This window comes from Gadus macrocephalus, chromosome 11, assembly GCF_031168955.1.
Source record: "Gadus macrocephalus chromosome 11, ASM3116895v1".
Taxonomy (NCBI): domain Eukaryota; kingdom Metazoa; phylum Chordata; class Actinopteri; order Gadiformes; family Gadidae; genus Gadus; species Gadus macrocephalus.
Window position 1 is genome coordinate 9159916 of NC_082392.1, and position 71896 is coordinate 9231811.

The 71896-nt window shown below is 47.2% G+C and overlaps 2 protein-coding genes across 5 annotated transcripts in view; one reads left to right on the plus strand and one right to left on the minus strand.

Moving 5' to 3' along the window:
• g6fl (g6f-like) overlaps positions 1–5509 on the minus strand; it is a 15615-nt gene extending 10106 nt beyond the window's left edge. For 2 of the 4 annotated variants that reach the window (XR_009527942.1, XM_060064099.1), the window contains exons 1-5: positions 4823–5508; positions 4127–4453; positions 3481–3801; positions 3237–3272; positions 2357–2689 (exon numbers count right to left, since the gene is read on the minus strand). Coding sequence is in view for 3 of the 4 variants with exons in the window: in XM_060064099.1 (XP_059920082.1) it covers positions 2357–2689; positions 3237–3272; positions 3481–3801; positions 4127–4453; positions 4823–4901 (1096 nt within the window). In the remaining variant the exon portion in view is untranslated. Of the gene's footprint in view, positions 1–2356; positions 2690–3236; positions 3273–3480; positions 3802–4126; positions 4454–4822 lie in introns of all 4 variants that reach the window. The other 2 variants (XM_060064101.1, XM_060064100.1) reach the window with 2 other exon arrangements.
• Positions 5510–7760: 2251 nt separating this feature from the next.
• si:ch73-22o12.1 (poliovirus receptor homolog) lies at positions 7761–54061 on the plus strand. The gene is made up of 7 exons (XM_060064103.1): positions 7761–8251; positions 37798–37907; positions 40827–41076; positions 42411–42704; positions 43043–43160; positions 44183–44331; positions 51462–54061. The coding sequence occupies exons 1-7, from the start codon at positions 8167–8169 to the stop codon at positions 52037–52039; spliced, it is 1584 nt and encodes a 527-aa protein (XP_059920086.1). The 5' UTR covers positions 7761–8166; the 3' UTR covers positions 52040–54061.
• The last annotated feature ends 17835 nt before the right edge of the window (positions 54062–71896 follow it).

Sequence of the window (71896 nt, forward strand, 5' to 3'; positions counted from 1 at the left end):
CTGCTAGGTGCATATAGGGGAAACACTATCTTAATGTGATGAAAAGACTTTGAAAACCGAATGTAAAGTAAGCTAACGATTTATTGTTTACGTGTTTTGTAACCAGCTCTTACGTTGGATTTGGGGATTTTTCAATAAATCTTAAAAACCATCAGTCAAGTGTGAAACCATCTTTCGGGGAACACTGGGCAATCTAAATTTTTTATTCTCAACAATGTTAAGGAGGATCTTCCTCCCTCTCCTCAATGGAGAAGCCTCCACTGATATATACTGTATATATATATATATATATATATATATATATATATATATATATATATATATATATATATATATATCAAATCTGAAATATAGGCCTACAATAAAGTGACTCTATAGGCCCCGTCAACACGGAGCCGAAACGGGCGAAAACTATCTGGTTTCGTTTTATGCGGTTCAGGAATATCTCCGTAAAGACGGATTCATTGCGAAACCGCATCGAGCTGTAGAAACGCTGTAGTACATATTCAAGGCGCTGGTTCTCCACCGGAAAAAGTGGAGCGCATCAAGCGCGCGCATACAGCCTGCGCGCTGTATACAAATATTCAGTCACTAGGAAATTCAACCTCTTAAATTGATCAGAAATGTTTTTTTTTGTACAGGTAGTAATTACATTTATCAAGGGGCTGTATTTAAAGCTACAAAAAGCAAAAAAAAAAAGCATTCAACCAATTCTTCGCCCAGCTGGTAAGGGGGTGGGGGGGGGGGGGGGGGGGGGGGAATGACGTCATCGTTTGCGTTTCAGGCGTCCTTATCCTAACCCGAAACCGCATAGGTCAAAATATATTTGAAACCACCCTGGGGCATGGTTTCAGAAATGTGCGGTTTCGGGAACCGGGTCTGCCGGCTCCGTCTGGACGGTCGGCCGAAACGCATTTCACCCAAAAAAATCGGCTCCGTGTGGGCGGGGCCTAAGATCTGCAACTTTGGCACAGACTACAACATGCTGTGGTGTGAGGTGTTTTTCAAGGACACCTCACACCCCAAGAATCCACGGGATCTAACCATGGACTCTGAAGGCAATTTATCAGACTAAGTCTGATAAATAAAAAGGATATTTGTCACAAAAAAAGACTACCAAATGATGGTTTATGAATAAAAAATAGCGACACATTGTTTGAGGGCATACAATTACGGATAAACAGTTGGGAGAACTGTTTAAATAAAAGGCCAAGGATGACGGGAAAAAGAACAGTGGCTGGTGAAAAACAACACCAAGAAAAATCCACTGCAGGGTCAAAATAATATATATTCATTAAAGCCATTTGCTGCTAATGTGTTGCTTGACTGTGACTGATGCTTAGTGTCTCATCAAACTAAAGTGTGAATCCATCTGAGTGTAATCAAGCCACACAGACCTGTACACACCCTTATGCACTGGCACACGTACACACGCACACACACGCGCACACACACACACACACACACACACACACACACACACACACACACACACACACACACACACACACACACACACACGCTACAACACATTTCAGTCTTGATTAGAGTTATCAGTGTGCTGCCTCTCGTCTTTGTGGGAGGGCAGAAAGTATTATCACATAATGATACTTTTAATGAGGTGGGGTAAAAATATATGTGTCACATGATTGGTGTGTGTGTGCATGCATGCATGCTTGCATGTGGGAGAGAGATAGAGTGTGCGTGGGTGGCTTTGTTTGACAGATTTGGGAAATGTGTGCACAGTTGACCTGTGCATGGAAGAGTGTGAGAGAGAGAAGGACTCAGAGAGTGAGAAAGGGATTGTCTAATTGTTGGAAAAATAATAAAAATAATAAAATAAAGGCTGCCGGTATGTGGGTGCGTGTGTCTGTGTGTGTGTGTGTGTGGATGTTCAGGCATGAGCATTTGTGTCAACGCAGGTCTGAGAGACTTATGAAAAAGGTGTGTGCGTGTGCATTGGTGTGTGTGAAAGATGTGTGCAACACGGTGACAGTGACAGATGGGCTGCTGATGTGGGGGCAGCTGTGATGGATGCCAGCAGGGCCGTGATTAGTAAAGCATCTCAAGGCCGTGAAGACAGCGTAATGCGTGTGTCCAGGCATGTGATGTGAGCGCACGCATTAAAAGTTGCGTTATGTGTGCACGTATTAAAAGGTGGGGGTCACACTAGATCACACCTCCTTGCTCAGCTAACAACCAGCATAAAAAAAGACAGGGCCCAGTGATATAAGATGAAGAAAAAACATTGTGTATTTACTAGTATGTACACAAAAGTAGCAATGTAAACGTAAATTCAAACCATGTTATATATAAGGCATTATGCACCCTGACCTGCTCCTTCCCCCATAGCTACCTTTGAGCACGCTCAGCGTGGTCCTCTGTCTGTAGCATTTATCATCGTGGAAGACGTCACAGGTGAAGACACCAGCGTCTCTGATCTCCGGGCTCAGTAGGAAGGAGAAGAAGCCGGAATGGGCGTTGTATGGCGGGCCTGCCAGCTGAAACAGCGGACTCCCCTCCACTGGAGGGGCCGTGGAGTCCCTCCAGCGGTCGTACTGGTACACCAGCTTCGGAAGCATCCTCTTTTCCAGATTCTCCCAGCGGACCTGCACGGAGTCGCCCTTGTAGGGCGGACAGGCCAAGGAATGGGGCCGGTTGGCCACACTGCCGGTGGAGATCTGAAGGTCTGTTTAACGAGAGAGAAACATAGTATGGTTTGGAAGAGAGAGAGTTGGAGGCGACGGAGAGAGAGATTTGAAGGCCGATGGAACTGTAGGGTATGATAGAGTAAGAATGATAGAGCGACAGAGAGGGTTAGGCAGTTGAAGGTGAGAGTGAGATACATAGAAGAAAGACGAGGTAAAAGAGAGTATCAGAAAAAGTAACATGAGAAAATGAGCAAATTCGAAAGAAGAGAAATGTCATAAAACATTAAGCAGAAATCGCCTTAGAGTCACAAGGACAATGTGAATGAGAAGCAAATGAAAGGATCAAGAATAGAAAAGAATAAATAGTGCGGGGCTGAAAATAGTGTCTCAATGATACAATGCAGAGACAAGGACAGAGAAAATAAGCATTGAGAGAGAAAAGAGGCGAACTGAGATAAGAGAGAATGTTTGACAACAATGAGGATTACGTTCTTATGTTCTCAGCCCGGCATCTAATGCTATTCTTGCATTTCACTCTGGCAGATTTGCAAAGCGCTGACACTGAGCTTCCAGAAAGTCACTCACCGTTTGGTACCTTGGTGAATGAGGCCACCGTGGCATCTGTGTGGAATGAAAAGCAGAGAGGTATATACATAAAAAATGGCTAAATAATGAATTATACATATCAACTATAATATTAATGGGAGCCCTGGCAGAGAAATCTCTGCAGAATGAATACTCCTAAAGTGGTCACACGGGAAGTATATACTTTTAACTGGAATTAACAAGACTGATAAGACAATTGGTTTCTATTTTGATGAGGACTCACCGCAACCACAAGGCACCACATTACTCCTTTCCTGCTGCCAACATATGTCTTCTCTGCTGACATCCATCTTCACGTCAACGTTGAAGGAGAAGTTGGCTACGCTGCAGTTGTATTTGGGCTGAATCACACAGACGTAGGTGCCTTGGTCGTTCTGGTTGAAGTGGGGGATCTTTGTCAGGGTCTCCGTCCGCCTCACCTCTGACCTCAGTGGCGTGCCGCCAGGGCCCGCCCAGGTGATGCTGCCGACCATGTAGTTGGGGACGACGCTGGTCTCGAGCCGGAGGATGCCATATGGCAGGGGTGAGGCGGGTACCATGGTGACTGCAGACGACAGGGCAGTGTAACATGGGATTAATGCCTCTGGACGGAGACCGCCCTCCCTTAGTGAGTCGCATTCATCACCCAGGCCACCACTGCCATGTGGAGCTGATCATTTGTCAGTGAGGACTTATTTGCACATTCTTCTGCAGGGGTGTATATCGGGGGCTTCAAAGGAGGATACACTTTTGCATCCATTCGAGGTATATTCATAAATATTCACTAAATATAATATAGAAAAAGAGAAAAACAAAATAACAAAACAAAAAAAGTACGATACAGGTTGGCGATAGGTATAATGGATATGGATGTAAAAAATATACTCTACCAGTGAGTAAGGCGTGCAAGATGACCTTTCTCAGTTTCCTTTCCTGCTTTTCGACCAAGCAGGTGATAAGGCCTTGATCACCCATTTTGGGTACGAAGAGCAGAGAGAAAACCCCAGACTCCAGGAAGTTAGGGTCAGCCAATGAGAACTTAGGTGGACCAGATGAAACCTTCCCTTCACTGGCTGAGAGGAGGAGTTTCTCCATCCCCTTGGGGGTGCCGTGCTTGGTCCAGCTCACAGTCACTGTGCCCGTCATCTCCGGGTCAACGCAGGGCAAGGTGGTAGGCTTTCCCAGTTCTGTCACTATAATGTCATCATATTCTCTGTCTTAACACAAATATAAAGCCATTTTAGATTAGTGTTCTTAACCTGCTCCTGAAGATTTCCCAGCGCTTCCTGAGCTGCCACAAGATGGAGTATTATGTGTGTGAATGACAATAAATGTAAACGATATTCATTGTTTATGCACATACAAGGTTGGAAGGCAAATACAAATACAACAGTAACCTAGCAGAGATGTGTCCTTCTTTACTTGGCATTTCCTGACGTGAATAGCTACGTTTTTCAGATAAACAGGAATGGTTAGAATGGTCCTTCAAGTGAAATACGAGAGAAGGAAACTCACCAGACTGAGCACAGACAATAAAGTTAGGTGTTATCAATTTCCTAAAGGATTTTAAAAACCTTGTTCCGTACCTGTGAGAGTTTGGCCAGAGTGAATGAACGATGCCATCCAGTAATACAGAAGAGCCAAGGTATAAATGTCAAACTCCATGACTAATTCCAAGTGAATTGCAGCTTTGTCATTCACTCACTAAAACCCTTATTCTTTCCTTCTTCTGTTTCTGCAATGCAATAGCCCTGTTAAGAGATGTCTGGCAGTGTATCCAGAGGGCTATGACTGGGTCATGTCCAGGGGCTAACAGGAAATGACACAGTCAAATACAAGATAATCAACAGGAAGACGGTGTCAGGGGACTCTTCACTAAGTGCTTGTGTGTGCAGCTGATAGACAAGAATTGTATGAAAATATATATTTCCAGTGACCCTGTTCATATGTAGTTATGCAATATAACATGTGAATAAATCCCATATAAAATAACTGACCTTCACATCCTGTGGGACAAAAGGGAATGGGTTAACTAGCTGTATTCATGTCAGTATCACAATGCAATGAAAATGATTTACATACCAGAGACCTAGGGACTGGGGTTGATGAAAAAGAAAAAAAAAGAAAGAAAGGAAGACTTTTGGTTTGGTGTGGGAGCAAGCAACCCTCTGGGTACATGTCTTTACATCCCATAAATGTCTTTAATTAAGCTAAAGGTATTATCTTCTCCTCTGAGCACTATTACCCATCTCTCCATAATTACCATCGGGTGGGCGGGGGCGTGGAGAGAGAGAGAGAGAGAGAGAGAGAGAGAGAGAGAGAGAGAGAGAGAGAGAGAGAGAGAGAGAGAGAGAGAGAGAGAGAGAAATGGGTAGAGGTAGAGAGAGATAGAGATAGGAAGAGAGAGATAAGGAGAGCGAGAGAACAGAGTCAGGGAGAGAAAGAGAGACAGAGAGTGCAAGTGAGAGATGGAATGTATGTGAGAGGGCGTCGGGAGAGAGAGAGAGAGAGAGAGAGAGAGAGAGAGAGAGAGGGAGAGAGAGAGAAAGAGAGAGAGAGAGGGAGATACTTGGTGCACTGGGGTTGTTTTATGACACAGAAAGAGTGGGAGAAAGAAGAACAATAAAAATGATATATAATACAGAGGGATAGAAAATGTTGACACACATTGGTCCCAATAGAGGGGTGGGTAGGACGCTGGGGGTAATGGGGACAATCTGACTTCAAAGTCTCTCAGTGGCTTGTGATATGAGTGGTGCATAGAGTGGTAGCCAGTACCGCCACCCCTCCCTCTACGGTAAATAATAATCAGAGGCTAATGAATCCAGTGCCAATGAGCTATATCAGTTAAGTATGGGCTATGTTATCAGTCTGACAGACCCCAGGGGAAGTCTAGGGACGGAGCCGGAATTGAAAGGAGCTTTTGTGAGAGTGAAGGACATGTGGAACAATGAAAATGAAAAAAGCATCGAGAGAAAGAGAGAGAGAGAGAGAGAAAGAGAGAGAGAGAGAGAGAGAGAGAGAGAGAGAGAGAGAGAGAGAGAGAGAGAGAGAGAGAGAGAGAGAGAGAGAGAGAGAGAGAGAGAGAGAGACACAGACAGACAGACAGACAGACAGACAGACAGACAGACAGACAGACAGACAGACAGACAGACAGACAGACAGACAGACAGACAGACAGACAGACAGAGCGAGAGACAGACAGACAGACAGACAGACAGACAGACAGACAGACAGACAGACAGACAGACAGACAGACAGACAGAGACAGAGACAGTGACACAGACAGAGAAAAAAGTGGATGGAAAGACGAAAATGAAGACTGTAAAAACGTGTGCGCGGTAGAGAATCAGAATAAGAATAAGAACAATAGAGTTGGATGGGAGTGTTCTGTGGAACAGATGTGAAATGGATGCACAAATTAAAGTAGAGGCGACCGGGCCCTTAATGGGCTAAATGGGAGGTGTCAGCAGCACACATTTATTTTGAGGATAACTCCAATTGAATGCAGCCTCACTGGCACACGAAAGGCAACAGGATCAAACTCAAACATGAAAAATGACAAATCAGCCAGACTTTATTAGCATGAATTGATTTGTTCACATGTGTGACACTCCATATACAAACGCTGGATTCACTTTGCTTATGGGGAGGGTGGCCTCTGGTTTCTACAAACTTCAAGGGGAGGTGAAACCATAATAAATGTGGTAATTTCCAGCCGAAATAGAGGGAGAGGCAAACATGAAAAAATTTAAATAATGAAGATAGGCCTAATTAGAGCGTCTGCTCGTGGGAATAGGGATTAGATATAAACCAGATAATTCCCCCAGAATTCTGTACACACAAAATAGGACAAACTCTGATACAATGTGGGGATACGTTCCCTACACTGGAGAACTAATAAATTAATAAAAGTGCCACGTAATATACGTTTTCACTATGAAACGTTGTTAGTGTCCGTTGCTGGATTTATATTGTGTTCATTATCAACGAATAGGCTATGTATCGATCGCGTCGTCCTGTTGTAAAATCGGATTATGTGTCTACTCAAGGATCTGTGCTCGGAACACACAGCAGGGGGCGATGTGATCTTCGTTTTCCAAGTAGTTCATGTAACGCCGATGGAACTGCTGAATTAGGTTATATCCTAATTGTGTGTTACCTCTTTATTCATGTAGGACTATATTATGTTTCATAATTAAATAAATGTATAAGCTTAAATGGCAGGTTCATTCATTTGGCAAATCGACAATGCCATTGTGGATGTTGAGAAGATAACTTCAGCTTTTGTGTCGTTTTAAAAAGAAAAATGTAGACTAGCCTATGATGGGCAAATAATATATTTTAATGTTCCGAACACGACACAAAATTTTACGAATTAACACTAATTATTTTCTTTGGGTCTACACGATATGTTCGGTATTGGGTTACGTATCCCCCGGCAACAAGTTGTTCTAAATCCCATGTATGGTGGCGTGCGTCTAATTGCTTTATATTTGTCATAGAGACCGAGGCCGCCTGCTATCTGATGACATCACACCGTCACCGTCACTCACCCGCTCGGACAGCAGCACAGAGAGCTAGCTCGCGTCGGACTCAGAGGAACTAGTTGGTGGGAGCGCGCACGGACGGTTTCCCACAACATTCACCCTTCGTGCAGGAGCCACTTTGAAAGCGCTGGATCTCACCTGCTTGATTTCAATTCAAAACAGACTCGATACCAGAAGGGAGACAAAAGTAAAGGACGCTCGCAGCGGAGAATCTCCGTCGGACCTCTGAGGTGTCCTGTACTCCCAAGTTGTGCCGAGGGGAAAAGTCTGGACTCGCATACTCCAGCGTCGGTCCTCTGTTCAGGGGTTTCGCTACATTATTCGTGTTCCGACACATTGACTGCCTGCTCTTTTGTTTTTTGAAAAGGGACTTTATCGCCATGTCGAGACATTACGCTGGAGATTGCCATGGCTCCTCCAGAAACACAGGACTCGTCATCTTGGCCACGTTTTTATTTATTCACGGTAAGAGTTTATTTTGTGAATCGTTTGGTGCTTTCAAACATGTGCAACTAGATATGTCGTATTTTATATATGTTAAACGTATCCCTTCATGTTACACGGAAATGATGCAGACTAACCACCTGTCAGGGCGGTTACAGGTTTAAAACTAAACGTCCAGGTGATTCAACACCTTGCCTTCTTCTTACAGAGTTGAAAGCTAACATCATTTGGTGACTCTGATTCAGATTTGGTATTGCATCTTATCTTGGTCTTGTATTCTTGATAAGCAGTTATTGGTGCGTGGCTGTGTTTCGGTGACTCAACGCCATGTTTAGTATCGGTAAGGTGTGGCCGCCAGGAGCAAGGTGTTGTTCACAGGTGCCTGGCGAGGTGAATGTCAGTAAGCGAACAGTTGATGTTTTGAGTAGAAACGACACCAGAGACCCTGCCATATCGTGTCCTTGGTGCTAAATAAACTGAAATTATTCTCGTCATTTGATTAATCTACCTCCCCATTGTTATTTCTTATTTTCATGCACCTCGAACTCTATTAGCTCCAGGTCGGTGGAGAGGGAATTAGAAGCCAGGTTTAGCTTTTAATGTAGGCCTACAGTCACCCACACCAGGGTTGAGCAACTGAACAGAATTATTCAGATAAATGAAAAATCAAACCTTCCACAAGCATTTTTGTTAGTTGTGCTCTAGTGAGTGGGCCATTTTAAAACATTGCCGCTTCAACCAGTATGTTGTTGGTTTCTGTTCAACAGGAACTCTGAACCCGATCATGTTTTCCGTCTGTGTGCAAATAGACCATTGCACACGGTGGGAAAGATGCATTAATGTGGCAAAGATTAAAATAAATAAATCACCATATCTCATTTGCATATGAATAAACGTTGTCCTGAAAGAGTTAAACATTCCTTCTACGTCATTGTTTAAGGTTATTTATGTTTTGCCTGATAATCAGGGCAACAATGTTAAATTAGGTCTAACATTTTGGCCGAGCAGCACTATAGGAATAGTCTACTTCTAGTTTTTTGTTGGTTGTTTGTTTTGAAACAGCTATAACAACTATAAATGAATCCCTTTAGATGTATTCATGCAAAGGACCTTTTTATGTCCAGAACCATTTACAGTTAATGCTCTGCCTGAGGGAGAGGGGGAAAAACAAAAAAATAGATTCTTGCATATTTAAGAAATAGGGAAAATATTTGTTAAACAAGGTCAAATGAAATGGCTTTATCCTTTCTTTCATTTGAAATATCTGCATAAACCTCTCAGAATAGCTAAAATGCATTTCAGTGCTCCTTTTTTGTGGGAAATGGCACTTCACGTAAACATTAGACTTGTGAGGCATAGTCGTCTTTATTCGCAAGAAAATATTAAATTTTCCTGATTAAAACTTCCACTCAATGCTAATATCAGCCTAAACATGTGTTGTTCTGTCAAATTTTTGTTTGTTGTCTTTTTTTAATATATATAATTAAGTAGGGCACATATAACTCTCCTGGGAATCTACAGCGATGAGGAGGTGGGCTTTGAAATAACACTGTAAAGCCCCTCCCAATTAAGTTTCTGAGTGCCTGATATGTGGGTCACAAAGACTTGACCCGTTACCATGGATACGTTTTTTTCTATTTTATCAAGGAAGGACGGGGGCTTCAGTTGGCAGCGCCGGGGTGGGGGAGGGGGATGCAGGGGCCAGTGTGTCCAGTCCTGTGTTGTCTTATGGCTGAATAGGCTGTGTGCAGGGGGGGTGGGTGGGCTGTCTGGCCGAGCAACCAGTGGAAACGCAGGGTCATGGTGTCGGGGGACCCTCAGCCCCGCCACCCCGCATATTTCCCCCCCCTCGATTCCACATAGAAGCCAGCCCCTTATTTCCTTTACCTTGATACAGCAACCTCAGTCTTTTACAACAAATGCCGCATCAACCAGCCCACAAACAGGTGGTTTCCTCTGGGGCCTGGTGCAGGAAATGGGGGGGGGGGGGGGGGGGGGGGGGGGATTGTGCTCTATTCACAGGATCAGTTTGGAAGTTGTAATCACACGGCAGCAGATTCAGACAGGAGCCCAGCCCCCCCCAGCCCCCCGCCCTCCGAAGCCACTCTTTTCCGCCATGGCCCTGCCCCCATCTCCCCCGCCGCATACAGGAGGCCTTGTTCTCTGGACCTTTTATTTCCACTGATACCCTTCATTCTGCCTCGTCTACAGCTTTTGTTTGAGTGCTGATAGTCATTGGTTCGTTATTCAGATGCCCTCTCTCTCCTCTCTCTCTCTGCTTCCCTTTGGACTCGAGGCCTTACTGTTTATGACAGAAGGAGGCAGACAGGGGGAAAATAAATGTGTGGTTTTAAAATGACCTGTCACATAAAAGTGTATTGTTTTACCTACCATCTAATAATTGTTTTTTTATAAATGGCACACAGGATCCGATTTTTATAGCATCCATATTGGAAATTTTAAACCATCAAATGTTACAATCTGATATGTATTACACCTCCTCCACTGTAAGCATATTTATTTCGCAATTTACTTTGCTGTCTGGAAAAAATGAATTGTTTTCACCACCAGTGGAACATCCAACATAAGTTTGCTAGGCGGACGATACTGAGCCAGAAAAAAAGTATTATGGATTTCACCGATAAGAAAGTAAAGAAAAATATTATTTTATTTGTAATTAGGCTAGTGTTGTTAACTAAATGGTCATGGCAACCTTATTGAACAATTAAATAAATACTTGTTCCTTGTTAGAAGAACATTGTAATCTTCTTCACACATCTGGAACCTTCCTCCCTGGCTCCAGTGTCGTTTAAAAATGGAACGGCATTGATGGATTATGTGAGGAGAGAAGTATTTCTTATTTTCAGTCTCCCCCTCTACTAAAGGAAGGGGAGGAAAAAAAAAAGGTGAAAAAGAGATTGTCTTAGTACCTCATTAGTGTGATGGTGGTAGAATGAGGGGTGCTGGACCCTCTGTGATTTCTGTGTTAATGGCAGTGGAGGGGGCTTCTGTCATTATGTAGATTATCTGTCCTAGCCCTCTCGCACTGGCCCTGTAAATGCCAGACGGATTGTGAAAAGGTCAGGGGTGTGTGTGTGTGTGTGTGTGTGTGTGTGTGTGTGTGTGTGTGTGTGTGTGTGTGTGTGTGTGTGTGTGTGTGTGTGTGTGTGTGTGTGTGTGTGTGTGTGTGTGTGTGTGTGTGTGTGTTCTCTCGTTGGGCCTGGATGCATCATTGGTCTTGACATGCGCTGACACACTCATGCATGAAGATATTCTTGGGACAAAGTCTTCTTGTTGTAAAGGGTGATCAATACCAGCCTCCCCTGTTTTAATCAGTCAGTTGATTTAGACATAAAAGTGTGTTTTGCGGTGTAAATGGAGACTGGTGGGTAACTTTGTGGTGCATTGATCTGCACCATATCACTGGTCCATTGGAACGGTAGAACTGGCAAGGAGTGAAGTCTAATTTGAAGGCTCATGCAATGAGCCTTTTGATTAAGTCAGATTTGTATTTACTCTATTTAGGCTAGGCAAGCGGAAATATTTAATAGATACTTGGAGGAGAGCCTCTTATCAAGCAATGAATGTTCCATTAAAATAATCTAGGAATACTTCAACAGATGTACGGGAAAATCTTCTTGCTTCGTTAAATGGAATTGAATCAATGTAATCCTTCCTTTTTATGTTCAAAAGGGATTACATTTGAAATGTTGACATAGGTAAGTATTGATTGTCGATAAATGTCAAAGTAATTTGTCTTGCTCTGTGTCTCGTTTTGATTAAGAAAGACAGAACCCCAAAGTCAACCATCATTAGAGTTTGTCAGTTAGGTCAAATGCTATCACCCAGGATGGATGTCCCCTGGGAGGGAAGTCAATGAACAGCAGTTGCTGCATCGTAGTGCTTCGCAACCACTGCTATTAACAAGAGAAGACCATCAAGTGCAATTACTTCTCCACACAATCCCACACACACTCTGCAGTCTGACATGTCATTATTAGGAATGTCATCTGACTTCCAGCTTGTCCTACGGGTACCCCCCCCCTTATTAATCATCCATCTCTCTGTGTGCGCATGTGAGTGTGTGTGTGTGTGTGTGTGTGTGTGCACACGCATTAATGTTTCCTCTGAAAAAGCACATGTCACATTCACCACCAACCCTGCTATCTCGGCCCGCCGAACCCAGCTTTCAGTTTTTCTTTAATCACCCCCTGCTCAATTCAAACAGTGTTAAAGGAGAAGTATGCGTTTCTTGCGCTCGAAAGTTAATGATAGTGGCTTTCCTGCATTGACTGTGCCAAAACAGGACAGCTCCATTGCAGCTCACTCCCCAGGTTTTAAGCGCTTCTCTCTAGTCCCCCCCGCCTTCCTCCCACTTGTACAAGCTGGCAGAAAAGGCGACCCACTGTGAGGTCACACTGAGAGCACCCCACTGGGATGTTTGTGTTTGTCTCAGAGGGTTGCCAGATTAACGGAGTCAGTCCTTTTTTTTTTTTTTTTTTTAAATAAACGAATGGAAATCCCGCCTTCGTTAGAAAGAAGGCCAAGGTGTCATTAAGATGAATGGGTTTTCTGAGCGGAGGGGTTTCAGAAATGTATACATGGGGTAGTTTGACCGCAGTTTCTGGGGTAGACTTTCTATCCAAAATGCAAGGGTTCGCATTCCTACATTTGGTTTGCTAAAAGACTCGTAACACAATGCACTTCGACACGTTCCCAGTTAATATATCTTGAAGCAGTACAATTTGCTGCACTGGCTTATTTCATTTCAGCATTCTTCAATGGAAAAATAACGAAATAACGCCATACGGTGGTTGCAGAAGTGGTGGTTGTCACTTAGTCACGCGAACATTCCACCACTACATTCTCCTGCATCTGTAATTAATATCGGAGGCTTAAACCTTGTGTCTCTTAATCACTAGGTGCAATGCTGATTTTGAGGTAAATACCCAAACATTTTAGGTAACCCATTTTCTCTCCTGCAAATGAACCTTTGGGACAGACATGCCATTCGGAGACTCATTGAAGCAGCCACTCTTCCAAATGTAATAGTAGTAATTGAATGGTCTTCAAGATGGGTTCTTTATGATCTCCTCCGGTGTAGTTCTAGATTGGGGGCATGGGCAGTGCAGTTCTTCTGGTTCTAAGGTTTAGGATGATATCATCTTTTAAATTCCTCGGCATGGCATCTTGGCAGAGGGGATAAAGGAGGATTCGGAGAGCGATTGATGCGCTCCAGGAAGACTTAAGACTTCCCCTGGTCATTTTTAATGTGGAGGCACTACCTCCTTCTACCGCTTTATTAACAATCACTACACACAGTTTCAAGCGCCAAAAAAATACCTTCTTTGTGGTAAAGAGAGCAGAGGACCTTTTTTAATATTGATAGCTGGGGAGCCCACTATAATCCCTCTACAACTCTAGTCTCTTTATTTACAGAAAGACACTGTAGTGTACTCTACAGAGTACAGTTCTCCGGGCCCTTTAACTTGGAGGCCCTTGGCGGTGTCCTCGGCACGTGTCTGCGTGTGCGTGGCCATCCCCCACCATGCAGCTCATTAGCAGTCACCTTTAATGTGTCTAAATGTGTGCAAGGCAGAAGGGCAGTGGTTCGCGTTATTGATCTCGTATTGACTGGTGGATGATGCAGTGCCCTTATGTGTTATTGAAAACATTTAAAGGCCTGCTCTGGGGACTTGACAACACTGAGAACATCTCTTTCTCACCCTCTCTGCTTCCTGTCGACTTCCAATCACAACCTTTTGCCGCTCTTCTTTCAAGTCTATTTTACTGTTAACTTTTTCACTGTTCTTTTCTTAACACTATCACGTCTCTTTTCCTCATCCACCTGCAACCAACAAGACAAACATGTGGGTAACCTGCAGCCTCACATATTTACCCCTGTCATTACTTTTTGGAACCAGAATGCCTTCCCCCTTTAAATGCATACCAACACTACACACTAAAACATTCTAACCCTTGTATTTGCGGCATGTCTATGCACAGACCTATTAAGACACGTAGACTTGACCGAGCCGTGCTTTTTCTGCAACCTGCCACACACACACACACACACACACACACACACACACACACACACACACACACACACACACACACACACACACACACACACACACACACACACACACCCCCCTGACTTTGACAAGGTCACATTGAATTCACACTTATTATCCGCAGTGGACAAGCCGGCCAGGGGAGGAAATTGAATTTGGTGTGATGGGGACTTGTCACGTCTGTGGGTGGTGGGTATAAAGTCAGGTCCCTGAAAACACTTAGACACCCATGGGTTTTGTTGTTGTTCTTATTTTGTTCAAGTTTCCTGATGGAACATGACGGACTGGCCAATAGGTCAAAGTGCGACTTTTCAAACATTGAATAAACCATTTTTAGAAAAGGTATCTGAAGAAGAAATTAAAGCACATCTCCTTTGTGCATGGACTCCTCTGGTAGCCTTTGGAGGTGGCATAGGCTACGTTTGTATTGTATAATTTGGAAAAAAAAACATTGCGGGCGATATGGCCTAAAATAAAAATCCCAGATTTTTTCATAAAAAATCCGATTTCCGATTTAAATCGATTTACATAAAAAAGCATTATGGCAGGCCCTGCCATTGTAAACAGTGTAACCTGTAACATAACATAAAATGTAAAATATATAAAATATTTCTGTAAACATAAAATATTTCTAATGATAAGAGGACTTCTGATAAAGTGCCAACATAACATTCAAACTTTCAACACTGGTCATAAATATACAGTGTTTTGCAAACGGTAATAATTACCTTAAGAAAGGGAATAGTAACGGGAGAAGAATGAGGAAAAACACACACGCACGCAGCTCTTTCCTTCACTAGTCTGTATAGAGTGGCGAAGTCACGCCCCTTCCGGTAGGGCTCATGGGACCTATGAGATCGAAAAATATGAATGGGTGTCAATGGAGAGAAAATAATTATTTTCTGGTCCCGGTCTTTATATGCCCTGGATTACACATATGTTGTTTGTGGATATAAAGGATAATTTTTCATGCAAAGAGTTTGACCGACCGTTTATTGTGCAATTGTTCAGATAAAGGCTGTAGAAAACACAACGAGAAAGACTACACGGCTCGTATGTGACGTCACGCTCCCTGCGACTGGCGTGGAGAAGACCGACAATCATCCCATCGGCATAACTGAAACTCTGCACGTGCCCCGATTTATAATGGTTTTCACCTCTTTCGATGCTTTTATCCTCCCCTTGGAAAAAGCGGTGAAGTGGGGCAGAGAGATCGCCATCTCTGTGCCGAGTTCCAAGGGCGGGTGTGGTGACGTATATCATATGCGTCGAGAGCAGCGAAGAGCTGTAGTTCACAAAGCGGCCTCACATAAAACCTAAAATTATCAAACTTTTTCACGAACATTTTTAGTTTTCTTTGCATGAAAAATTATCATTTAAATCCACAAACAACATATGTGTAATCCAGGGCATATAAAGACTGGGACCAGAAAATAATTATTTTCTCTCCATTGACACCCATTCATATTTTTCGATCTCATAGGTCCCATGAGCCCTACCGGAAGGGGCGTGACTTCGCCACTCTATTGAATGAGGAAGAGGAGTGCGATCCCCCTACTGGAGCCCCGAGGCATTACCAACAGATCGACGAATTATTAAACCACACAGATATATTTCAAATGAATTATGTTTACCTCAAAATAGATTGAATAAATTGTGGTAGGCTATACAACTTGTCAAACTCGCTGCCATGTTTGTGTATCACTTTGGTAAATGCGCGCTCTGTGCGGGGGGAGGGCTGAGCCCATTCCAAACTACGGGAGCTGAGAGGGAAGCGTTTGCGGATGTTGAAGAGAAAACCCGATTTTCATTTGAACAAGTCGACGTGAGCTACACACTCGAATTAATCGATAAAATCGGTTTATCGCCCAGCCCTACAAACTACATGATCACTGAAACAATATCCCTGTAGCTTTGAAATTGGAGAGAGGTTTGTACTCTCCCAGAAGCAATGTGCATAGTGTACTCCTGGCAGTAACCTGTTCTGGTGCTGTTGCCATCTCAAGTGTTTTGTCAACAGGCCTTGCCAATCCTGCTGCTAAAAAACGGCGTGTCCCACCATTTTGTTTGTAAAACCAGGGTTTTGGTGTCTCCTCCATTTGACCGACACCCTCCTCCTCCCCTCCTGGACTCCCTTATCGGTGTGCTCGGCGACCTAACATCTATTTTAGCCTCTGGGAACATTCTTCCATGAACCCAGTCTCCCCGTCTCTGTTTACTCCATGCCTTAATGCCCCTGCTTCCTTTCCTTGGTAATTTGGTCCCTATAATTGATCCATCTGCGTGGTAAGCTGCTGTCTCTTGGCTTCGTCCCTCTCCCTTACCTCCACTCATCCCCCTCTTTGTTCTCCGCCGTTCCCTCTCCCCCAGTCTCTTCCTTTCCTTAGTCATCAATTTTCCGCTTCTCCTTCTGTAATTGGAATGTCTGCAAGTCCTCTTACACCCCTTAAAATCAGCTCTCTCCCTCGCAATAGTTTCCTCTCTTTCACACTCTTTCCCTCACCCCTTCCCTGTCTTACTGTTAAATTCCCTGGCTGTCTCTTTCACCTTTGTCAACCTTAGAGTTTCTAGTTTAGCCTATACAAACTGCCCATGCCACATCTCATTTCCCTGCTCTAATCCCAACCTCCCCCAAGGCCCAAGTTCTTATTTTCTCTTGTTTGTGTAATTGGAGTTCACCCTGCACACTCCCTTCTAATGTGTAATTCTGTGTCTTTCTTTACCCCGTTCTCATCCTGGTTCCCTCATCTGTCTTGGCTTTCGGTTGTTCTGGACTATTGCTAATTCTTCTCCCACTGCCATTTTATTTCATGGTTAATTTTGCTTGTTAACCATTCACCCTCCCAAACATAATCACCCTCTTTAACAATCTCCTGTAACCATTCCAGAAAGACCGCCATTTAGTGAGTGCTGGCCAACGCTTCTAGACGTTGATTGTGATGTTTTGGCAGTAAGTAAACATTTTCTTTTGTGGGCTATAAAGTATGGCACTAAAGCTACTATCTGCCAGTGGAGGAGATAGTGCAGGACTCCCCTGTGATCTCCTGCTGATGACCTCGCCCTGGAGGTTGGCCCGTTACCAAGATGAGTCAGATAGCGGAGAGGAGTTTGCATTGTTAACATTGAGCTGCGCTCCCATGCTGGTTTATTCTTGTATAATTTGGCTGCATGGGTCCACCAGTTTCGTGCCACATTATCAATCGCTTATGTATGGGCATTATCAGTTGTAATCAGCCACATAGCTATGGGTTGGTAGCTTCAAATTGTACTTACTATTAGGTTAACAGGGACGTTATCATCGATTCGGATAGGTAATGATATTAAGCACTGCACTTTTGCTAGGCATTTAACATATATTTATGTACATGTGGTACACTATTACTAGGCATTTAAAGCAGTGTGTAAGAAAATCCATTTTGCTCTATTATTGGTATCGGCCGCATTAATGAAATATAATTAGTTGAATCGTGTTACTGGGCATTCTCTTATCTAATGCATTCAATGGGGTTCGTTTTGGCAGGCAGGAGGAAGCCATGACGCCCTGAGCAACGTGAACAACAGGCAATTACAATTTGGTCTGACTTTTTCAATTGGCATTGATTATTTTATAACTAAATACAATCAAATACTTTCAACAGGTGGATGAGTAGTCGTATAACGGAAACATGTCATCTGTTGACCAGAACCGGGTGATGTTGAAGAAAAGGAATTTGAGAGAATAAATGTGTTACTTTTAGGGATGGGCACGAGTAGTAAATTCCAAACTCGAGTGATCGAAGGAATTCCTCGAGGATCAATCGAGTACTCGTTTAATCAAATCTATTTTTAGAATGCAACGCATCTGCAGCAGGAATAGGCCTATGATGAACGGCAATATTACCAACCAAACATGTAATGCTTATTCTCCATCAAAACAGTCAAAGTTATCAGAGTATTCATTATTTATTTTTGCAAACGTTCAAAACACATTTTCCTTACAAAAATAAATATGTCTCACAATTTAAATCACGTCGAACGGTTTAAAAAAAACAAAAACTAAACAAGTAGCATTGCAAATAATTTAAAGATGCAAATAAAACGGCAGCAAATGGACTATGGAAATACTCAGCGTTGAGATCTTCTCGTCCGGGATTACAGCTGCGTCTTGCGGCGGTGAAAATAGCTGACACACTTGGTTGCTGCGGGTTTGCTTTCCCGAACTCACCGTTGTGTTTCAGGAGCATATGTTGCCGCATAGTACTTGTAGTACTCTGGTAGCTCGATTTCGCTTTGCATATTTTACATTTCACCTTATGATCTCCTACTACTTTAAAGTATTTCAAATCTTCGCTGCGCTTTGCTTTAACCGCAACTCTTAACTTTTTGAATTCTGGCGTGCCTGCACATGGCACGGCACGCGCCACACAGAAATTTGATACATTTCATTTACTTTGTGCCCACGGCATGCGTTAGTGGCGCCGCACAGAAAATTGATACATTTGCTTCAGAAAACTTTGTTTGTGTGTGTATATGCAAACTCGAGTTTTCCTGTACACCAACCGAGTTCATTTGTAACAAGGAGTACTCGAGTAATCGATTCCTCACGCCCATCCCTAGTTACTTTAAATAATACTGCATACTAAAGATACACCGTAATGTACCACTTTTATGTTTTTCTTATTCTTTTTTGTCAACCATACAAATATCCGCTGCCTGCAGGAAAACCAGGGAGGGAGCACGATACTGGGACGCAATTGTTTACAGTCCCCCTTGTTTAGGACCACCCTCTCCCCCTCGGCATTCAAGTGTGCCAGGGGACACACTGAGAAAGGATTTGTTTGTGCCTTCTTCACCATACCGATGATTCATCTGTATCAAAGGACTCGGCGTAATACACCTGTATCAAAGGACATTGTGCCCACTCCCACAGAGGGAAGGCGCCTCTGGAGAAGGGGTGATTAGTGTCTTTTTCTTAAAATGTAAGCCATTTTCTGGCCGTTCACTCTGACAGTCTGGTTGGACCTGAGCCGTGTTTGGTGAATCTGCTTATGAGAACGTAGCATTTCAGCAATGTCATGCAGGATCTATCGTGTTCATATCCCAACCCTTTGCTCTATCAATCTGCATCCTTAAAACAGTTTTTTCTTATTAAATTCGAAAAGGACAGACAGACCAAGAGAAGGCATCTCTGCTGACTTGTGCCGGTCACCAAAGCCCCTAAGGTTTTTTTTTTCCTTTCCATCGTCCCCTCACCACCTCCTATATTCATTCATTGCTGGGAGCAGTCTGGTTCTTCCTTCCTTCCCTCTTTTTTTTTTTCTTTTAAAAGCTTTCAGAGGGAACTTATTCTTCCCTCCCTCCCGCATGCCAACCCACACCACCTCTCTCCAAAACAAGCTTGCAGCTGATTTTTCTCGTCAGTGATTCATGAATTAATCCCTGGCATGCCACAATCACTCCTGGGGGGAAGGAGGGCGGGCGTGCGTGCGTGCGTGCGTGCGTGCGTGCGTGCGTGCGTGCGTGCGTGCGTGCGTGCGTGCGTGCGTGCGTGCGTGTGTGCTTTTACTGTTTGCGGCAGAAGAACACCAGCGGGTGATGGAGTAAGGTGGGGAAGTAGGAGAGAGGTGGGGCTGGACTCACCGCTATGCCAGTCGCAATTAGAGCGATGGGTCTCTGAGTTTAAACGCATATTTAAATAGACATAGCTCGAAGAAGAGAAAGTTTCTATGTATCTTTCAAAGAATTTTTCTTGTTAAACTAACCAAAGTGTTCTCATTTGTTCATCCTTTCTAAATAAACCATCCTCCTCCCCCCCAGCTCGCACCACCAACTTTTTTATTTGGTCATTTTTTCCTTGTGGTTTTCTTGTCTTGTATCTATATTTCCCTCTCCCGGTCAGCCTTTTCCTCTGCCTCCATTTGAGCTTTCCCTCCCTTTTTTTTGTTCCTTTTGGCAGCCATCACTTCATCCTACAGATCTCAGAGATTAGGATATCTCTTGCAAGATGTATTTTTACCCGCTTGGCCAATTACCTCCCCCTCCCCTTGCGTTCGTCATCACAACTCTGACTAGTAGGGCGTCCACTCATTAGGCTCTCGTCTCTGTACCAGTCGGTGCCCCCTCCCTCTCCTGCTTTTATCTCTCCTCTTCATTCTTTCCAGATGATTCCTCCCCCCTTCAGCTCTCCAAGGAAACCACACACACACGCACATACACATACCCATACCCCCCCCTCTGTTCTGGACTCTGCATTATTTTTCTTTTGTTTTCTCAACTCACGCTTACCTCCCTTTCCTTATCTCCTCTGGTGTATTTGCATGCAGAAAGAGCGATGGGTGGACGGTCTGTCAGAATGGATAGATGGATGCATAGGTGGGGAAGGGTCACGGGTGGCAGCGATGTGATCGATTGACGGAACCGACCGTCACTCACGGTTTGGCTTAAAGGATTGGCTGCTTCATTTCAGATGGAAGCCCTTTTTTGGTGTCTCCCCCTGACAGCTTTATTGAATGGTTTTCTTATTATATTGAACTTGGAGTGCTCACATCTTTGTCCGTCACTTGCCCTCTTTTCTTCCTCTCTTCAGTTTTGTCCGCTGTAAGGTTATTTCCGTAATGCAGGCCAGTCGGTGATATCAAATGAAGGTAACCCTTTTTATCCAGACAAAATCAGAAGATGTAATGTCTCTCCTGGCACCGCAAAACCTCCCCCACCTTTTTAAAAGGCTTTTCTGAAGCGGATAAATTGTACAGTGTCAAAATGAGCAGGGCTATGCATAGCTACATTAGAATAATTAGTATTCACTGTGTAGGTTGGCTTGCAATGATCACCTAATGCTTATTGCCACTTAATCTCCTCAGTTCATCTCTGAAGACCATTACACTCAGGATGTAAGTACACTCATGATATAAACAGTAATGTTTCCCAGTCGTCGTTATGAGTGAACCAGGGATTCCTGCTGATGAAAGTCCAGCAGTATGTCAGTCAGTGGCTCATAAGGCTTTAGCATAAGACTTTGAAAGAACAAACTGCTTCATCTAGTCTCTTATTGAAATCTACTTGACTGAGGAAATTAAGTCTTAATATAATCACATTGTACCGAAGTAGGCACGATTAGATTCTCATTTTTAAATGAAAACCGGCAGCTCTCCATGGTTGGAATCTGGAATAGAGGCATGGTGGATGGGCCAGATCTGATTTATTACAAACTCCAAGGACATATTGTTGCTCCTTCGCTGTTTTGTATTTGGCTCCATTGCACAATCTGAAGTGAGCTCCTAAAATACATTCTAATATTACTGTTTATAATCCTCTTTAACATAATTATGTTTTGTAGACTACATTCATTTTCTCATTATTTTCTTTTTTTGTTGGTGGGTTGATCTCATAAAACTTGCTCAGAAAGCGGACCACGGCAGCAACTTGGTAGTATCTCCACGTATTATTTATCTGTAGGTACTTTTAATTTTAGCTACAAATGAATGGTCACAGGCACGTGCAACAGGATAGTGCTGACGAGATCACAATTGGCGAATGGGAGGAGGGGGTGCTTTGAGGTGGCGGGGCAAACGTAATCTGTCGTTGGAGGTAAATTTGGCTTGGCAGTAGCTAAAGGGAATAGAGGGAGCTGTGAGCGAGTGAGGAGCCTGTTACTGGACTGTCAAGAGTGGTAATGAGGTGTGTGTGTGTGTGTGTGTGTGTGTGTGTGTGTGTGTGTGTGTGTGTGTGTGTGTGTGTGTGTGTGTGTGTGTGTGTGTGTGTGTGTGTGTGTGTGTGTGTGTGTGTGTGTGTGAAATTTGAGGGAAGTTGGTCTGTAGGTGCAACATTTAATAGTACTAAATCCTGTTTTAAACGTTAAGTGAACCCTTGTTTAAGCAGGAGAAATTCTGCAGTTGAAAGAATAACAATGTGACTGTCGTAAAGGTTTTAGAAACAATAGACATAGTTGTAAGTGTTTTTCAAAAACCCTGCTCCTTCTTCGGTTCCACCGGGTTTGCAGGCAATAGAAAACTTACTGTGGAAAAAAAGTTTTCAACACGCTCATTTTACAGAGAATTTCCCCCGTTTAACAACTTCACCCTTCAAAGTGAGAAAGGAACCGTTGGAACTGTTTTCAACCGATTTTGTGACTGAACTTGTCGACTGAAGGTAACTTGTACAATCAATCCCCAACAATAATTGCCGATAGGATGTATAAACTTGGCTCTCTCGCTTCCGCAAATTTCTTACTTCCCGTCTCTTAATCTAAAGATATAGATCAGAGGCCTAGTGATAAGAAGCATATTGACGTATCTGACAACATGGGGCTTTAATTAGCATGAGGTACTTTACCATCGTCAATTAAAAAACTGAGCGTTGACAATGAACAAAGCAAAATTGTAGGTAACGTTGACAGCTGCTTGTAATACAATTTGCCATGCAAATGTATGCATGGAAATCAACAGTCTGAACGAACTCTCACCCAGGCAGGTAGCACTGACATCGGTTACCCCGAGAAATAGGCAGTCCTGCCTGGGGAAAAGAAAGATGAGTTATATCAAATTGAATTGACACTTCAGAAGTGAGAGGAGGGGAAACATGACATGCATAGACTGTGAAAGCTAGTAAGTGTGAAAACGCATCCATTTAAAGGCTTGGTGAGGGAGAGGGACAGGAGGAAAGAGGAAGAGGTGAATATGAGTCTGTATGGCCCAGCGTGAAACGAAGAGACAGACACTGGCACAAGATGGCTGTGAAAGAAGAGATGTTTCCGAGGTATAGATTCATTGGTTGGGCTTTGTATCTGACCTTATCTCACCATACAACAGTCAACTATTCAAGATCCCCGATCCAAAATCGACGCTTGATTCAGTACCTAGGGGTAGTGCAGGGCGATTCGGAAAAATATATTACAATAATTATGGTTAATTTTACACACTATCGATAGTGTGTAAACCCTTTGTAACATCAACCAAACAGTCTAACTGACAGTCACTAAAATGAAGTATATGAAAATGTAAAGTATGCATCAGACCTTTTCCATTCATCAGAGGCACATTTTCTCGTGGTTATTAATTTATACGAGTACTGGGTATCAACGTTTAAGTTGATATCTTCATTGAATGACAATCAAATTAAATATTTCAATAATAATGATGTAAACACTCAATGAAGCAAACCTAAGACAAAAGCCCATAACTAAAGGTGTGTTAGAGGGGGGGGGGGGGATGATGGAAAATAATAACTTGGACCCTTGCCACAAGCTAGTGTTGGCAATCTGGACTCACAAGGTGAAAACTCACAGTCGACCTGGGCTGTTCCTGAGGTCCTTTTGATGGGCTTTATAAGATAAGATAAGATTTTTATACAGACTTATACAAAAAGACACACCAGTTAGACGGCGAAAATGGGTGCAAATCATTGTCAAAAAGTCTTTGTGTTAATTATCCTACTGAGTGAGTAACTATTTCCCGAGGGCCTGCTGTGTGGGTCGATAGCTCTTTAGTCAGCGGTGGGTTCAGACGCAGGAGGGCCAGATAGTGACTGAGGAAACGGGGGAGGAGGAGCTAGGTGCAATCCCACCGTGCAGAGCCACGGACACAATATGAGCTTTGTCTGTAGCTTAGCCCAGCTATACTAGGCCGGTGAGGCTACGATGCTACTTTGAGGCTTCAGCAACAAATGGTGGCATAAAAACGGCTTTGGGATTTTGGCAGAATTTCCTGCCAAGCGATAGAGCCGGAATCCACCATAGCTGGTTACCCGCCCCCACTGGCTGCTGCCCTGAATAAGCGAAATGTCTACATCCCTGTCCCCTTCCTCTACCCCCCCTGCCCCAGGAACATGCCCCCGGGGTTAAAGTGTACACTGGGCGAGAGGAGACCAGCTGTAAGCTAATATGCATGCTTGAAAACAGAGAGGTCTGGTTTCCAATCATAGGAACCTCATGTGAGCAGGATACTATGGTGCTTTTACAAACGGGCCACTCACCCAGGCTAACTGCTGTGCAAACTTATTTTCCCAGAAACCAATGTTTTATAACCGCTATATCAGTGTCTGTGCTTGGGTCTTTCTCAACGTTGCCTAGGAGGTCCTCTGTAACCTGAAGCAGAAAACACTGCAGTGTTTCTTATTTATGTGTAATTAAGATATCGTTCGCCAAATGCACCAACAAGCTGTTCATTTAATACCATATAATTCTAAAGTGCACTGTACATTTGGTGTGGCTTCATCAAGTAGATTTAACGATGGCTAATTAAATCTTTTATGATCCTCATACATCAGTAACAGTGTTTTAATCCATAATTGTCGACCATGGTCGCACTCTCGCTACACACACACTCTGGTTCTCCTCTCTGAGGGTCAGCATAGGGACATTTGATCTCTTTCTGCCCCCCGTGTGCACTAGTTGCTATTGTTGCGACAGGGCGTCTCCCACATAGGATGAGTTGACACACACACACACACACACACACACACACACACACACACACACACACACACACACACACACACACACACACACACACACACACACACACACACACACACACACACACACACACACACACACACACACACACACACACACACACACACACACACACAGAGAGAGAGACACACAGACCTAGGCCTTTCATCTTTACTCTCACAGGCCTCTCTTCTTCTTCTGTCAGATGTAGATTGGGGGCAAAAGAAGGTGGGTGAGGGGCGGTTGGTGGATGGAGGAAGAATAAACAGACACATGTTATTCCTGTCCCAGGTGGACCTCTCTCCCTTCTCCCTATGGTGTTTTCAGGGAAGTAACAGGTTTCCGAAATGGTTGCTACGGTTGGCGCTCTTTTCTCATCAGCCTCAATTTCTCTAATTGTGTCTCTCCCCAAGCCCTCCTCTCTAGCTGCGCACTTACCACCCATGTCTTGCTCTCTCTTTCACCCTTTCTCAATATCTCCCTTCCTCTACCCCTCTCCTCTCCTCTTCCTTCTGTCTCACTGTTGCTGTCAATCTGTCGCTCTTCTTCCTTTCTCCCTTCCACCGCCCCCCCCCCCTATTTTCCTTCTTCAATATCTCGCTCTTTCCCTCTTGCCTTTCTTTTTCTCCCTCTCAACCTGTCTCTCTCTTGCTCTCTTTCTCTCTTTCTCCACCCCCTCATATTTCTCCTCTTCCATCTTTCGCTCGCTCGCTTGCTCCCTGGTTCTCTCTCCTTCCTCCCTCTTCTTCCATTTCCTCTCTCTCGCTCTCGCTCTCGCTCTCGCTCTCGCTCTCGCTCTCTCTCTCTCTCTCTGGTTCTCTCTCTCTCTCTCTCTCTCTCTCTCTCTCTCTCTCTCTCTCTCTCTCTCTCTCTCTCTCTCTCTCTCTCTCTCTCTCTCTCTCTCTCTCTCTCTCTCTCTCTCTCTCTCTCTCTCTCTCTCTCTCTCTCTGGTTCTCTCTTCTTCCATCCCAACTTCCCTCCATCTCTCTCTCCCCGGGGCTTGCCTCAGTGGGTCGGTTCCAGTCTGTCTGTTTGCTGATGACTCCACATGGACCAGATGTGATGCACGGCAGCTGTTGCTCTGCTCTGCGGCACCACTCATTCCTCCCTCTCTCGGCCCCCTATCTCCACTCCAGCCTAGTCTTTCACTCTTTATTTACCTCCGTGTACTTTGCTCCCTGTACTTTGATGCCGTGAGTTCTCCTCGTCACCTCTCTCCACCGACATTTTCCTCTCAAATGACACTTCCCATTTTTTCTATTCTTCCACCACTCACATTCCTCTCCTGCCTCAACAACAAAACTCTCAGCGTTCAGGTGACATCGGCCCTTTATTACTAAACAGTGCTGTTTTTTTGGGTGGTCACTTAGCAACTATTGTGTTCCAGTTTCTGCCTGTACTAGGAGTGAATCGCTGTCATTGTAGTCCGAAAAGTGTGGAGGCCAACCGGGAGCCAATTAGTTGAAGCAAATGTATGCCATGATCCGCACAATACTCTCTCCTGTTAAAAGTATTGTTTTGTCAAGTGACGCTCAAGTGAGGTTTCACTGATCGCCACTTGGACAACATTCTCTGAGCTAGATATAATTGGAGTGGCGAAAAGGCTGTGCTCAAGATTGATGTATAGACGTAGAGCTGGAGCTTGATTTCGTAGGTAAACTGGGGCAGTTGGAAAATGCTCAAGTGGCTTTTTTATTTGGGTTAGCTGAGCTCCCATTAGTGGTTAGATGCATTCGTTACGTATTGTTTCCTTTTGGTCTCTCTCAACCTACCCATCCCCGATGAGTGATGAACAGGTCTGACAGGTGTCCTCTCATCCGAGGGTGGGGGAACACGCACTCACTCACTCACTCACTCACTCACTCACTCACTCACTCACTCACTCACTCACTCACTCACTCACTCACACACACACCTCTTGAGGACTTTAGCCCTGAAAATCCCTGTCTTGTGTGTGCGCACCGCTGTGCATGAGCGTCACATCTGTAATTGGTTGCTGAACGCACGGACCGTTGTCCCTCTGATCCCGTGGAAATCCGGGATCAGCCTGGCAGATCCGGTGCTAATCAACACCGGCTTGCTGCGCTCAGGGAGAAACCTGCGCGCACGCCACTCCGGAGCGTGGAATATCACTTGCACGCGCAAACTTAATCGCTCCAGAAATCCCTAATGAGAAACATAACATGCAGCCTAATTTCAGGATGCTGCCTTTGCTGTGCTTGAGATTGAAGAGTGTGTGTGTGCGCGCGCGTGTGTGTGTGTGTGTGCGCGATAAGATATCGAGCGCCGCTTTTCTCCCGCCAGCGTGCCTGTGGATGATAAGATCGGGATTGGGCCCGCGGTGGAGGCCAGCGCTGGTTGCACTTCACCCCCACGCTGCGACCTGTGAGCGCTGTGCTGGTCGCGCGGGTGTTCTGCGTCAGCCAGGGAATCGGAGGAGAGGATCCTCATCATTGCTCATTCACTGCTCCCCTTTGAGCAGCGTGCTAATTAGCCCTACGTCTGTGATTACCCCGCTCGCGTTTGATCTGCCGCACTGTCGAATGCCTGCCTGCATTGCAGGAATATAATGTGCACAGCCGCGCGCACGTACCAAACCACACATTTGCACATAGACTTGCTTACACTTTAGTTCAGAAGCAGGCTTTTCCCCTCTACCTTTTTAGAGCGCACTACAGGTGGCCCTTGCTACATGGTGACGTACATGTAGCGTTGCTCGGTGAAACAACTGGGAGGTGTAAAAGTTAATGTTTTACATTCGCATACCAAGAGCCATGATTACATTCGCTGCGAGTGTGCGTGTTCCTGTGCTTGTCATGATTACACCCTGGAAATGGTAGAATTATGGCTTTAATTACATTTTTAACAAATCCCCCACTGCTTCCTTGTTGTGCTAGTAATGTCTGTCAGAAACTGGAGGATATGCACACTGCAATGTCTTTGACGACGCGAATAGCAACAGTTCCCTGGGATCGGTCGCGTGTTATGCCGCTCTAAAAACCTGGGAGGCTGCTGTGATAATGAAAGTCCTACCTGTCCTCCAAGATTAAGCAGCACTACGGCCCTCCTACACACGCACGCACATTCTCACAGCTTTTTATTACCCCAGTTCCTGTCTGTCACTTTATCTTAATAGGCAAGATGGATGGTAAACAAGTTAGGTGTGTGTGTGTGTGTGTGTGTGTGTGTGTGTGTGTGTGTGTGTGTGTGTGTGTGTGTGTGTGTGTGTGTGTGTGTGTGTGTGTGTGTGTGTGTGTGTGTCCAATTCCTGTTTTCCGGTGTCTGGGAAGTCGCTTTCCTGTGATCTTCATATCCCTTCCAGTGGAATGGCATAAGGTTATTGCCCCATGTCTGGCCATCTACTTGAAACACCTGTTGATTGGTTGTGTATTTGTTATTGATTAATTACTTTGTCCCTCAGCAGCTAAAGATACACCGCTCTCCTATGGCAAGTTGTCATAGTGACCGTTCGTTTGGGAGGGAGAGGGAGGGCCAGAGACCTCTCTCATTGACCCGCACAAAAGCAAGCACACATGCGTGTTTATTTGTAGATAAAGTAGTGTTTGTTTGAAACCACGCCTACCGTCTTCTCTCATTTGTCCTCTCACGTCCCGCACTTAGTATCACCTTTCCTGTCACCGTGTGTGTGTGTGTGTGTGTGTGTGTGTGTGTGTGTGTGTGTGTGTGTGTGTGTGTGTGTGTGTGTGTGTGTGTGTGTGTGTGTGTGTGTGTGTGTGTGTGTTGCACGTCTCCCCTTGAGACGGGAGACAATGGGGCCATGCCGCCCTCGCCGGGAAACCTTTGAGAGAAGATAATGGCCGACTGAACGACGTGCAGTGAAAAGCGGTCGTCGTACCTAAAGCTGTCAGCTCTCCAAACCATTATCTTCTTATTGGCTCATTTATCCATCTGATGTTTCTTATCCCTTTGTGATTATTGGCCTACCCTCGCCTCTTTTACCAGTCTCTCTCCTTCTCCTTCTGGCTGTGTCTCTGTTTCTTTAGTCTCTCTTTATTTTGGTGTTTCTCTTTCTTTTTCATTCATTTTTAAATATATATGTGTGTGTGTGTGTGTGTGTGTGTGTGTGTGTGTGTGTGTGTGTGTGTGTGTGTGTGTGTGTGTGTGTGTGTGTGTGTGTGTGTGTGTGTGTGTGTGTGTGTGTGTGTGTGTGTGTGTGTGTGTGTCTCCTCATTTCTTCCTTCATTTCCGGTTGGCAATGTCATGGAGTCTTTTTATGGAATCTGCTGCTTGGAATAAGTTGGGTTCTATTGTCATAGAAACAAACTTCTTTTGTCATAGAAACAGGCAATGGCAAAATATGTACAATATTTTTTCAATCCTTCAGTCCGTAATCATAATTAAATCATGTCATATGAAAACTGCTTTTATAAAAGTGATGTATAATATTTTTTTATATTTAAATATAATGAATACAATTATACATATTGTAGGCATGCATCCATGCCTACAAAAAAAAAAATGGGCGAAATCCAAAAATGTTGGGCGAAATTTATTGCAAATTAACTTCTCTGCATTTTTCTCTTACACATTGTAGGCTTTAAGTCTTTCCATCTCTGCAGACACGTATTTCACACTGTTGAACACAATCTCTCACACTCTGCCTGTCGGCAGTGTGGTGTGACAGTGCCGTCAGCTGTGCATCTTTTTTTAAATATATTGGTGTTGGTAATCCCTGACTGTTTGTTTTGCTGCTCACCTTCTGTGCTCCATATAACTAGCGTTGATTTAATAACCCACCATGTGTCCCGAACTGACAGATTGATCGCTGCAATAGCCGTCTCTGTCATATCGCGGTACTGCGTTTTTAATCCTTTAATGTGGCCCTGGAATTGGATTGCTCCCTCACCCTTTTGATTGGGGGCGGTTCACGCCAGCAGTGTTGACCAATGGGCTCATCAGAGGATGTTTGATTGGCAGCCCTTAAACAGAGGAGCTCGGGAATGAACCATGACCTACCGTACCATCCCATCTCCTCCTACCACCCCCCCCCCCCCCCCCCCCCAAGGCCCAACCTCCTACACCTCTCAAGGTGAGATGAAGGTGGAGCCTTATCTGGTGGTGATGAGCAGGCGAAACATCTCACTTTGTATTTGCGGCGCAGGGATGGCTGTGGTGATGGGATTCCTCTCACTTGAGTTGTGTTTGGTTCGGATTTTTAGAGAGGGATCACGCCTCGCCTGAAATATCCTCTGTGACACCTTGGTAGACTCTCACATCGAAGTGTTGTTAGGCTGGTGAAAATAGAACTCATAATTGCATTATGTTAACAAGTGTCCTATACAGCAGACACAAAGGTATTAATGGGAAATGCTGAACATCACACATGCACACTGCCACGTGTGTCTGCAGCGTTCTTGGGTGAATGGAGTTGCCCTGTATCACACACGGAGGGAGGGAGGGAGGGAGGGAGGGAGGGAGGGAGGAAGGAATGTTATTAGAAATGGTGCTATGAAAAGCAAATTAAGTCATCGTAGTCTGACCTGGGGTCTCTTTTTGCACTTGACAAGTTTCTCAGGTAAACATTTCTGACATTCTCTATCTATTCTTAAGCAGTAAACTATAGAGGAAAAGCCAGCACAGTCATAATGCAAGGACCAGTGATGCCGACCTGTGAATCCAGATGGAAGACGGAGGAGCAGATATGTGAAGACACAAATACGCCTTGGAGATAAAAATGGATACACTGCGAAAAAAAAGAAGAGTTCTGTGGCACGGAATAGAAAGCGGCATACAGCGGTGGGAGAGTGAGAGCCACAGAGAGATGGAGGAAGGGGTATGCAGCCGGGCATAAAAAAGAAACTAGCGAGGCCTCTGGGTGGCTGGTGACCGTCCAGCCGTGCAGTCAGTCAGTCAGTCAGTCAGTCAGTCAGTCAGTCAGTCAGTCAGCCACTTACTGGTATTCAGTCTGCCTCTGAGGCAGCGGTTGGAGGCACTGGGCTGTGGTTATTTTTTTGCTTTAGGAAAGCGGCGTCCTTTTTGTCCACAGTAAACCTGGCTCTGTTAAAAGTGCGGCTTTACTGGCCCTGAACATAGCCCTGCCATACTGCACCCGGGGTTGACATTAAACAAGTGTTTTGTCTCAGGCCTGCGTTTGAGGTTTTTGTCTTTTTCTCAGGTTTTCCTGTTTTAAACCCCAGACAAGGTACCACATCCACTTTTGAAGTAGCTTATTCCCTTGCCCTCACCTCCAAAAGGTGTGGGTGTCTCTGTCTGTCTGTCTCTCTTCCATGTGTCCGTTTCTCCTGGGTACAGTGTAGATGTTTGTGTTTATTAATAATGGAGGTAGGAGGAGAGCTAGATAGAGCTCTTCTTCTCGCCAAGGGAATGAATAATTCACCCCTATGGAAAAGAGGTGTGTGTGTGTGTGTGTGTGTGTGTGTGTGTGTGTGTGTGTGTGTGTGTGTGTGTGTGTGGGGTCCCGTGTAACTGCTATAGGGAGTCCTTGTCTTGGTCCCTGTCCTAGCGTTTTCATTGGGTCCGTGAGGTCGTTACCTCCGGTCGTACATATGCACATATCTTCTCTCAACACGATCTTCTTTTGTGTCCTCTCGTCCTTGTGTTGCAGGTTTCTATTATCTTTAAAGGATGTCTCATGGCGGTTAACACAGTCCGTTGTTCTGTACTTGGTATGGGTTAGGAGGTGCGAGAGGTAAAAGATTATCCAATGTAGAGAAACCTCTTTCGCCTGTCGGACAGAATTCAGTGGCCTTGTTTTTGTTTCAAACACAATTGTCTCCCATTTCAAAGCAAACTGGGAGGACTTGTTTAACCAGATTCTTAGTCAGCTTTGGGCTATGCATGTACACAGCTGAAACTCAGGGGGGGTGGGGGAGGGGAGGCGAGCGAAAGCGAAAGAAGTCCGTAGAGATACATGGGCCATTGTGTATGTAATTTCCTGTCGGGGACCCTGCAGTTAACAGACCTGTTGGGATTTATTGTGCTTTACTAGTTTCCTCTTTCCTGAAAGCCTCATGCATACTGCATAAACTTTAGCCGCAGAGTAAAACAAAGGTCATGGGCTGAGTATAGCCTCAGGGGCGGGGGTCTTCAACGTTTTGGCATAGCCAGTCAGGGTTTGTTTGATGGTGTTAAAAGGTCTATTAATTGTTTAGCATAGATAATATGGTATATGAGGTGTTCCTTCTTTGTTAATGTACTTTGTAACGAGGAACAATTTGAAATGTCCTATTAATAGAGCGTTGTGCCTACCTATTCAAATCTAGCTTAACATACGCGCAGACACGCGTGCGCGCACAGCGAGCCAGAGATACCACCAGAACCCAGAGCATATTTCTCCTCCAGCTGTTCATCTTTGGATGGCACTTTGAAGCCTATTCGTCTTCTTCTGTCCCTCCCTCTCTGCATCCCTCTCTCCTTTTTACTCTCGCTTCACTTCTGTATCTTTCTCATGCGCCTCAGCCCTTCCACCCGTTCCCCTCCCCCCCCCCCCCATCCAACTCAGTTTCCCCGAGTTGGCTTTTGCAACGTTTCACAGCATCGCTGTGAATGAAGTAGACTGTTCCCAAGTCCCCCCCCTCAATCACTGCCTCTCCCGCCCAGTTCCCCCCCCCCCCCCCCCCCCCCCCCCACCGCCTCCTCTCCTGTTGCATCACAGAGGTGAGATCCCCACCTCAAGCCTCCCTCACGCAACATCTCTCTAACAACACTGCGTGTATTCCAAACCCGGCTCTTCCTCTTCTTCACTTCCCAATACAACAAAACATACCACCCTCTATCATCCCCACCCCATTCCCTGCTCTTAATACAGTATATATTATTTTTTTTGTATCCTGTAGGACCTCCCCACTTTGACTTTGAAGCGTGTGCTTTTATCCAACCTTGGCGATCGATAGCCCAGCGTAGACTCCTGTATTCCCCCCCCCCCCCGTGCAGGGTTTAACAGTAAGACACCAGAGACGTGCGTCGCGGTTACCTTCTAAATGTAGCCTCCCCTATGCGCTATTGATTGGCCCCCGCTGATGAAGAGCACCGCGCGAAAGGTCAATACCAAGACGAGCCACGTCGCCAGTCTTCATTTCCCGGTTTTATTCCCAGCGTGTCAAACTGCCTCGCCTGTCAAAGCTAAGCTGCATTTCCACCCTGCGCCGTGCATACCAAACCACCCACGTCCCTCTGGGGGTGGGGGGTGGGGGGGGGGCGGGTGGTTCTGTGCGTGTGTAAAAGCAGTATCGGAAAATGCACTTTCGATAAGGGTCTGTCCCGGTGGTTTTGTGCTTTGTGTAGTTTGTGTGGAGCGCGGCGTTCAAGGTCAAAGGAACTGCTGCCACGCCGATTGCTGTGGAGCAGCGGCAGTCCACTGCCTCCGCGTTGGTCCTGTTCCAGTGCCGAGCTGATAATGGCCATTAGTGTAGTCAGGGGGCAGCAGGGGAGGTGAAACGCCGTCACCGTGCGAGTGCAGGGAGCGCCACATACCCCTCAGCAGGTGGGCACACCACACTCATTATGTCAAACAATAGTTGGACCCAAATGATGGAGTCCTACTGCGCACACACACACACACACACACCGTGGCATGTGTGTGCGTGCATTCATCCATATACACACAATTGTTAGAGTTATGTCTCAGGGGAGGCGAGTGGGAAGGGGGTGAGGAAACGACCACAATAGGCCTTGCGTCTCAGGAAAAAACAATGTGATTGTTGCTTCTGAACCCAAGTTTGAAATGCGGTGTGTGAGAAGAGGGAAGAGTCCAAGAAGGAAGCATTGTTTGTGCAAGTCGATGAGAGAGGCGGTTTGCAGGCAGAGGAACATTCTGTCTGCCAGAAAATGGAACCGTTTCTCTCCCCCGCTCCATATTGCTTGTGTCAAAGCTCATTCTTCGGGGTTTGCTGTGGGAAGGCACAACAATGGCCCAGGCGGCAACAGGACGTAATGCAAATGAACACATTCACAGTGGCCTGTTCGGGCAGAATAGCGTGCCGGCTGCTTATTACTGCATTATAGCACTATAGAGGAAACTCTGCAAGATGGAGGCCAGTAGGCGATTCTATCTCACACACACACAAACGCTTGCAGTCGCACACCGAATTTTAAACACTTACTTCCTCTGAGACACACGCTCGCTCAAATGCTGGCACCCGGCAAAGTAATTTGTACCTATCTTGGACGGCAAAGAACTCGACATTCGGGTCCACCTGGCGGGGCGCAGCCGCAAGCGAGGAGAAACGGGCGAGAATCAGTGAGCTCTGAAGGCCATTCGATATTTTGGGTGATGGCCTGCGCCGCCTGTCCCCTGATGCTGTGCTTTCCCCCACTCTAGCAGGGATCAAGCAAAGGACATGAATGACATTAGCCCTGGGCCGGTCGGGCGGGCGGGCGGGCGGGTGGGCGGGTGGCAGCTGATAAGAGCCCGTTCACCTTTCATACGCCACGGCTGGCTCTAATGGACCGCTGTGAAAATTAGTATTTTTATTCTGGCCTCACTCGCTCCTGGTCTTTCGCTTGCTCTTGTCTCTCTCTCTCCCCCTCGCTCCTGCTCCTCCCTAGCTCTCACTCGCTGTGCTGCTCGTTCTCTCTCTCGCTGTTTATCTCGGTCTCGTTCTCCCTGCGCTCTGTCTCACTCTCTGCGTCTGTCTCCGTCCCGCTCTCATACGCTCTCTCTCTCTCCCTCTGTCATGCTCTGGCTCTCTCTCTCTCTCCTCCCCTTATCTCGCTCTGTTCCTCTCTCTAGCCTCCGATGGCGGTACCCTCTCAAGGTCAGGTGTACAGTATGGCTCCCCCCCACCCTCCCTTGGCCATCAGCCTCTCCTCGCTCTGTTTCCTCCTCGGCGCCCCCTCCTCCTTTTACTTCACTTTCTCTTCCTACTTTTTTTTCTGGGGTCTTGGTCTTTATTTTCTATCATCAGTTTTGTTAGAACTCACTCTGGACGCTACTTTTGTTTTCCTTTTCCCCCCCGTCTCTATGAGCCTTCATTTAGCGCTGCCTCTCCTCTGATGGACTGGCTTCCTTCCTACTTCTCCTTCCCTCGGCAGCTCCTCTCCTTCGCACCCCTGGCTCTCTTTCTCTTCTTCCTCTAATTCTCTATTCCTGGCGCAGACCACATTCACACCCTTTCATCCCCCTCTTCCCAGCACACCCTCCCCCCACCCCCGCCGCCCTGTATCTCTTTTGGCATTCGTCGTCTGTCCCTCCTCTCTTTCTCTCCTCCTTTCATCCCGTCATCCTCCTCCTGCCACACCTCCTCTATCCCTCCCTTCCTCTCCGATTCGTCTTCCTCCCCCCCCTCTGGAATGCTGAGGAATATGAAAATGTCAGTGTGACCAGGCAGGGGATCACAGGGAACCGTTAATATGGCAAGCCTGTCGTGTGCACGTGTGTGTTTGTGACACGTGTGTGTGTGTGTGTGTGGGTGTGTTTGTATGTGTGTGTGCACGTGTGTGTTTGTGTATGATGCATGTGTGTGTGTGTGTGTGTGTGTGCGGCGCGTGTGGGAGTTAAATACATAACGATGGGTGACAGTACGGTGACATTTGATTTACATTGATGTGCTACTTTGGGATGCCAGTGTGTGTGTGCGTGTTTGTGCGCTGCTGGTGTGTGTCACCTGCGGGCAGTGGAGCTGCCGTAAAGTAGAGCAGCTGTGACACATTGCTACTGTTCGCGTCGTCTTTTCCCCCCTCGTTTATCCTTTTCTTCTCTGCTCACTTGGATCCCTGAGCCGCCTCCTCTTCTTGTGAGGCTGCTACCTCCCTGGATGCTGCCCATCTCTTTTGTTCCCTGGGCTCCCTGCGTTTCAATATGGCCATAGCTCACTAAATATTTATACTGACAATTACTACTTCAAATGCACCCCCCCCCCCCCCTCCCCTCATCGCCGGCCTGAACTCACTGTGCAGTCCTTGAGGGCTTCGGGTCCCGTCACACACAAATGGTGCGTGCGTGCGTGCTTGCGTCTTTCTCGGTGTGTGCCTAATATTCATTTCCCCGGGGCTGTGTAGTCTCATAAGGCCGCTCCGTCTCTCATCTCGGCTAAGACGAGACTTGACCCGGGTTGCCTCTTCTCTTATTGCATCTGAATGACGGACAGCAGTCGTGGCGCTCCTCCCTAACCCACGCACACGCACACGCACATGCACACGCACACACACATGCACACGCACACGCACACGCACACGCACACGCACACACCCCTCACCTCCCCTGTTCGTGCGGCTGCCACACAGGCGAGGCTCAGCATCTTATGGGGGACGGAACCCCGACAGGACGCGTCGATACTGTCGTGCGTAATTACCTGTGCCGCGTGAGCTTGTCTTAATCCATAGCGACCAATTACGGCCAATGAAGCTGAGGATGGCGTCTCCTCTTTCCTCTCCTCGCTGCACGTGCACGGCGGAGCAGGCTCGCGCCAGAGGCCCCGAGCTCATCTGCAGTTAGCCGGGGTGGGAGAGGAGGATTGTAGTGCGGGGATCCAATAAACACCCTGGACACTTCAGAGATCACAGGACGACAGTAGCAGAGGATAGGAACACAAATTGTGTGTGTGTGTGTGTGTGTGTGCGTGCTCTCCGCTCAAGTAAGGCTCAGTGCTGGCTCCCAGGGACTGCTCAGCGACCGGCGGTTCCTCTGTGGCTACAAGGAGGTTGTTTGGTGCTTGTAAATTGGGCCAGCCTGCCGAGAGCTGGTGTTATTCTAGGAAAGTGTCTGTTGGTATTTTTTTTTTTTTTGGTTTTTTCACAGTATTGCTCGCTTAGTGGCTCTCCCTCGTTTCCTCCCGTAACCGTTTGCATGTTTCTGTCTATATATTGATTCCTCACCAACCCCCAAGGAAGGGGTGGTTATTGCTGCCACGGTGACAAGTAGACGATTGACCTTTTCGTGTGTGTGTGTGTGTGTGTAATTCTACGTCCTGATCGTAACAGTGTTTGAGTCAGAGTATTAGTAAGTAGACACAGGCCAGTTCCTCTATATTTTGTGTGACCCATACACAGCAAGGAATTTAAATGTTGGGCGTCTCCAGATATAATCCAGTCCTAAGTTAAAGCAGGGCTGATTTGCTGACATTCATTATTGCACACTCACTCACACAGGCAATTCCAATTTTTTTTTTCATTACGTACACTCTAACATTCTATCAATCTTCTATCTCTCCAATCTACCTCTGTTCCTCTCACATGCTCACTTTAACGTTTTTTGCCTAAACACCAGGAGACGACACTCTGGGACTCGCAAACGTGCAGAAGGAAAAACATATTTATTTAGAGTCTACTCTATGCTAGCTGGTGTTTTCACACAGGAATGCGTTCGAGCAAATGGCAGGCTACGGGAAGGCATAGCCCATCTCAATGATTTATGACCAATGTGCTCCAGTGCTGGCTTTCCTCTCCCCTTTCCTGGTGCACGCACACACGCACACAGAGTCATGGACATATACCAGACTCCTGTAGGGTTGGCCTACTTGCTCTACAGAAAGCCAGCTACGCTCTGTTGTACCAGACGCCTTCACACACGACCTCATTAATCACTGGGAGGCCCAATCACAACACACCTCTGCCTAAATTCCCCCGCCCCTTTCCCTAAGAAACCAATCCAACCTAAAGGATCAAACACTGGTGCCTCATCTATCTATATATGACTTACCTCATCATGACACACATTTGTCTGTGTAGTCTTAAGAAGGAATTGCGTCATGTTGAGGAATTTAGTTTCTGTATTGCTGGCCTATATAGACAAGATCAAATATGAATGTTTTTTATCAAAACCGCTTTGATATCTTTATAAACGATCATGATAATAATATTTCATCATAACGTGGATATATTGACGCATATGGTAAAGGCAAATAATAGAACAGATAGAACAGTCTGGTTAGTTCAGAAAAGGATATCACTTTACTGTAATGCAACCTTAAAACTTGGGAAAGAAATGTGTCTCTGTGTGTGTGTGTTGTTATTTTCTTCCCCCTGCACCAGGTTCCATTTGCTGCCTGCACATTTTTGCATCTTTCAAATTTGTTCAGGGGGTGGAGCCAGGTATGGTTTACTCTAGTCCTCCTCTAACCCCTCTCCTCCTTGTCCTGCAGGCGGGCTGGGCCAGCGGGTGAAGGTGGAGACGGAGGTCCTGTCCTACCCAGGCCAGACGGTGAACCTGCGCTGTTCCTTCAATGACCCCTCCGGCATCCAGCTAACTCAGGTTAGGCACAAACACGCAGATGCAGATGCATACACACATGCGCATACTAAAGCACGCAGGGTGGCATGCATACATATAAGAACACACGTATGCACACACATGCATGTGCACACACACCTTCCAGTGTTTCCCGCAGGATTTTTTTCAGCAGCGGTGGTGTGGCTCCCTGATCCCTGTAGGGGGGTCCGGGGGCATGCCCCCCCAGCCGAAATTTTTTTGTACCCTTTACATTGGAATGCATGAATCTGGTGCACTTTGAGAGGAGAATATGCACTTAAATCCTATTCAAACAGTCCTGTGTATTACTGTAGATGGGATTATTGGTGTTGTAACTTTGCCTTTTGTGTCTTCATTTACAGATTTTTATATTTTTGTATAGTAATATTTAAACAAAAAATGCCACAACGCAAATATAATTTGCACAATTTATTTACAGATTTTTGCCTAATGCTTAAACACTAAACATGGTTGCTATGCCCAAAGCATAACTGTTTTTTACATAAGAGACTTTGTTCAAAAATGAAATCTCCTGCAACAATGGGCCAAACACATCTTTTTAAATTATAAACCTAACTAAAATTTGAAAAGAACACAGACTCACACACATAAATAAAGCTAATTGAATACCAATCAGTGTGAGCCTTAGCACTACAAATAGACCTCAGGTGAGCTCAGCTCCTTTGTGAGACAGTGAGAGTCAGGGGAAGAGGACAAGAGAGCGATGATAAGCTTGTTATTTCTTAAAACACTTCTTCTTAGTCTTGGGAGTCAAAAAGTGATGAGAAAATTATAAAATAAATATAAGTCATACATAATAGAAACTATTCATGATCTTTTAAGAAGTCCTTAGGTTTTTTCCCTGCATTTATGCTAATGACCACATGCTTACAGGCGATTAGCATAAATCCCTAACTAAAATACGCGATGAAAACGGATTTTATATGGCAATAAAGAACAACATCGGATCTAACAGTATGGATTCATTTTTCAAAGTTCCCAAAAATACCTAGGCTATAAATTCCTGACTGGATATAAGCTCCTGTAAAGGCTATGAGTGATCCCAAAAAGAGCGACAACACGCACACACACACATAGGCCTACACACACACACACACACACACACACAATACTAGAGGAAAAACGGCACGGAGGTTGCGGTTTATAGATACAATAAAATGAATGAGGCTCAGAGGGTTTTTAACACTGGTGGTCATGTAGCGACACATTTTAGCAACTTACTTTCTCTCTCTCTCTCTCTCTCTGTCTGCCTCTCTCTCTCTCTGTCTGTCTCTCTCTTTCCTTCTTTCTTCGATCTTCCGCTTCACTCGCTACTGCTAGAATCAATGTAACTTTGCAACCGTGTAGGGTAGCCTACTGCCAACAACTGCCACACTCGCTGTGTATTTTTCTTCTTAGATGTTGGTTACGTGACGATGTGCCGCGTGCTGCGCAATTGACGTTACGCGCTGTACATTTTCTAAAAGGAGCTACGTAAAAAAAAAAAATTAGGAGAAGGATTTTTATTGCAGCGGCGGAGAAAATTCAGCAGCGGCGCGTCAACACTGCCTTCATATCCGGTCACACACACACACACACACACACACACACACACACACACACACACACACACACACACACACACACACACACACACACACACACACACACACACACACACACACACACACACACACACACACACACACACACACACACACACATGCATATAAAGACACATGCATATACAGACACACTCAGACAGGCATGCATAAATATTCACACAAACACAGGCATGCTTACAGACACACACACACGCGCGCGCGCGCACACAGGCATGCATCTACAGACAAACACACACAGGCATACATATTCAGACAGACACAGAGCTGGTTTGTACACTGTTACTTATTGTAACAGTGTACAAAATGGAAGAATAAAAGAACACATTTCATGCCTAAATGGCGTCGCCATGTGCTGACTCAAAGTAGCTCAATCTGTCAGAACAGCCCCAGCCACAATGGCTTCTCGCCCAATAGGAAATCATTACAGAACCATCCTGAAATCAAACGCCACGATGAACTTATGGATCGGAGGCTTCTGAATTGGCTTGTATTTATTATTTTGTACGATGCATTCCAAAAATATAGTCAATGTGGTAATTATCCAGATGTTTTTTTCCAGGGACTCAGGGGACCATACTCAAGCACTACTCTTTTTCGTTGAGCAGACACGTACAATAAAAAAGAAAATCCATTCATTACTTTTGGTTGCATTTAACATAATTTCATCCGTGCACTAAATCACATGTGGTTTGGCACATTTAGACTAAATGGCTCATTTCAGTTCACAAACCATGATGCCAAACATCTTGTTTTGGAGTGGGTGCTTCATATGACAGATGTCGGTTACACAGTTAACTGCTGCAGGTTTTAACTTTAAGGAGGGCAAAGTTATCTACCTAGCAACTGCCAGTGTGCCCTTTGTTGTGACCAATCATAAATGACGTTGTAATTTGTGTAATATGTTAACATCTTGATTATATTGTCACAGCATGCTTAGAGGATTATGTAAAAAAGAGTGAAATAATACATATGTCTGTGAACAAGTTCCTTCAATCCCTTAGATTTATATATAAGAAAACCGGTATGTTCTCACAAATGGGAAATTAATATTTCATGTTTTCACATCCAACTTTTTAATGAATTATTCAGTTCTAATTGACAATATCGTGATTTGCCAACATAAAGAAATCCTGTTAATCTCCCTCTGGTCATCGTATGTATAAATTGCTCCCAAATCGACCGGGCTCTGCAATTTCACCCTTAAACCGAAATCCCCCTAATGGCTTAATTTGTCCTAGAGATCGATGGCTCGGCCCCCCCTCAAACTCTGCCCCCCCTACCTTCAACCTCCCCCCAGGTGACTTGGATCTACGAGCCTGTTGAGGGCGAGAGGGTCAACATCGCCGTCTACCACCCCAACTTCGGCGCCCACTTCCCGGAGACGCCGCAGAAGGGGCGGGTCACCTTCGTCACCAACCCCCCCTCCCTGCCCAACCCCTCCATCCAGATCAGCGACGTGAAGATGAGCGACGAGGGGAAGTACATCTGCGAGTTCGCCACCTACCCCAGTGGCAACGAGCTGGGCACCACCTCCCTCATCATGCTAGGTAGGGGTGTGTGTGTGTGTGTGTGTGTGTGTGTGTGTGTGTGTGTGTATTTGTCCAAGCTAATGGAAAGGTTGATTTTGGCGTGCGACCGTGCGTGCGTGCGCATTAGTCTAAGCTCAAGGGACTGTGTTTGCGCATATATATGTAAATGTAAAAAAATGGCCTGCCCTAGCTTCCCCCCATTCCCCCTGGAATGGCTGACGGGTTAAAAGCACCTCCGGTCAGGTCTTAATTGATGTTATAAGTGGTAGTGTCAGATCAATTGGGTTCTTGTTAATGCAATAGATTCATGGCTCTAACCTTGGCCCATCACCAGTGGTGGTGATGACCATTCTGCTCCCCCTCTCCTCCACCAACCGTCCCTATCAACATTCCCTTCATGTCTCTCTCCCTCTCCTTCTGTGTCCCTGTCTCTTTCTAACCCTCTGTCTCTCTCTTTCCTGGTCTCTCTCTCTCTATCCCTCAACCTCTGTCTCTCTTCCTGCTTTGCCCCTGCTTCTCCTCTCTCCCTTGCCCAACTCTCTCCCTGGATCCCCACGTCCTGCCTCCCCTCCCTCCCTCCGCCCTCCCTCCTTTATCTCTCCCCCTGGCTTCCCTTCCCTCAGGCAGGGTATTGATCTAGCTGCTTGTCATGTCCACTGTCAGCCCCTGTCCTCCCTGCTCTCCTCTGATCTTACACAAGAGTACTGAGGGGAAGATTGTGTATGGCTTGCTCGGGGTGGGGAGAGTACACACACACACACACACACACACACACACACACACACACACACACACACACACACACACACACACACACACACACACACACACACACACACACACACACACACACACACACACACACCCCTCTCTACGGACGAAAACCCAAGTAAAATCAAACACCAGTACAAACGTACCGAAAGGTGTGTATGTCTACAGGTGTGCATGTCTGTCATGGCGTGTGTGATGGGGGTAGGCGTAGGGCATTATATAATGATTTAGGGTTCTGAATTTGGGTGATGCACAGGGCCAGTGGTGGCGATTGTTAATCAATGATGGCAATGGGAGGGAGAGAGCGAAGGGAGATTTAGAGCGTCAGTGTGTTTGCTCTGGACCAGCAGTCGTAATTGTTTATCAATGTTGGCTCTGAAGAGGAGAGCCGGAGACTTGTGGATAAGGAGAGCGGGGTGCGGGGCCTGTATTAGTCAGAGGAGGGTTTCAATGTGTCTTTGACTGGACTGCTTTATGGATAATCATCCACTTATCTTTTCTTTGGTATTTTTTTAACCCTTTTCTGTACTGCTACCGGCTTTGTTTGTCTGACTCTCTCTGTCTCGTGCTCTCTCTAACAGCCAAGCCTAAGAACACGGCGGAAGCGGTGACGGCGGTCGCCGGCACCAAGCCTGCCGTGGTGGCCCGGTGCCAGTCTGCAAACGGCCGCCCGGAGGCCCTCATCTCCTGGGTGACCACCGCCAACGGCAACGCCTCCACGGTGCCCAAAACAGGCGCTGACAACATGGTGACGGTGGTCAGCGAGTACCTCCTGGTTCCCACCGCCGCCGACAACGGCAAAGACATCAGCTGCGTGGTGACGCACCGCACGCTGACCAAGCCCGAGAGCTTCCCCATGAAGCTGGCTGTGGAATGTGAGTCCGCCCACGCAGGGATCCGACGACACGCTGCGTCCGCCGTCCGCACTCAGGCCACCTGCAGTAGAGGGCCCAACACCCACCTGCTGCTTGATCATATGCAGGGATAAGAAATCCACTGAGGGGCTTCCCATAAAAGCCTCTGCTGAAAGAGTAGAAGTAGTACATTTGAAAAACTTAACTAGTCACACGCACATACACGCACTCACATTCATGCTACAGAATTCCCAGTGTAGAATAATTTATAATGAATCCCTCCCCTATTGGTCAGTCTGCCGTAACCCATTGTTTGCATTGGCTCACCTCTGCCTTCTGCTGTCGGCTCCTCTCTCCAGACCCGCCTAAGGTGACCATCATTGGCTATGACAACAACTGGTACGTCGGTCGCACCAACGTGGAGCTCACCTGCCAGGCCAACGGCAACCCCCACCCCACCACGGTCAAATGGAGGATGTAAGTGTTACCCCCTTCTTCTTCTACTTAAGAAGGAGGCCTGCTTCCCCCTGCTCATTGTGTTCTTCCCTCATTCCCGTCACACACTGGCTTATCGTTCCATCCCTAGATGTTCATTAGTGACTACAGCGGTCGGAGTTGCGCTGGTCACCACGCTAGCCCTATCCGCTGATTGAGTGAGTGAGGGAGAGGGGGCGAGAGAGAGCGAGATCATTTCTCCTATTGTTCTGGGTGACTTTTGATTCAACCCCCGCACAATGGGGAAACACAATGTAACCGCCGTTTCCTCACTCCCCATTTACTGCTATGAGCGTAACTGACAAAATAGGAGAATAGCCAAGTTTGAAACTTTTAACGGCCGAGATGAGATTCTGGGCTAAAGCCAATCATTTAGATGCGTCTTCTGTCCTCATTGTGTTTCCTCTCCCTTTTTGCCCGTGTGTTATTGGATTGATGGTGTGTTATCCCAAGAGAGTAAATGGCTTGTGTTCTGGATTAGTGGACTTTAGCACAGCACAATCCACAGCATTTTTGTGGGCTGAGGCAAAGTCATTCCCAATGGAGAATAAAAAAACTAAAGTCTGCTTTGTCCCCTCAAGGCCTTTTATTGTAGTTTGAGAGATGTGTTCGTTTCCGTTTTGTTTATTTCACTATTTATTTTCATTGTTGCTTTCCATCTGTTTCGGTTTTTATTTCCATCTGGTCCACTTTTTTGTTCTTCATAATAGCCAGTTTTGAACCGCTTTTGTTCTTTTGCTTTCTTTAATGTGATTTTCTTAGCTTTCTCTTTGTTGCTCATTAGCTTTCGCTTTCTGTTCCTGCCTTTTTCATTTGGTTTCCCTGTTTGTATTTTGCTTTTGCATTCTGTTCTTTTCTCTCTTCATTCATTGTCTTTGTCGTCTCTTTGGCTGAGCGAGAGAGGGGATCTAACCCTCTTCTCTCCAGCCCTCCGTCTCTCTCCCTCTCTCTCTCTCTCACTCTCTCGCCCCTCTTTTGATCCCTGTGCCCTTGTGCCACTGCAGCCTGACGGGAGAGATGCCCGACACAGTGGTCCTCAAGGAGCACAAGCTCACCGTGCTGAAGGTGGACGAGGCCGTCAACACCACCTTCATCTGCGAGGTCAAAAACCGCCTGGGCACGGGCAAGGAGCAGGTCACCGCCCTGGTCAGAGGTGGGTCACTGCCCCCCTCCTCCCCTCCCCTCCCCATACACACACTCCCCCACAAACACTCTCACGCAGTTGTACTGTACAACTGCGTGAGAGTGTTTGTGAGGGAGTGTGTGTCAGTGTGCCAGGGTTATCTGTACAGTACAGATAACCCTGGCCGTGGCTCGTGTTGAACAGACACACACCGCACAATGCTTAAACTCCTAACGCACATGCTGATACAAACATTCAGGTACACTTGGGGTGCTGTGTCTTACCCAGAGCGCTTCCCTGGTTAATCGAAGGAATACAAGCGCTCCATATCATTTGCACTGCACCTAAGTGTGATTCATCCCATGCATAGTTCATCACACACACTGATGCTCGTCAATCATTCCGAAGGTGCAATCCTCTGTACCTGCGTGCGCACACAATTAATTCATGGGTCTGTAGTGTAGGGTTAGTGGGTTCAGCTGCTCTGTCCTAGGTGACATTCTATTTTCCGGTTGCGTTTGATGAAAGCATGTACTCTGGCACCTTTTTACCATGCACTCAATCAATCTATTGTCAAAGTTTCCCCGCCTCACCTGTGTTCAAGGTCTGCTTATACACTCTCTACCACAGTTGCGTTTGAAAGGGGCTTTGTTGCACACTACAATAGCGGTTCACGATGGAGGCAAGTCGTAAAACAACATGCTGCATCGTAGAGGGATCTGAATCCAATCTAGCTTTCATCAAATGCTTTCATTTTACAGAAAAGTATACTCTTCTGGAAATGGCAATTAGCGAGCGCAGAAGGGAGAGGAGCCCATTGCTGGTCTCAATGTCTCTTAGACGTGTCTGCAGTTGCAGTTAATGACTTGTTTAATACTTGATGATATTGTTGACTTTGAAGAGGGTAGTGGTCTGTTGCATCGCACTCAGTTGCTGCCAAACTATCGCTCTCTCTTTCTCTTGCTCCCTCTCTCTCGTTCTTTCCCTCTCTCTTTCTCGTTCTCTCCCTCTCTCTGTGTGTGTGTGTGTGTGTGTGTGTGTGTGTGTGTGTGTGTGTTCGTGTGTTCGTGTCATTCTGGCCTGCTTCTTTTGGCCTTGAAGGATTGTACAGTGAATCCAGCCAGCCATAGAGAATGAGCGACTTCCATTGTTCTATACTTTCGTCCCCTCAGTCGCCCATTAGCCCCCCCCCCCCCCCCCCCCCCCCTCATCTTCAACCCCTCCAAGAGGCTGAGGGATTGGATCAGTCCCCGCACCTCCTCTCATACAAAATACATCCCCTTGCACTTAACCGGAAGTTATTTTCTGCTGACATTATGGGGAGAGGGTGGGGGGGGGGGGGGGGGTCTGCTGTAATGGAATGAGATGCATTTCTCCGGTGGCTTACTCTTAAGAGCCCTCCCACCTCCTCATTCGCCCCCTCGTTCACTCGTTTATTTTTTTTCATTATTTTCCTTCAATGCATTCGTGTTTCTTCTCTCTTGTCTTGTCTCTGCCTCTATATTTTTATATTTTCGAGACTCTCTCAATCTGTCTCTCGCTTCCTCCAACTCCCTGTGGTGCTGCTGTTCATGCAATGGTGTATCCCTGGGAGGCTGCTCTGTGTCTGCCACCGTCGGCGTGGCAAAGGAGAACGAGGCGAGCCCCCCGCCAGCTCCCGCTGTGTGCAACAAGCTGGAAGCGGCATGGAGGCAGGTTGAACAAGGAGCAGGGAGTCCCAGGGTTCAGCTTCTGGAGGAGAGAGTAGAGACACGTGTGGATGGATGTGTGTCGTGCGATAAATCAGAGGCAGTGTGCCATGCCCAGTCTCCCGGGGAAAGACGAAGAGGATTGCAGCGGCTGCTGATGGCAGTTAAGCCTCGCATGGGACTCTTATGGCACTCTGTCCTCCCTCATCAATATTGCCCTCTTCTTTTTTTTTTTTTTTTTCTCGATTGTGTGTGTGTGTGTGTGTGTGTGTGTGTGTGTGTGTGTGTGTGTGTGTGTGTGTGTGTGTGTGTGTGTGTGTGTGTGTGTGTGTGTGTGTGTGTGTGTGTGTGTGTGTGTGTGTGAGAGGATCAGTCTGGCTCTGCTGTTTCAGCTACTTTGTGCTTCCCTTGCTCTTATTCCCCCTGTCGTTCTCCTTATCTCTCTCTCTCCTGTCTTACTGTCTTAGTCTCTCATGTGGACGATTCATCCCTAATTCCATCATTCCCCCATTTTTCTCTGTTCTTTCTTCTGTATTTTCCCTGGTTTGCCTCTCGGCTCGTTTAGTGGGGAGCTTCAAAGACGGGGGGCCAGCAGGTGAAAAATATGGCGTTTAATTTTTCTATACTGTCTTGACGTTTACCATTTTTTAAAGTGTATTCTATAGGGAGTGAGTGAGCGATTCAGTGTGAGGAGAGGGAGGTGCGTGTTGAAAGGCAGGGATAGGGACAAAGGCAGGCAGGGAGGGAGGCAGAGGCATCGTGGACCTCCAGATGGGAACCTGTGGAGGCTAATGTGAATGTGTGTGGACAAACAGCGCTAAGGGGGGCCGACAGGCGTGAAATGGCCAGCACCTGCTCCGTGGCAGGTCCCCTGCTCCCTGGAACCAAACAGCTGCATGACACATACACACACATGCAGCGGCATATTCATACGGCCGCGTAAGCCTGCACGCATGAACACACACATACCCAAACAGGCATAATCCCTATTTAAAGGTAGCCGCGTGGGGGTAAGCGTGTTCTTTGCCCTCGGTCGCATCATTGTCTCCGGGGGGCTTGGAGGGCAACAGATAGCGCGACATGTCCTCCCCGGTCCTAGTGCTTAGTCACTCACAAATGGCCTCTGTGGCTTTCTCACGTCATGTCCATTTGTGGCATACAGAGCCTCATTTTCCCCTTATCTATTTCTGATTTCTCTGGCTGTGTCTCTCCATTGCTCTCGCACCTCTCTCAGCACACTCTCTGCTCTCTTGAGGCCGGGGATGGGCTCGGAAACCCTTCACATCGCTACTTTCTCTCTCTTCTGTCCCTCGTCCTCCTACGTCCTTGCTACCCACCTCCCTCTCTACCCTTCTCCCTTGCTGTCTTTGCCCGCCACTCTTTAACCAAAGTCACCCTCCCTTAATCACAGGTCCAATCCTTCCTTCTATACACTCTCTTCTTGTTTGCCCATCTCCCATGGTGAGCCAATAACCCTTCCAGAATAATTTCCCCACCCCGTCTGAACGGCAAGTAAGTTAATTTCCGCTGCCTGCGTTCCCCGGGAGATGTCTGTCTACTGGGTACATCTGGACAGACAGGGCTCCTGAGTTGGTGCCACACGGCCATCTCCAAATCTTATCTAAGGAGACGGTCTTCAAGGGCGCGGGCCTTGGCCTTTCTTACACCACTGGGGGGTCGATGGGGAGCTGTTTGTGTTTGTTAATGTGTGTGTGGTTGTCCGTCGATGCGTGTGTCTGTCAATGCGTGTGCATGTTGGCGTGTGTGTATCATTCCGTGTGTGTTTGTCTGCCAATGTGTGTGTCACTGCGGGTGTGTTTCTGTTTGCATCTGCCTGTCTGCCAGTGTTTGTCTCTGGCAGACGGGCTACAGAACAGATCTGATGGAGCCAAATCCCCCTTTCCAGTTCACAGCTGGCCCTCTGCCCACCCCTCATTCACACACACACACACACACACACACACACACACACACACACACACACACACACACACACACACACACACACACACACACACACACACACACACACACACACACACACACACACACACACACACACACCCCCCTAACTACTTAACATGCTGACATGGAGCACTGCTATGCTCTGCTCCGGGTACAGCCCAGCCCCAGCCACCCCTGTGTGTGCGTGTTTGTAAATGAGGCTGCAGTAGACATTCCTTCCGCTCCAACTCACTTCAATTTTATGTCACTCGGAGCGTATGGTCTTCCGTGACGTCGGGGACAGGCGGGTGGGGGGGGTGGGGGGTTGGTGCAGGTGCAGGACGTCCTTGCTCCCTATAGAGGAATATTTGTGGTGGGTTTGGATGTGTTTGGCTCGCTCTCTCCCGATGGCATGTACGGCTGGTCCATCACAGCCGCGTTGTTGGGTAGTCGTCCTCTCGGTTCCTCTTAATGGATTCTAGTGGTGCTTTGTTTGGGATGTGCCGGCCCCTGGAGTGGGTCTTGAGCGGGCCTCCGGTGGCCTTCCTCTTGTCAATCATTCAGCTTTGCCGGTGCAAAACCAAATAGTAATTAAAACCAAGAGATGTCCAGGAACGTTTCAGAGCAACGCCACCCGGGAGACATGCACACAGAAAGGGAGAGGCGAGGAGAGAGGGACAGATGGTGAGATGCAGAGGGACAGACGGACCATCAGGTACTCCAACAGCCGGGGGAGGTGATGGAGGACCGGGGAGAGAGGCGAGGCGCAGAGAGGGAGGGGGGCCACAAAGAAAGGCAGAGGGACACAGAGTTTATGGGGCATTTTAAATGAGCTTTGATGACTTTTTATTTATGGATGGGAAATGGTGATTTAATCTGGGTGTAATTCACGTTGATGCGACCACAGTGTGAACCTCGGCCCGGTCCCCCTTTGTGGGCCCCAGAGTGGTGCTCCATCAGGTACCAGCCCCCACCCCGCCTCTGCAGCGGGTCCGCCGAGCCCCCGGGGTGTTAATGCATTTCCTGTGTCTGTGTTGGCTCTGGACACGCTTGACTGTAACGTCCCTGAATAGCAGCGGTTAGCACTGCATTTAGTAGCGAGAAGTGGGGGTGGCCAGTGGGACAGGGGGGGGGGGGCGGGAAGAGAGGCAAAGATGTAGAGTGAGAGAGAGGATGACAGTGAGTGGGGGTGCGGGATGGGGAAATACAGTGAGTAAAAAGTGAAAGTGAGTTTTTATGTATTTAGATTTTATTTTTTTTTCAGGTGGTATGTTCAAAGTGAGAGTGCAGTGTTGGGAGGATGAAGTAACATCTGACAGTAATACAAAGGCAAATTGAAGCTGCGACAGAAAAAAGCGGATTTGTAGGAGAGGAGGGTAGAGGGAGAGAGCGTTGTGGAGACAGCTGGCAAAATGAAGGCGACGGAGAAGAGAGTGAATGGAAGAGAGCGGGGGGAGGGGGGAGAGTGAGGTGTAAAGTGGGAGAGACAGGTGCAGACGGAGGACCATATTCCTCCTCGACAAGAATCGGTTTTATATAGTGTAATTCTGTCTGCTCTCTGAGCACTTAGCGGGGAGGAGATTTCAAACGCCGTTGACACGTAAAGAGGAGAGCTGATGTGACACTTTTTGTAAAATGTGGGATTTGAACAGAACTGGGCCCCACTGGGGGAGCCTGGAGGCCCTGGACCCCCAGATGGAGGGGTTTGGGGGGTTTGAATCCAGCCTGAAGTTCTTCTTCTTTGCTTGATGTCTGCACCTTCAGGCTCAGTCTTTAAGTGCATGATGGACACTTTTCGTCTAGTATCCTTCAATTTTCATCTCGGTATCAAGTAAATGATACGGAGATGTGCATATCTTAACATATATTGTGCATTAAAAAGTATTCACAGTAGATCTGTTTTATATTTGTCAAGATATATTCATGTAAAAAGCATTATATTGGGTTTCTACCCTTGCATAAAACCATGCATTATATGTCCACATTCGCTGGACAATGCAAATGCAGACATATGCCTCAATTAAGCACAATTCATGATCTTCTGCTGTGTAGCGAGACAATCAGGGGAACACACAGGATTAGGAGAGAAAGGTCACCAGAAAGGGAAATTGCTAGAAAAGGGAAGCAGTGATAATTGGCGCAATCTTGCTGGTGATTTTCCAGCATGCGCTCCCTTGGGGTGCTTATGGGCCTGGATGCATCCCCTAGAACAGGAGGAAAAAACAAAACCTATTTCTGTTGAAGTACCTGACAGTCGTGTCAGGGGGAAGGAGGGAAAGCTAAGCTCGGTGTACGAACTGCATGCGGCTGACTACTCATATGGGACCCTTCCAGAACCCTGATTTAGACTCGACTTCCCCCCCCGAGAGCACACACAAACTCACACACACTCACACTCACACACAGTTCTCAAAAACATGTTGCATTGGATGCGGAGCCCTAGTTTAAGTTGTTCCTGCTTATAGTGAAACAGCCTACTTGAGAGGAGCGTCTTGCAGCAGAAGCCCTTTGGGTAAAACCAAATCGACTTAAAATGGTTCCTGTGCCACGCGTGTATGTGTGTAGTATGACAAACATCTCATCCTTTTGGTGTTCTGCACACACACTCACACACACACACACACACACACACAAACAAGCGATTGTGCGACACAAATGAGGCTGCAGCACCGAGGGGACTCGGAGTGGGGGGTGCCAATCTGTCCCCTGCTCTACATTAATGGCTTCCAGGACGAGTTGTCATTCTGCTGCCTTGCTCTGTCACTCACACTTCCCGCCGCCCTGCTCCACCCTCTTCCCTCCCTCCCTCCACCCTCTTCGTCTCTCTCCATCCATCAACCACCTTTCCCCGCATGGCCTCCACCTGCTCAGCCCCGCGGACGCCTTCACATGCACAACCAAAGGAGTGTGCACAACTGTCCATCGGCTCAGTCCGTCCGGACGCGTGTCCGTCTGTCTCGCTCTCCCCTGTGATGCCGTGTCATGTGTGTGTCTGAGTGGGAGCCTTGGACGGACCCTGGCCTTTGAAGCGAGCTACAGGGGGAAGTGTGACCTGGGAGGCAGTAATGACCGGCCTGTGGGGAACAGGGACAAGAGCAGCTCTGAGGGAGAGAGAAGGAAATGTCAGCTCAGTGCACACGGAGACACACACACGTGCAGAAACACACCCACATCAGATATAATTTGACACATGAACCCATACGTGCACGCACCAATGCTATACTTGAGTGTAATTTCACCTCCAGTGCGCTTACACCCATGGCTGAATCCAGATCAGAGCCGCACCACTGACATCACCCACCCAACCTCTCTCTCTCTTGTTCTCTCTCTCTCGCTCCTCTCTTTTGGTATCACGCTTTGATTTCATCTGGTTGTTTCTTTCACTCGGGTGTCTTTTTCTGTTTGTGTGTACATGTATCTCTATATCACTGGTCCTTTTTCTTTTTCAACCAACGTATCCACTCTTCCTCTCCACTTGCCCTCCCCCCCCCCACCCCCTCTGCCCCCATCTCTCACCCCTCCTCACAGAACCCCCAACCAACCCGTCCAATGCCGGCGTGGTAGCGGGCGTGGTGATTGGCTCCCTCCTGGTCCTTCTCCTTGTGGCGGCTCTCATCGCCGTCCTCGTCACACGCAGCCGTAAACAGCAGCAGGGTTACCGCGGCAACGGCGCCAGCGACATCAAGTCGCGCATCTTCGGCGGCAAGAAGGCCAGCAAGAACGGCACGGGGGGCGGCGGGGTGGTGAGCGGCGGCGTCGGGGGCGGCGGGGGCAACAACAACGGGCCCGTCTACATGTACAACGAGAGCGCCGCCCACCAGGGCGAGAAGAACAACCACCACCAGCCCCTCAACGTGGGGGGGGCAGCCACCGCGCCCAGCGCCCAGGACATCCTGCTGAGCAGCGAGCTGGACGAGGCAGAGAGGATGAAGTTTGACGAGTTGGAAGAGGAGGACGAGAGGTACGACCACTTTGCGGGTGGGGCCCCCATCCTGCAGCTCCGCCCACCGCAGGAGCCAGAGGACATGATTGGCGGTTACCTGGACGACGACATGGAGTCCCAGCGAGACGGCTCGGTGATCTCCCGGACTGCAGTTTACGTCTAGCGGAGGACGCGGGCCAGGGAAGAGATGGGGGGAGGGAGGGATGGAGTGAGGGAAAGGATGGAGGATCCTCCCTGGGGATTTTCGAGTCTTAAACATGTTTGACGAAGAAGCAAAGAAAACCACTTTTATTTTTGAAAAATAGTTTATCAAAGCGCAGCCCCAGAATGGACTGAGTGAGCCAGCGTCAGAGCAGTCGATTATTTCTTAAAGGGGAGTCTGGAAAGCTTTGACGACACCGCCTCAGTACAGCAAATGGAGTTGGGAGCACATTCCAAATAGTAAAAGAAAAAAAGGATAATAAAAAAACACTAAAACAGATATTTCTCGCACCCTGGGCCCCGAAGCCTCTGCTCATCTACCATTAGGACTCGGACCTTGACAAGGACTCTGAATAAAGCAACACAGAGGAACCTGTCTGTGTGGGTGAAAGGATAAATGCCTCCTTATCCAACCCTGGGCAGACATGTCTCTCCGAGTTCAATCCTGTTTTCGGCCCGACTTAAGAATAGTGTAATCAAGGAAAAGTCAAACTGCCCAATCGTTTGTTGTTTTTCCTTTACCTGCAATTCCAAGTTTACCTTCTTTGTTTCCTTGGGTTATATGTTGTGCTGTTGCAAATAGTGGTTATCCTGTGTGTGTGTGTGTGTGTGTGGGTGCGGGGGGGGGGGGGGGGGGGAATACATTGTGTACACTTCAAACAATAGAACACATCTTGTGGTTTAGGGAGGTGAAATTATGCTAGCTCTCTGTTTAATTCATTCACTTTTACTCTCTTTAGCAAAGGTCTCCCTCGCTTCAATGTAGAGTGTGTCTCCAGTAGGCTACTGCTGCTGAACACATACATGCATGCTGCTGGCAGCCCGGACCCACAGCGGCCCTAAGAACGGCAGGTTGGGCGAGTTTGGAGTTTAAATTAGGTTGTCAACAACATGTTTGGCACGCATGCTAACTAAACAGTGGCTGAAGGGGCTGGAGGTGCTACCGTGGGTGGGGGGAGGGAAACAAACGCTTAGCAGGACCGATGCTAGTGGGTGACGGTTGGACGGAGAGGAGAAGGAGAAAGGGAACGCTCCTCCTTTCCTGCTGTCCTCCTCGTCCCCTCTCCTGACAGGGGGGGGCCGGGTTGTTAATGAGCCATGACGTGGCCCGCTTAGACGGGGACCAACAGATTGCCACCGCTTATCGTTTATGACGCTGCGATTCCACCGCCCCCTCCCACTCACTTCCTCCCCTCCCCACTTTTTCTCTCTCCTCTCTCTCTTCATCCCCCTCTCGTACTGTTTATGGGGGATGTGGTGATTTATCCCGGGTAGTGAAGAGGTCAGGGCCACGGAGGGCAGAGGAAGTGTATTTCACTGCTCCCAATGTGTCAAAAGCGCCGCTTACGCCACTCAGCCCCAGCCTTCCCCATCAAGCCAGGCCTGACTAATCCACCCAGTCTTGCAATCCGCGTGCCATTGCAGATAACCGTCTGTGTTTTTGTCCGCACTCAATTGCCGCAGCCTCTCTCCGTACTTTAGTAAATGAGCCCCCCCCCCCCCCCCGTGCACGCGCCCCCTTCTCGGCAGAGCGCTTGTGTTGGGTTGAATAGACCTCTAATCGGATAATGTCATATTTCCGTCCATTAGTGGATGGTTTTTAACATAGCAAATTGATCGGTGGAAGTCAAAGGTTGCGTCCACAGCGCGGCCCGGGGAGTCGTTTAGCTGGCGGCTGCGAGTGCTGGAACGGCCTTTTATGACGGAGCCGCTCGGCTGATGGTCTCCTAACTGTGCATTAGCTGCTAACGAGCCACCGGGGGGCCATTGGCGTCTGACAGCACCCATGACGAGTGTTCACGGACTGGTTACCTGGTGTGTGCGGCAATACGATTATCAATGATATCCAAAGCACGTTTGGTTCGTTACAATTTGTAAGGGCCCGTTCTGATCTTCCGCCCAAGAGGATGTTATGATAGACGCAAATGCACAACAGAATCATGACCTGTGCTGTTATTCTCATTTCAGTGACGGTTAACTCTTGTGAGGGGAAAAAGGGAGAAAAATAGAGTTTTAGAGGACATTACACAACCTATAACCATCCCACACCACACACCTGTGAGCCTGATTGATTTATAGTGTAATGGGCCTTCAAAACAACCCTGGATCCATTCTCTGAACACGAATGGCTCCCACAACCACTGTTAAATATACTGCTTATTTTTGCACTTGTGTATCAAAACCACGTGCTCTTAAAAAAAAATGACAAAATAAGATGAAACAAGGAGCGTGGTGGGAAGAAAAGGGAAGGGGTTTGGTATGTGTTGTGGAGGATGCATACAGTACAAGAGACATTTTGTATGTACATTGTGGTGTGTGAGGTATCTGTATACTCTATATGTGAGGATCTTTATTTTTCTTGTGAAAATGTGTATATTTATCAAGAGGTAAATACCAGATCAATTGAGTCAGTGTTGTGGAACCAGCGCGTTGCCTGGCCTGAGTCCCAGGTCTGGGAGAGGGAGGGAGGGAGGGAGGGAGAGGGAGGGGACTCGGAATGTAATTTATAATCAAGTCCAACACCTGGGGAATGCTGAAAGCCTTGCTCGATACAGAACTAAATCTGTTTTGCAGACTTGTCGCCTACCACTCAATATGTTGTTAAATACATTTTAAGTTGGTTCAAATCCCCCGACTCCCATGCCATGGACTAGGTGTGCCTGCAAATCACACCCCCCTTCATATCCTCAGCCCTTTATAGACCCCCCCCCGTACCACCCTCCCACTATCCCTACCTCCTCGCAATTGTGTGGCTCTTAATATCTGACAAACATACAAAAACTTCTAAAACCCAACATTGGATAGACTGTGAAATGCAGAGTCTGTAATTTGTGCTCTCTGTGTGTGTGCGTCTGCATGTGTGGGAGAGACTAAGATGCTTTCAAGCTCTGGGACGTCTCAACACCGCTGCAGTGGTGGAGGAAGAGGAAGGGTATGAAGGAGGGAGGGAGGGAGTGGTGGTGTGAGAGGGGCTATCCACATCTGCTTCCTTTGGTCACTGTGGAGAAATGTCTGCACCACAACTCGCAACACAAAAGACAGGACATTGACACATGCATGAACACATAAGGCTGGGGAATTTTTTTGCCCCCACCCACACACACATACAGGGTCACACACACACACACACACACACACACACACACACACACACACACACACACACACACACACACACACACACACACACACACACACACACACACACACACACACACAGTCACCCTCATTATGTTCACTCTCACAGCCAAACCACAAGACGGACACCTCCTCTTCCTGCGCTGACAGCTCAGCGCTTCTCCTGACAAACACCCACACGGAGTGAGCACACACTCACTTCCCTGCTCCTTTTCCTCCTCCTCCCCCTGCTGCTCCTCCATGCCCAGTGGCTCCATCAGGAGCTGTGCCTTCTCCTGGTACTGCCCAAAGAGCCCTTCGGACAGCCAGTACGCCCCCACCACCACCACCGCCACCATCCACCTCGCTTCACTGCCTTCCGTCCCACAGTGGTCCAAACTAACGATGAGTCTACGCCCACGGAATTGTCTACATCTTTCGAGGGAAGGCGAGGGTGCTTATTTACGCACTAGCGTACACGCGGCTACACACATGCCCCTCGCCCACAGTGAGGAGGAGGCGGTTGTCGCTCGTCGTCTTGAGTAAAGGCGCTCGCTCGTCGCGCATTGCTCTCATCACGCGTCACCGAGGGTTCACCTTCCCCTCCGCGGCCCTCGAGAGCTCTCAGACGCTCCCGGCTCCTACTCCTAAACATTGTTCTCCACTTCCACTCAGCCCCTCCCCGACCACCCCCCCCCCCCCCCCCCCCCAAACCCCCCCCACAACCAAGTACAAGTTGTCAGACAAAACGTTTTTGTTTCCTCCGTCGCCCAGCCCAGCAGCGACCTCCCGATCTAGCACAAGGTGTGACGGCTTATGCTTTGTGTCGGGGGGGGGGGGGGGGGGGTACTTTTCCACTCCTCCGCCTTCCCTTCATGCTCCTCACTGCTCACCCCTCATCAAAGCCTTAACATGCTCCTCTCGCTCTGCCAAACAAAAGAAACACATTCATCAATTCCCGTGTACATAGTATAAATATATAAATATGTAGCGGAGTAAAAAAAATACAATTACTAATTTATGGCGTCACGTTTGTGTATTTTTTCGTGGCAACAAGCATGAAAGATATCCTCTCACTGTTCATTTTTTTTGTTTTTGTTATTTTGCAGTGCTTTATAATTTATGTTTTTCCGAGTGCTTTATTATTCTTGATGGCTGTGTTGTTTCCACAACCAGCAAATCTTAACTTGTGTACAAATGAAGTGTACACTTGAGAAAATGAATCCTATTCCAGGAATGTGCTTTTGCTCACAGCTCTGTGTAAAACGTGATGACGTTCCGATTTTTTTTTTATTTTAGTCTTTGAAAAAACTGGTAATAATTGTTGTCATTATTTGTTATCCCTTTCTATATAATTTCACGTACTGGGTGGCGATTAAAGATGTTTTTTGAATTGATCCTCCGTGTCACCGTGTGTTGCATTGTTGTGTTGTGGTTTTCCTCCTGCCAAAAATTTGGTAGTGGTCGCTTGCCACTCATGAAAATTAGAGAATTGTGATTAAATGGCATGCCAGCTATTGATTCCTGCTGATTAGATTTATAGATACATTGATAAGAGGTGCGTTAGCTGTGTCTCACCGCTCGTCCCTCACCTTTCGATCCCCCTCTCTCTCATTTCCTGTTCCCTGTGTTTGCCCTGTTTCTCTGCTGATAAATCTGTGGCTGCTGTCAACAAAGGGGCTGATAACGGCTCTATGGGAAGCTCAACCGAAACTCTGAGGACGGGAAGCCATTTTGTGGTCTGTGGTCCTCTTCACTCTCCCCCCTCCTTATGTGTATGCTTTGTGACTGGCTGATATACTTGCTGCCTTGGCAACAGGTATATATATGAAAGGGCTCTTTAACAGTGTTCATACCTTCAAGATTATGTTCCACCTCCCTTGGTGGGTTATATCGATCCAATAATAAATGGGGGGGGTTTGAGAAATGCATGCCTACACATTCAATCAGTCAACCTTTTTAACAAGACAAACCAACAGCATAATAACGTAGGAATGTAGTTCAGTTGCTTCAGTGGTTTCTTTTTTGTTGTCGGTTTTTTCATCTTGTTTTTAGAGGCGGGCAGTTGGGGAATGTGCAGTGCAAGCTGAAACTCAGTGAATGCCGCGCCTCTCAATGGAAGCATTGTCTACAGCCACGTTAAAAATGGACCAAACCAGTTTGGTTTGAGCTGGGAGCGAGGCTGAGAGGGAGGGAGAGAGAGAGTGACCGAGTGGTCAGGCATGTGTGGTCACCTGCACCTTTACCATGTCATTCCCACAGAAAACAAGAGATAAAAAAGAGATGCCCCCCGCCCCCCCCCCCCTCCCCGCAGTTCCTGAGATGAATGGTTGCAGTTAACATACCCATGGTGATGGCAAATGGCTGCTGGAAGTTGGGGCTCTGTGAACACCCCCCTGGCTGCCAGGTGCTAGTGCCAGTGATCTATCCGTGTCCTGCTGGCCACTTGTCACTGATCAGTTTTCTGTGACCATCTTCTCTTGTGTTGCATGCCTAACTATTAGCCGTGAGTCTTTCCCACCATCTGGCTGGTGTAATTGTATTGGATTAGTGGCAAAACGGCGATTTGACTCTTGGCTCAATGCAAACCTCTCTCAGGCAAAAAGGAAGAAATGTAATGGGCCACTTAAAGTAAAAGCGCATGCGACAGGCCATGGAGAATATTTGTTTGCATTAATCACTGCCCACCCCCTGCCTTAGCAGAGCTCAGAACAACACCACCTGAATGCTCAGCCAGTCTGACAGCCGCTCGGTCCGGGGGGTCTGCTCGGATCAGACATGGTGGGCTGGGGGGACCTGGGGCCTCTTGGTCGGCTGGTGGAGCCCCTCGTCATTATGCCTGGCCCGGGGGGGGGGGGGGGGGGTGGTGTGTGTGTGTGTGTGTGTGTGTGTGTGTGTGTGTGTGCGTCTTGGTAAGAAGAGGAGGATGAGGCACGGGTAAGAATACATTTGAATTGCAGATTTACAAACATGCAATTTGAAAACGGCATTGCAATTCCCTGCATAATGTACATTTGTGTCTGTGCTAGGAAGTGTCTGCGCTAGTGTGTCTGTGCGAGCACATGGATGCTCTCTTCCACACGTGCTTGTGCGTGGGGTTGACGGTGTAACCCCTTGTGCTGACTGCCACAGTGCCATGAAAGGTTTCTCAAGGCGTTAGTTGAGCGCTGCCATCCAGCATGCAGGTGGATCAGCACTTCGGGCTCTGATAGATACTAATGCTGTGCTCCGAATTTAGCCTCTTAGCCTCTGGCCGCAGACCGAACTAATAGATTGCAGAGTGAGTGATAGATGGCCAGGCCTGCTGCATGGATGGCTGAGTGATGGCAGTAGGCTCTGGAGGGATTAAAGCCACCGGCGCTCTCTGACTCCAATTATGACGCCAGTGTTCTGCATATTCCTATTGGGTACGGAGTCACTGGGCTCACTTTGTCCTGCCGGGATAAGACTCATCTGCTTGGCTAATTAGGTGTCACCGATTTTTATCAAAAGAAAAAAAGATGTCATTACTTGGGTTTTGACTGGTGCAGCTGTATATAGGATTTATATCTGATCCATTTTGTAACTTAAATACATCTTTGGTTGTGTAGCAGCTCATTTGCTCAATCTGCCAGTGCCCAGGTTCGATATCAACCTGTGGTGCTATGCGGGATTTCATTCAATCTCTCTCTCTCTCTCTTAACCCGTTTACCTGTCTGTCTTCCCTGTCTGTCTTCCATGTCTTTCCATGTAATTTCAATAAAATGTTTTATGGGTACATATCCCATGAGAAAAAAAATGAATATCTGTTTTGGCCCCCCATGGCGGACAAACCGGCCAAGGGGGGCCGGTTTGTCCGCGGTGGGCACAACAGCGTCTGTTTGATGTTAAATGACGGGTAAAGTCAAAGGCAGCTTGAGTGGAAGGGTGGACTGTGTCAGCGTAAACAAATTGTGTTCCTCGCCGAACACTGTCCTCACCCCGTCAAAAATAATGAAGCTTGTTTTTCTTACAAGGCTCCAACGATAATCATTCCGTGTTCGATCAGATAAAGTCCTGGGATGTTATTCGCTCTGATTCAATATCTTCTTTATCTCGGCTCGTCTGTGTCAAATGAGGTAAGAGTGGACCGTGGAGAACAGTGTTCCTGAAAGCACAGGCCAGCGTTAGTGCTTTTTCACACCTAAGTAAACCCAGCAGAATGACCACAAGAGGTTGTGAAAACACACACACGCACGCAGTGCACGTACTGTGTGCTCCTGTATACCCTGGTGACTACAGGGCGTCTACTCTTCCTGTGCTGACAATGCCGAGCCTAACTGGTGTACCGCGGTGCATTCTGGGTAAAATGAGTCAGGGACTCCCTGGGGTAGCACATGGTTGGCCCGCAGCCATAAGAGTGGGGGCCAGGGGGCGCCGGGATAGGGGGTCAGAGATAAGCTGAATGAAATGTGTACAGTATATGTATGTTTATACAGTACACAGCCGGGCAGCTGGAAACCATTAGGAGTTTAGTTTAAAAGGAAAGCAAGGATATTGCAACAGGACACACACCAGCGCAACTTTATCAGGGCCAGGGTGTCCGCAAGGTTTGTTAGACCGTTAAGTAGATGGATGGATGGAAGGGGAGAAAGTGATGCCTGGCGGTAAGGGAGGGGGGAGTGAAAGGGAGAGTGGGGGGGGGGGGGGGGGCGCGGGTGGTCTGTCTAGTCGGTGCCGTGAGCCATGGAGAGTGGCCAAAAAGATTGCAGGGGGGCTAGAAAACATGATGTGGACGGAGGAGGCGGGAGGCGACGGCTAGCCTGGTTGTTTGATTTGAGATGTGAGGACGGAGCGTCGCCATCTTGGCAGGGGAGGAGGGTGTGGAGCCGGGAGTAATGGAGAGGTGATCTGGAGAGGATGTGTCGGTGTGGAGATGAAGGGGAGAGGAGATGATTGGTTAGGCTGATCGAGGGGGGGGGGGGGAATAAAAGCTAAACGCAATGCTGCGCCGGGGAGGGGAAGGATAGGCTGATTAAAGAGGAGATAAATAGACGTCTGAAAGGAGAGAGGGGTGAGGCGTTGCAGCTGTGTTGATTTTAGCCTCCTAACAGAAGTGTGTGTGTGTGTGTGTGTGTGTGTGTGTGTGTGTGAGAAGATTTTGTCACCCCCTGGAGCGCTGCTGACCACAAACACACCTGCAAAAACATGCAAACTAGATGAAAGACACAGCGTGTGCGTGTGTGTGTGTTGTTGCTACACAAGCACAGAAGAGCCGTCATGGAGCGCGTTACCTGGAACCAATCTGCTCCTTGAGACAATAAGGAGCGGGGATCGGCCGATGTGTTCAAGGGTCCGGGCCTGATTGGAAGACGGGGGCTTGGGCTCAGAGTTTGTCTGGTGTTGTGTGATCATGGATGTGTGATTTATCAGGTTTTCTTAGCGCCTGTGTGTGTGTGTGTGTGTGTGTGTGTGTGTGTGTGTGTGTGTGTGTGTGTGTGTGTGTGTGTGTGTGTGTGTGTGTGTGTGTGTGTGTGTGTGTGTGTGTGTGTGTGTGTGTGTGTGACTGTGTGTGTGTGTGTGTGTGTGTGTGTGAGAAAGAGAGATTTATATCAGCACGAGAGTGGTTTGTGAGGTCTCCTAAGAATAGATGCTGTGACGGAAGTGATTTTGATGCGGTGCCTTTGCGTGTATTATTCTTGTGTATGTGCGTGAGCGTGAGTACTGTGTTTGTGCGAGCGGTTTCTGTTTGCTTCTAGCCTGGAGCACATCAGATGCACTTGCTGTTTAATTCACCGTCTCAACAAGCAAGCAACTCTTATGAAGTGTACGCACACACAGACACACAGACACACAGACACAGACGTGCGCACACAAATAAACCTACATAAGCAGAGACGCGTACAGAGATAAGACGGAAACTCTGTAAAGATTTGATCTGCTTGAGCTCTGTTGTTGTTCTGCGGGGGGCTTGGTGTCCCACAGTGGCGTTATAAAATCATAGGTTCATTTGTGTGTTGACGAAATGGAAATATAAAGCCCCAGTGATGTGTGTTTGGCTGCTTGTGTTTGCGGTCCATTATTCTGTCAAGATGGCATTTTGTCGTTTTAACCTCTTGTACGTTTGCTACTACTGCGAAATCTAAAACTCTCAAGTGTGTGTATGTGTTTGTGCATGTGCGTGCGCAGGTCTATGTCATTTTCCCACTCTGCTATTTAGGGTGTCTCCCCTATTCATCCGTCATCTTATCACAAGGTCTACCTTCCTGTAATCACTTCTCCTGTCAGGTTTCCTCGCCTGCCTCGCCTTATTTCCTTATCCTCCCCTGCAGCCTCCGTCCTCGGGCCCACTGCAGTGTGCACATCCTGAGTCCTGATATGCTTAAATATGGACACCTTCAGACGGAGAGGTGTGCGAGTGTGTCAGAGGGTTTTTAAATACACACTTTGTGTAGCTTAGTGAATGCCGGGAGATTTCCTCATCACAGAGTTCCCTTCTGATGCAAAACGTCTCGGGGCCCAGTGTGCTGCAGACTGGTGAACCGTTGCAGATAGGAAATGCATTATTGATCACAGACCATTATCAGCTCATTAATGTGCACCAGGTTAACACTGGGAAATTACACTGAGGTGCAGCGTTGATTGACAATGATGGCCAGCGCACGCTTTCCTTTATGCATTTTCGGTTTGTTTTCCCCTCGCTCTTGTTCTCTCCCTCGCTCTCCTCTCTCGTCCTCGCTCCGAGCGCTTTTCTGTCATGCCGCTCTCAGCGCACCCCTTCTTCTTGCTTTATTATTTTTCCTTCGCATTTCTCCTTCTCATCCTGTTCTTCTCTACATTATTATTTTTCTACATACCACTCTATTTCTACATATCGCTCTGGCTCTCTCTCGGCCTCCCTCGGGTAATTTCAATCAGAAGGTAGAGTAACTGTTACAGTGGGTGACCTTTGGGTGGCACCTGGTGGGTGTCTTCATCTGTCTTTACCCACTGCCCCTCCCACCACCGCCCTCAGCAGCAGTGATGCTAAGCCCCCACCCCTGCTGAATTATCATGGGTAACTTGGTCACATACGGTTCACGTACACTCTGCTGGTAAACATGGGAATGACGGGAGTGTGGTAGGGTTCAGTGAGTTGTGTATGTGAGTGTGGAGTGAAACGGAGGTAGGGGGACTGTGGAGTTGGAAAGTAGCGTTACAATGACATGCAAGGCTTTTCCCCGTCCCTCTGTCAGCTTAAACACTTGCTCTGTAAAACAATACAATGGTCTTGCCTGGGCTTAAAAGGAGCTTATCACAGAGATGGACATTTGTGTGCTTTTCGCCATGGGAAGGAATTTGGAAGTTTGACGTAATGCCCGGATGTGAAGCGCTGCCAAGTCTAAATAAGCCCGGCAGGTTTATAAGCCGGTGCCGTTCTGCCCGTTAGAACTCATATCCCCTCTATCCCGACATCAAAGCCAGGTACCCAGCGGTGTCTGGCATAGGGCTTTCATTTTTATTTACTTTAAAAATATATACCTTTCTCTGCACAAATAGTATCACAAGGCTCCATTCATGCTCGTTAACCCTAACAACCCTACAGTCTCAATTAGCCCCCCCCCCCCCCTGTCCCCGTCCCCCCCCCCTTATCACCTGCAAACACTCATCCATCCTGCAGGTTTCAGGCAGAGACCAAACCCAAGGTTATCCTCCCCTGTGCCCAAGCCTGTTGTGTGCTGCTGCCCTGGCCGCTTTGCCCTGGGCTGTCTCAGAGTGCAGCGCAGCCATCAGGTATCCGTATCCCAGCATCCCCGTGGCGCGGCATCATGGAGCCCGTCGGTGTGGGGGCCCTGTTGTTATTGATCTGCATATAACACCGGGCCTGTGTGGCTGCTGCTCGCCGTCACCCCCGTATAGTACGCATGTACGGCCCTGCGGCAACGTGTGGAGGGCCGTCTGCTGGGCGGTGTAGGACATGCCGCGGGACAGAGGTGTTGGCCTGTTAGTTTGTCATGGTGGGTGTGCGGGTAGGGGAGTTTGTAAGGTGTTGTTGAGGCTGGGTGGGGGTGGGATGTCTGAGGGTGTGGAAGGCGTTTGGCTGAGAGCGTACGAATTGGAATTCTGGGGATTTTATTTTATTTTTGTGATCTTCACTTGTCGCTCTGAGAAGCTGGAGCTCAATTGCTATTCACCGGAGTGGGAGAAGGAGAGTGTGGCTTTTTGTTTAATATATACACTATGCGTCTTATTCTTGCTATCACCCACTGCCGTAACGCGATTAAAATAACTCTTTCCCGCGGCGATACAGTTATTATATTGTTAATGCCATTATTGTAACATAAGGACATTTTTTTTTGCCTATGAACGCACATATCGTACGTTTATATCGTAGGTTTGGTATTTCACGTTGTGGGATTATTTTTCACTCGTCTTTGGCTCTGGTGTTTTGTGTAGGCGTCGGCATTTATAGTTACTCCTCTGTTGGGATAAGAATCCATATGCTGCTTCGATTTCACCACTGTGTGTAGGATGCAGTGTGTGTGTGTGTGTGTGTGTGTTTAAGTGTCTTCCTTCTCCGCGAGTAGGCAGCGTATTACTTGTCTTGTGCAATGAGCCAGGCCTCGTATTAGGCAGGTTGAGCTGCAGGGAGAATTCTGCGACACTTGACCTGTTTCTCTGAGTCATTTGTGTGGATGGAGAGGGCGGAGAGCGAGAAGCAGCCGAGAAACAGGGAGAAGGAGAAGGAGAGGGAGGGGAGCTTGGGAGAGGACCGCGCACAAGTGGTTAGGGTTGATCGGGGGGGGGGGGGGAAGAAAGTGGGGATGAAAAGTGACTGAGGGGGGGGGGGGGAGAAAGTGGGGATGAAAAGTGACTGAGGGAGGGAAAGGAGGAGCCAGAGAACAACAGCTAGGAGAGCTAGCGGGAGTAGAGGAGAGATTGACTAGCTCTTTCTTTTTTCCTCCCTCCCTCCTGTTGCTCTCCTAATTTTTTTTCTCCCCCTCCCCCTCCCCCTCTCTCTCCTTGTCCTTCATTTCCCTCTCGGGGTTGGGTCTCTCCAGGCAGGCTGAGGCTCTGCAGGCCCGCTCCTCATTACTCACCCTTTCAACCTTAAAGGTCACCAGAACACACCCTGCGTCTTCCACGTGCACGAATAGCCCACTTGTTTATTTAAACATGGCCGCGCCTATAAACGGCCCACGGCTGTGTGTGTTGGGTCAGGGTGTGCTTGTTTATGCGCCGGGTTGCTTTTTGTGTGTCCAGTTTGGCTTTGTTGTTCCTACTCCCCAATGTCCAGTGAGGCGGTCATCTGTAGCCACGGAATTTAACGAGAACAAATAGTCCAGACATCTTTGGCTCGTTTTTTTTCTTTTTTCTTTTAGTATTGACTCGACTTTATTTCCGGTGTTTTTGTCCGTTTTTTTTTTTTTCTCCTCCAGAAGACTCATTTATAAGCAGGAATAACTCGCAATGTTATGGAGACATTTCCTTGACTGTATTGTGACACCATGAAGGTTAGCTGTGCTGCCGCTGCTGTCTGGGAGCCCAGATGGCGGCTCTCTGCGGGACTCGCCCACCACACAGCCTTTATGCTAAAGTTCATTTGAGTTGGCAAGTCCAATCTCCTCGGTACAATCTGCCTCCATTATCCTCAGTGTCTACCATTGTCTCCCCCGCCCCCCCCCACCACCCCTCGTTACAATATGGTGTACAGTAACCTCCTTCAGTGTGGTGATGGTATGGCTGGCGTCCGCTGGCTGCCATCTTGTCCTCGGGGCGTCATATCGGGGTGGGGTGACATTTAGCTCTTTGGCAGGAAAAAAAAATATTATTCATCAATGTTGACATTCAGTGCTATGCATAATATTCATGATGCACCCAAGCACCGCTGTAGGCGCTGCGCAGAGGCAAGAAGTATGTCACAGCTGAGGCAAGGAGTTATGCACAAACATACACACACACACTCCCAAGACACACACATGCAACTTCAAACCCAAAACCAGAACAATAGGAAGTATGCAAGGAAGCCCCCACACTGTATGCTATCTTTTAGGTAGGGGGGACATTTTTGGGCATCGCATTTACAACCCACACACACACGCTCACTCACTCACTGGCTCGCCCGCTCACTCACTCACATTGCTCCCGACACAGCACTGTGTCATCCACAGATCGGCAGCCTCCGCCACTGAACTTCACTTTTACACGCTACACTTGTTCACTTGCATTTTTTTTCCTTATCATTAGGAATTCAGGATGTTCACCCTCCCTCCCTCCCTCCCTCCCTCCCTCCCTCCCTCCCTCACTCCCTCCCTCTTGCCTCCCTCTCTCCCTCACTCCCTCCCTGTCCCCCTCACTCCTCCCTCCCTCCTGCCTTCCTTGCTCCCTCCCTCCTGCCTCCCTCTCTCCCCACTCCTCCCTCCCTCCCTCCCTCCGCCCCTCCCTCCCCCACACCCTCCTCCCTCCCCCCACCACCTCTTCCCCCCACCCCCCCCCCCTCCCCCCTCCTGCAGTGCTTCACTTTATTCATTATATTTTTTGCAGATTCATTTTCGGGCCAGAACATTTTATGATCTCCAATTTATGTCAGACAGTGCTCAGACAGCCCCCCCCCCCCACCTCCACTCCCTCCCCCCTTCCTCCCTTATCTGCTCTGCCTCGTGTCTCTGTCTTCCTTTTCATGTTCACTCTCTGTGAAACAATGGTACTTCCTAGTAAAGAGCCACCAGTTTATTGTCAGCCATTGAAAGGAGTGTGTGTGTGTGTGTGTGTGTGTGTGTGTGTGTGTGTGTGTGTGTGTGTGTGTGTGTGTGTGTGTGTGTGTGTGTGTGTGTGTGTGTGTGTGTGTGTGTGTGTGTGTGTGTGTGTGTGTGTGTGTGTGTGTGTGTGTTGGATTGGATTGGATTGGGTGCTAATTAACATTCCGATGGTGACGCTGAAGGTGTGGCTGGGTAGTTCTGACGAGGGGACAGGTTTAGGACCTTTGGCGCGGCCCCCCCTGGGGTGATAAACCGGTCTCACCTGTCAGATCTGCAACTTGTTTGCTCTCTCTCCCTCTCTCGGAGTGTGTCAGCGAAACTCACATGCATGATTTCCATGCCGGTACATCGTTTTTATGGTTGTTCTCCCCCTCTGCCCGGAATGTGTGACACATCAGCCTGGCCCGTATTGTGACTGTGTCTGTGTGTTGTTGATACAGCTCAGCTAGTGAGGCATTCAGGAAGCTCTTACAGGCCTCCGGTCAGTGAGTCAGTGGGCTAGCTGACCAACCAGTCATACTGCCCCACCTGGTCACACACCTGTCCGCCCGGAAGACCCCACATTCCTGTCAGGGGACCATGACATCCGTCACCCGAAGTGGGAACAAGGCATAACTGCACAGGTGTATGTATGTGTGTGTTTGTGTAGTATATGAAACCTGATTGTTGAGGGTAAAGTGTGGGTGTGTGTGTGTGTTGGTGTGTGTGTGTGTGTGTGTGTGTGTGTGTGCCAACGTATGTACACGGGTCGGTCTGTTGACATTCCTTCTTGGGTAGTATGAGGAAGTGGTGGAAAGGTTAGTCTCGATGCATTATGCATGCCGCTTCACTTTGTGTCAGGGGAGGCCATAGCCATACAGGGAGTTTTGTGAAACAATGAAACCGCATTGTGTCTACAGGCGAGACATTTCTCTCATAAGCAAATATTGCCCACAAAGCAAACGTTTCCTCTTCGGCCAAGTCACTTCACTTTAGTGCACACCAAGAGTAGTTTACAGCGGGTAATATAACATTAGCAATAGTATACCCGCCGTAATCTCGTCCTCGTGCCTCGTGTTTGTTTGGTCGGCCTGTTTGATAAAGTGTTTTGCCGTTACATCAGGCCGTAGCCCATCACGGTGGAATCGGGTTCCATGCCTTCCTGTATATGTTCCCCGTCCGCATAGCCGTCTGGCTCCCGTGGAATCGCTCTGATGATAAAGGCGGTGAAGGCATAATTCAGCATCTCCTTGTGAAGGTGTGAAGTCTCGGCGGCACACAGCCAGTGTATCCAGATCACAGATCACCTGATTTGTGCCAGCTCCCCTCCTTTCACCCCGACGGCTCAGGATGGAGAGTCCTCCCCGGATCAGCAGCCGCCCGCTCCACCTCATCCCTGCTGTTCCACCGGGCGCACCTCGCACGTGTTCCCACACAGGCAGGTGGGCTCCGAGAGAGCTGAGCGGAGCAGACAGGGGATTATGGAGAACTTTATTGCCCATCTAGGTGTGTGTAATGGTAGCTATTTTTGAATCTGCCTTCAGAGAGATTTGCCTCGGCTTCCCTCAGAGAAGCTGCAAGTCCCACCAACCCCTTCAACCCCCCCCCCCCCCCCCCATACCGTCCGGCTCCGTGTGTGTGTGTGTGTGTGTGTGTGTCCCACTGTGGTTAACTGGCTTTGACATATGTGGCTTTTCCAGGAGATTTCAGGCTGGGTCCAGACTGCTGAGAAATCAATGCCATCAGACTCTGGTCCTTGTTCTTGTTGATTTTTTTTTTTTCTCTGCCCCATCCCCTCCCTTCTCCTCTTCTTTCTATTCCTCCTCTCTTTCCCTGCCGTCCCTATGTGGCCATTTTCTTGATTAACCTTTTCTTCCTAACCTTTATCTCGTTCTCCATTACTTTCAACCTCTGTCTCTCGCTCTCTCAATCTTTCAGTCTCTCGCGCTCTCAATCTTTCAGTCTCTCTCTCTTCCTCCCTCTCTATCTGTCTCGGTCTTTCTCTCTGGGACTCTATCCCTCCCTTATTTCTCTGTCCCCCTGTCTGTCTGGGTCTCTCTGCCGTTCTGTGTCCCCCCGGCTTGGAGCCCTTATTAAAAATGGAGGAAGTGTGCGCTGCATATTTAAAGTGGTCATGGGTGAATTTAAACGACTGATGGTGTTTAGTGTCTCTTCAGGGAGCCGCCGTGAGCCCTTAAGCTGACTCCTCTGACTGGAGCCTGACTGACTAGTGAGCGCACACTAAACCTCTCATAATGACTCCTGTACTCGCGCGCCGCGCGCGCGCACACACACACAGACACACACACACACACACACACACACACACACAGACACACACACGCACACACACACATACATATTACTCACAGAGGAAACACGAACACTTTTGCATAGTGCATGCACAAACAGTCCAGCAATAGACACACACGCACAGTGATCTGTTGGACAAGGAGAATCTAATGTGTGTGTGTTGTGGAAATACCACAGTCTTGGTGTCCATTGGTCAATAACTCATTACTGTTGGCTGCTTTGATGTGGCGCTGTTTAGGTCTTTTAACTGTAAATGTGGAGTGTGTGTGTTCGATTGGCTTGTCCCAACTGTCACATTGAGCCCCATCAGGTTATTTGTGTCTTGTGGTCTCCAACCTGGTGAGAGGTGTCCTGCACCGAAACAGTTATTGATCACGCACGCACACACACACATGCACACGCACACACACGATACAGACCCACACGATTCAAGCACACGATTCACACGCACGCACGCGATTCACCCACACGATTCACAAACACGCTCTTGATTAATACACACCCTTGATTAACACACACTCAATTCACATGTGTGAGTAGGCAGTATATTAATGTGGCTGTGGACCTTAAGAACACATACAGACTAGTATACTAGTTATACACTTACACTATAGCAAAAAAAATTGTTTGCTTTGCAAATGTGTTTATGGAGAGGTTCAGTTCATCCATTATTGACCCCGTTTCTAGAGTATTTTCTAAAGCAAGACCATTGATATCTGCATTGGGCTATCTTCTGTGCGTCTAACGTGAAAATGTAGATGTATTCATAATTGATGCCGCTGGCATTCTTCTGCATTCGTTTTTTTTGTAGTGGTGCATTGCGGGTTGAAGCGCGCACAGCCATTTCACATGGTTTGTGTGTAAAAGGCAAAGGGGTCAGGGGGTCCACTGGCATGGGGGCCAATGTAAACATTTGCATTGCTATGTGTATATCGGCACCGAAACCAACACATGGCTTGTATTCTCGGCAGCCGCTCTAGGAGCGTTTGTGCTATTGTAGCAGGACGATGATGAGGTTGTTAAGAGTGCGTGTTTGGCTCCCCACCAGCTCATGTCTAATGTGTGGTGTGTTTAAGTGGGACGGGCTGTCGTCCATTCATTTTCAAGAGAGACCTGAGTACATAAGTGTATCAATTAAAGAATTGTCAATCAATCAGGATTTTTACTATATTTCTGAGATGGCCTAAAGTCAGTGTTAGTTCTAAGAACCTGCAGTATTGTGATGGAAAATGTAGTTTTTTAAACTGTCCATGTCGTTACTTGTAAATTACTTTCCTCATAAGCAAACTTTGTAGAAGGTAAATGAGGTAAATTCCAACCGTTGTCCTCTGGTAGGCGCTATAGAGAACTGTGACACAAGAACCATTTCATTCTGCTGGCTATCACTCTGAACACTTCAATCAATTACTGTGTCAGGAACAATTCCTGTGCAATAAATCGTTCACACTAAACATCCACTGTACATACAAATTCATTATTTTTTGTATAATTTTTAGTTTAAACCCAGTTTTTAACATATCATTGTCGAATATAAACTAAAGCACACTGTATATACTGTATATTTTATGCATGCATCTGCTTTTATGTCCGACTACCTCATTTATGTAAAGTAATCCGTTAATCACTATATATTATTCCAGCATATTTGCACTATGCAACACTCCAACCAACGTCATTGTTTGTTTTTCTATACTTAATTACTTTGGAAGTAATAAGTAATCTAATTCCTTGTATGTGCGTAAACACACTTTGCCAATAAAGCTTATGACTCACTGATATGATATCTTGGTCAGAATGTTAGGAGTTTCCATTGGCCAAGTCACAGTATATGCTATTTCAGGAATACAGTATACTTTCATGTTCAAGGGAAATCAGAGTAGAAAGCATTGCCAGACCACAATACAACATATGCACACCTGGAAAGAACTGGGTTCTCCAGAAAGAGGATATGAGCAAGAATATAAGCAAAGTAGAACAGGCAAAGAAATTGAGAAGGGAAGCAATTTTAAGGAACCGAAAAGTATTTTTTCCCACTGAAATTAGCGCTTGTATACATGTTTCTTTAAATATGGAAAAAATCCATTTATGAACAGGCAATTGACTCCATTCCCATTGCCTGTAGACAATGATGTGTCAAAGGCAAAGTCAACAACCCGCCTGAAAACAGGATAAGTAAACAGTAGAAGGTGGAGGCCATTGAAAATGTTACTGTGCTTACTTATTTTTCATGTATGCAATTTATTCAGTCTCTCGGCCAGATTCGGTCCGAACAACAAAATCCCTGTTGCATGTTCTTCCTGGCTATTTACGCAACAACGTCTAGAACCATGACACGCATCATAGAACCACTGTGGAAAATGGGGAGAAAATGTGTGTATCCAATTGGGTGTCATGGTTCCATTACTGCCGTGACTACTGCAGGAGTCAACAGTCACAGGAATGATGCCGATTGTAACCTTTCCTACCAAAGACAAAAGACAGATGATGGTGGGAGTGAGTGGCTTTATGCCTTGTGGGAATGGGATGAGAGTTTGAAAATCTGTATTGATCATTTTAATAGTAGCTCTGACGCTCTCACAGAAATTCACCGCACAGGATTGTATTCAGAAGAATGTCCAAGGGGAAAGTTTGAAGTAGTTTAATGAAGGTAGACCAATGTTCTAAATGCATAGGAATGTTCAGCTCTTGCAAATATTGTGTCTGGTCTGTGTCTCACAGCACAGCAATAGAAAGGTTAACAGGTTATTAACGGTGTGCTATGTGTGCTTTTGCTAAGCTAAAAGGTTTCACTGGGGAAGGAGCATGTTACTGTGCTTACAAATAAAAAATTTATTTATAATGGACACTGTGTCAAAACAACAATTTGAATTGGAGGGTTTGCCCTTATGTGCACTGATTGAAGATGTGTTTGGAGTTGTGCACAATACTGCCCTGCTGTATTCTAATGAACAGGACTTGACTGGGTTTATCATTGGTTTGCTTAAATAATGTCGGGTTTGTCCCTCTCAGAAATTGTTTACCATTTTGCTTTTATGGCACAATCGTCACATGGTATCCCTTGTGTCGAAAGGGGGGATGGTAGAGAATTCTAGATTATTTAAATATATATTGGGATTATTTTCTCATTCTGCTGAATAATTACATTTTATGATCCCTTATGCAAACATAATACGCATGCAGCAATGATTGTAAAAATGGTTGGATTTGTGCCACACAGAGCATATGTAGAGCTATCACACAGTCAACATCATGTCATCTTTGTAATGATTGGTAATTTACTTTAGTTTCTAAATGACCTGAAGTGTCCCCATATAGACATACAGATGATACACCCTAAAGCGCTGCTAATGGAAATCCTGCAGGGATCAAAAAAAAAATAACAAAGAAAACTGATGAACTGGCAGGACGGGGTTGACAGAAATAAACATTCAAAGAACCCCTTCCCCTTTCACCTTCCCCAAATGAAAAATATCTGTCATTCCGCTTATTCTTGTGTCTATTCGTAATCTCCCTCTGAAATCCCCGCCTTGATCAGTCGCCTGATGAATATAAATGCTTACGGAATTCAGAAGACAAAAGATATCAATTGCATGTTGATCTACTCCAATTACACGTTGATTTACTACAATGGAATTTAATATTTGCATTAATTCACTTCAGAAAAACCACCAAAGTTTCAAACTCTTGTACTTTACCTGCCAGGGTAGCGTTAA

What these genes read in the sequence shown, in the direction of transcription:
- si:ch73-22o12.1 (XM_060064103.1), top strand. Translation starts at nt 8,167, where the DNA reads ATGTCGAGACATTACGCTGGAGATTGCCATGGCTCCTCCAGAAACACA. An exon ending in CACGTTTTTATTTATTCACG is followed by an intron (nt 8,252 to 37,797) that starts GTAAGAGTTTAT and finishes CTTGTCCTGCAG; the next exon opens with GCGGGCTGGGCCAGCGGGTG. An exon ending in CCGGCATCCAGCTAACTCAG is followed by an intron (nt 37,908 to 40,826) that starts GTTAGGCACAAA and finishes ACCTCCCCCCAG; the next exon opens with GTGACTTGGATCTACGAGCC.